Raw genomic sequence first — 72,089 nt, forward strand, 5'->3', positions numbered from 1 at the left:
TTCGACTACTCATTGATCTTCACTTATATCTTTCGGAGTAGTTTGTCTTTTGCTCTAGTGCTTCACTTATATTCTTCTAGAGCACGGCGGTGGTTTTATTTTGAAGAAATAGATGAACTCTCATGCTTCACTTATATTATTTTGAGAGTCTGTAGAACAGCATGGTAATTTTCTTGGATTATGGATTTAGTCCTAATATGATAGACATCCAAGATTAATAAAAACTTTCATATAGAGTGCATTGAATACTATGAGAAGTTTGATACTTGATAATTGTTTTGAGATATAAAGATGGTGATATTAAAGTTGTGCTAGTTGAGTAATTGTCAATTTGAGAAATACTTGTGTTGAAGTTTGCAAGTCCCGTAGCATGCACGTATGGTAAACGTTGTGTGACAAATTTGAAGCATGAGGTGTTCTTTGATTGCTTTCCTTATGAGTGGCGGTCGGGGACGAGCGATGGTCTTTCCTACCAGTCTATCCCCCTAGGAGCATGCGCGTAGTGCTTGGGTTTTGATGACTTGTAGATTTTTGCAATAAGTATGTGAGTTCTTTATGACTAATGTTGAGTCCATGGATTATACGCACTCTCACCCTTCCATCATTGCTAGCCTCTTCGGTACCGTGCATTGCACCGTGCATTGCCCTTTCTCACCTTGAGAGTTGGTGCAAACTTCGCCGGTGCATCCAAACCCCGTGATATGATACGCTCCATCACACATAAGCCTCCTTATATCTTCCTCAAAACAGCCACCATACCTACCTATTATGGCATTTCCATAGCCATTCCGAGATATATTGCCATTCAACTTTCCACCGTTCCGTTTATTATGACCCGCATCATCATTTTCATATTGCCTAGCATGATCATGTAGTTGACATCGTATTTGTGGCAAAGCCACCATGTTAATTTTTCATACATGTCACTCTTGATTCATTGCATATCCTGGTACACCGCCGGAGGCATTCACATAGAGTCATATTTTGTTCTAAGTATCGAGTTGTAATTCTTGAGTTGTAAGTAAATAAAAGTGTGATGATCATCATTATTAGAGCATTGTCCCATGTGAGGAAAGGATGATGGAGACTATGATTCCCCCACAAGTCAGGATGAGACTCCAGAGGAAAGAAAAAAAAGGAAAAAGAGGCCAAAAGAAAAAAAAAGAGAAAAAAAAGAGAAGGCCCAAACAAAAAAATGTGAGAAAAAGAGAGAAGGGACAATGTTACTATCCTTTTTCCACACTTGTGCTTCAAAGTAGCACCATGATCTTCGTGATAGAGAGTCTCTTATGTTGTCACTTTCATATACTAGTGGGGATTTTTCATTATAGAACTTGGCTTGTATATTCCAATGATGGGCTTCCTCAAATGCCCTAGGTATTCATGAGCAAGCAAGTTGGATGCACACCCACTTAGTTTCTTTTGTTGAGCTTTCATATATTTATAGATCTAGTGCATCCGTTGCATGGCAACCCTACTCCTTGCACTGACATCAATTGATGGGCATCTCTATAGCCCGTTGATTAGCCGCGTCAATGTGAGACTTTCTCCTTTTTGTCCTCTCACACAACCTCAATCATCGTATTCTATTCCACCCATAGTGCTATGTCCATGGCTCGCGCTCATATATTGCGTAAAAGTTGAAAGAGTTTGAAAAGACCAAGTATGAAACAATTGCTTGGCTTGTCATCGGGGTTGTGCATCATGAGAGCATTTTGTGTGACGAAAATGAAGCATGGCCAAACTATATGATTTTGTACGGATAAACTTTCTTTGGCTATGTTATTTTGATTAGACATAATTGCTTTGTTAGCATACTTGGAGTATTATTATTTTTATGTCAACATTAAACTTTTATCTTGAATCTTTCGGATCTGAACATTCATGCCACAATAAAGAAAATTACATTGAAGAATATGCTAGGAAGCATTCCACATCAAAAATTCTGTTTTTATCATTTACCTACTCGAGGACGAGCAGGAATTAAGCTTGGGGATGCTTGATACGTCTCCAACGTATCTATAACTTTTGATTGTTCCATGCTATTATATATTCTGTTTTGGATGTTTAATGGGCTTTATTATAAACTTTTATATTATTTTCGGGACTAACCTATTAACCCTAGAGCCCAGTGCCAGTTTCTGTTTTTTTCCTTGTTTTTGAGTATCGCAGAAAAGGAAAACCAAACGGAGTCCAATTGACCTGAAACTTCACGGAACTTATTTTTGGACCAGAAGAGGGCCATGGAGTAAAAGAGTTGGGCCAGAAGAGTCCCGGGCTGCCCACGAGGGTGGGGGGCGCGCCCACCCCCTGGGCGCACCTCCCTACCTCGTGGACAGCCCGGAGACCCCCCTGACTTGTTCTCGACGCCAAAACCTCTTATATATACGGAAACCCCCAGAACATAACCTAGATCGGGAGTTCCGCCGCCGCAAGCCTCTGTAGCCAACGAAAACCAATCTAGACCCGTTCCGGCACCTTGCCGGAGGGGGAACCCTCACCGGTGGCCATCTTCATCATCCCGGCGCTCTCCATGATGAGGAGGGAGTAGTTCACCGTCGGGGCTGAGGGTATGTACCAGTAGCTATGTGTTAGATCTCTCTCTCTCATGTTCTTGATTTGGCACGATCTTGATGTATCGCGAGCTTTCCTATTATAGTTGGATCTTATGATGTTTCTCCCCCTCTACTCTCTTGTAATGGATTGAGTTTTCCCTTTGAAGTTATCTTATCGGATTGAGTCTTTATGGATTTGAGAACACTTGATGTATGTCTTGCATGTGCTTATCTATGGTGACAATGGGATATCACGTGATCTACTTGATGTATGTTTTGGTGATCAACTTGCGGGTTCAGTGACCTCGTGAACTTATGCATATGGGTTGGCACACGTTTTCGTCTTGACTCTCCGGTAGAAACTTTGGGGCACTCTTTGAAGCACTTTGTGTTGGTTTGAATAGATGAATCTGAGATTGTGTGATGCATATCGTATAATCATACCCATGGATACATGAGGTGACATTGGAGTATCTAGGTGACATTAGGGTTTTGATTGATTTGTGTCTTAAGGTGTTATTCTAGTACGAACTCTATGATAGATCGAACGGAAAGAATAGCTTCGTGTTATTTTACTACGGACTCTTGAATAGATCGATCAGAAAGGATAACTTTGAGGTGGTTTTGTACCCTACAATAATCTCTTTGTTTGTTCTCCGCTATTAGTGACTTTGGAGTGACTCTTTGTTGCATGTTGAGGGATAGTTATATGATCCAGTTATGTTATTATTGTTGAGAGAACTTGCACTAGTGAAAGTATGAACCCTAGGCCTTGTTTCCTAGCATTGCAATACCGTTTATGCTCACTTTTATCACTAGTTACCTTGCTGTTTTTATATTTTCAGATTACAAAAACCTATATCTACCATCCATATTGCACTTGTATCACCATCTCTTCGCCGAACTAGTGCACCTATACAATTTACCATTGTATTGGGTGTGTTGGTGACACAAGAGACTCTTTGTTATTTGGTTGCAGGGTTGCTTGATAGAGACCATCTTCATCCTACGCCTCCCACGGATTGATAAACCTTAGGTCATCCACTTGAGGGAAATTTGCTACTGTCCTACAAACCTCTGCACTTGGAGGCCCAACAACGTCTACAAGAAGAAGGTTGTGTAGTGGACATCAGCTTTACACCAATATGACCTAAACGGCAGTGCCACAAATAAGTTGCACTATCATTATTAACTTTGCATCTTTTGGCTTCAATATAATGAATATGTGTATCACTGCAATCGAGATTCAATAAAATAGACCACTCATCAAGGGTGCATGACCATAAAAGATATTACTCATATACATAGAACAACCATCATTCTATGATTTAAATGAATAACCGTCTCGCATCAAACAAGATCCAGATATAATGTTCATGCTCAACGCTGGCACCAAATAAGAATTGTTTAGGTCAAAAACTAATCCCGAAGGTAGATGTAGAGGTAGCGTGCCGACGGCGATCGCATCGTCTTTGGAACCATTTCCCACGCGCATCATCACCTCGTCCTTAGCCAATCTTCGTTTAATCCGTAGCCCCTGTTTCGAGTTGCAAATATGAGCAACAGAACCAGTATCAAATACCCAGGCGCTACTACTAGCATTAGTAAGGTACACATCAATAACATGTATATCAAATATACCTTTCACTTTGCCATCCTTCTTATCCGCCAAATACTTGGGGCAGTTCCGCTTCCAGTGACCAGTCTCTTTGCAGTAGAAGCACTCAGTTTCAGGCTTAAGTCCAGACTTGGGCTTCTTCTCGGGAGCAGCAACTTGCTTGCCGTTCTTCTTGAAGCTCCCCTTCTTAAATTTGCCCTTTTTCTTGAAACTAGTGGTCTTGTTAACCATCAACACTTGATGCTCCCTCTTGATTTCTACCTCCGCAGCCTTTAGCGTTGTGAAGAGCTCGGGAATTGTCCTTTCCATCCCTTGCATATTATAGTTCATCACGAAGCCTTTATAGCTTGGTGGTAGTGATTGAAGAACGCTGTCAATGACACTATCATCAGGAAGATTAACTCCCAGCTGAGTCAAGTGGTTATGGTACCCAGATATTCTGAGTATGTGTTCACTGACAGAACTGTTCTCCTCCATCTTGCAGCTATAGAACTTCTTGGAGACTTCATATCTCTCAATTCAGGCATTTGCTTGAAATATTAACTTCAACTCCTGGAACATCTCATATGCTCCATGACGTTCAAAACGTCTTTGAAGTCCCGATTCTATGCCGTAAAGCATGACACACTGGACTATCGAGTAGTCATCAGCTTTGCTCTGCCAGACGTTCATAACGTCCGGAGTTGCTCGTGCAGCGGGTCTTGCACCTAGCGGTGCTTCCAGGACGTAATTCTTTTGTGCAGCAATGAGGATAATCCTCAAGTTACAGATCCAGTCCGTGTAGTTGCTACCATCATCTTTCAACTTAGCTTTCTCTAGGAACGCATTAAAATTTAAGGGAACGGTAACACGGGCCATTGATCTACAACAACATAGATATGCAAAAACTATCAGGTACTAAGTTCATGATAAATTGAAGTTCAATTAATCATATTACTTAAGAACTCCCACTTAGATAGACATCCCTCTAGTCATCTAAATGATCACGTGATCCATATCAACTAAACCATGTCCAATCATCACGTGAGATGGAGTAGTTTTCAGTGGTGAACATCTCTATGTTGATCATATCTACTATATGATTCACGTTCGACCTTTTGGTCTCAGTGTTCCGAGGCCATATCTGCATATGCTAGGCTCGTCAAGTTTAACCTGAGTATTCTGCATGTGCAAAACTGGCTTGCACCCGTTGTATGTGAACGTAGAGCTTATCATACCCGATCATCACGTGGTGTCTCGGCACGACAAACTGTAGCAGTGGTGCATACTCAGGGAGAACACTTATACCTTGAAATTTAGTGAGGGGTCATCTTCTAATGCTACCGCCGTACTAAGCAAAATAAGATGCATAAAATATAAACATCACATGCAATCAAAATATGTGACATGATATGGCCATCATCATCTTGTGCCTTTGATCTCCATCTCCAAAGCACCGTCATGATCTCCATCGACACCGGCTTGACACCTTGATCTCCATCGTAGCGTCGTTGTCATTCGCCAACTATTGCTTCCGTGACTATCGCTACCGCTTAGCGATAAAGTAAATCAATTACATGGCGATTGCATTTCATACAATAAAGCGACAACCATAAGGCTCCTGCTAGTTGCCAATAACTTTTACAAAACAAGTTAGACGTCCTCTACTTTGTTGTTGCAAGTTTTACGTGGCTGCTACGAGCTTCTAGCAAGAACCGTTCTTACCTACGCACCAAAACCACAACGATTTTTCGTCAAGTGTGTTGTTTTAACCTTCAACAAGGACCGGCCATAGTCAAACTTGATTCAACTAAAGTTGGAGGAATAGACACCCGCCAGCCACCTGTGTGCAAATCACGTCGGTAGAACCAGTCTCATGAACGCGGTCATGTAATGTGGGTCTGGGCTGCTTCATCCAACAATACCGCCGAATCAAAGTAAGACGTTGGTGGTAAGAAGTATGACTATTATCGCCCAGAACTCTTTGTGTTCTACTCGTGCATATCATCTACGCATAGACCCGGCTCGGATGCCACTGTTGGGGAACGTAGCATGCAATTTCCAAAAATTTCCTACGCTCACGCAAGATCTATCTAGGAGATGCATAGCAACGAGAGGGGGAGAGTGTGTCCACGTACCCTTGTAGACCGAAAGCGGAAGCGTTAGGTTAACGCGGTTGATATAGTCGAACGTCTTCACGATCCAACCGATCCAAGTACCGAACGTACGGCACCTCCGTGTTCAGCACACGTTCAGCTCGATGACGTCCCTCGAACTCTTGATCTAGTAGAGGGTCGAGGGAGAGTCCGTCAGCACGACGGCGTGTTGACGGTGTTGGTGATGTGCTCCGCGCAGGGCTTCGCCTAATCACTACGACGCTATGACCGGGGGAGTAAACTGTGGAGGGGGGCACCGCACACGGCTAAGAGAATAATTGATGTGCCTTTGGGGTGCCCCCCGCTCCCGTATATAAAGGAGGGGAGCAGGTGGCCCGCGGCCAGGAGGGACGCGCCATGGGGGAGTCCTACTTGGACTCCTAGTCCAAGTAGGATTCGTCCCCCCCTTTTCCTTTCTCCACCCGAGGGAAAAGGATGGAGAGAGAGAGGGAGAGGGAGAGGGAGAGGGAGAGGGAAAGGGGGGCGCCGCCCCTCCTTTTCCTTTCTCCACCGGAGGGAAAAGGAAGGAGAGGGAGAGGGAGAGGGAAAGGGGGGCGCCCCTCCCCCTAGTCCAATTCGGACTGCCATGGGGGGCGGCCACCCCTTGCGGCCCTCCTCTCTCTCCACTAAGGCCCACTAAGGCCCAATATTTCCCCCGGGGGCTTCCGGTAACCCCTCGGTACTACGGCAAAATACCCGAATCACTCGGAACCATTCTGATGTCCGAATACAACCTTCCAATATATGAATCTTTACCTCTCAACCATTTTGAGACTCCTTGTCATGTCCTTGATCTCATCCGGGACTCCGAACAAACTTAGGTCACCAAAACACACAACTCATAATACAAATCATCATCGAACGTTAAGCATGCGGACCCTACGGGTTCGAGAACTATGTAGACATGACCGATACACATCTCCGGTCAATAACCAATAGCGGAACCTGGATGCTCATATTGGCTCCTACATATTCTACGAAGATCTTTATCGGTTAAACCGCATAACAACATACGTCATTCCCTTTGTCATCGGTATGTTACTTGCCTGAGATTCGATCGTCGGTATCCTCATACCTAGTTCAATCTCGTTACCGGCAAGTCTCCTTACTCATTCCGTAATGCATCATCCCGCAACTAACTCATTAGTCACATTGCTTGCAAGGCTTATAGTGATGTGCATTACCGAGAGGACCCAGAGATACCTCTCCAATACACGGAGTGACAAATCCTAATATTGATCTATGCCAACCCAACAAACACCTTCGGAGACACCTGTAGAGCATCTTTATAATAACCCAGTTATGTTGTGATGTTTAATAGAACACAAGGTGTTCCTCCGGTATTCAGGAGTTGCATAATCTCATAGTCAGAGGAATATGTATAAGTCAATAAAACTAAACGATCATTATGCTAAGCTAACGGATGGGTCTTGTCCATCACATCATTCTATAATGATGTGATCCCGTTTATCAAATGACAACACATGTCTATTGTCAGGAAACATAACCATCTTTGATCAACGAGCTAGTCAAGTACAGGCATACTAGGGACACTCTGTTTTGTCTATGTATTCACACATGTACTAAGTTTCCGGTTAATTCTAGCATGAATAATAAAAATTTATCATGATATAAGGAAATATAAATAACAACTTTATTATTGCCTCTAGGGCATATTTCCTTCAACTGGACCTAGCAGTTCGCTGCCCATCGCTCCTTCATGTACGTGTGGATATCTTGGAGGCATCTCATCTGTAGTGCTAGGACAAATTAATAGAAGGATATGCAAGGAGTTATTTGAGGGATCCACGAGGAATTGTTCTCGGGGGATCGACTATGCGTAGGGGAGGCGACTCGATGGATCAATCACACACATCACAAACTCTATTTTTGGTACGATGACTGTGCGTTTAGTGGTAAAACCCGATCCCGTAATCTACCTCCAACAACATTATGATCTTGGTTGTGCTGTAGAAATTTCTATTTCCACTAGCATAACATTCCACATGCTCCACACTACAATAGAAAAGGCTAGCAGTGGCGGTCACAAAAGGCAATATGTGGTAAGCTTTGCTATGGTAGGCACCCGCCACCGACCTCCTGCCACTGCTAATAGGTTAGCAGTGAACTAGTTCGCCAGTCGCGGGTGGCAATTAGTACCCTCCATTGACATAGTCGTCTAGGTAAAAAAAATTGCGGCCACGGCTCTGCCGTGGCAGTGTTTGTACACATGAATTCTAAAGAGTAAATTAACATAGTTATATAGTTCTTAACACATCTGAACTAGGATTTATCCATTTTCGAAGAAAATGACAAAGCGCCATAATTGTTTCACTTAACAAACAAAACATCAATATATCACATTCATCTTAACAAATTAACTAAAACTCCATCGGCTTATATATTCATGTCTCGGAGCTTATTTCTAAATGAGGTCAAAGACAACCATCATTTGCAAGTCATTGCGGCCACTATTCCTTATTGTTTTTAATGGATATGCGTCCATCTCCATCAATCGTGCACCCAACATTGGTGACGGGCCTTGCTCCAAGGCATACTCCGGCAAAGCCGACCGCCGGGATGTTCAGAGCGGAAATCACCTTCATAGGTAATTTCTAAGATTCCCGTGATTAAAATAAAATAGAGCACACAATGTTAGACATTGCCATATAGTGTTATGAAGAAAACATGAGGAAAGAATACTGAAGAAAAAACTATTTCATGTGTGACGATGTTGGTCTTAGTCAAATGGTGCACAAAGAGCACCCCCATGTAGTCCTCAGTGGGTGGTAGGTCCTCAACTTCACCACTGATATACATAGTCCTTTACACGGGGACTGATCCAAGAAAGGGGTTCATCGACCGAATACGATGTTTCTTATAATTAAAATACAATACACCTAAATCTTGCATTGGATGATTTGCTCCTCTTTTGAAGTGCTTTAATTTGGAATTTTCATATGAACATCAAAACTAAAGCATGGTAGGGAGTCACAGTAGTCAATGGAAAGGTTGGATATGGGAGAGAAACTTTAGCGCCTGTTGTAACGTGATCGTGGCATTTCTCGCCTTCTACTCGTAGTAACGCACAAACATTTCATTGCCATTGTAGACCCATGGCAAATGTGTGGTGGGAGTCATCCAGTTTTAAAGGAGAGGACTCCAACGAGAAATGTCCTGCTATGGCGGGAAAGCAAGCGGGATGGGAAGAGTCTGACAGCAAAAAGGAAGGGTGCGCCATGACATTTATATGCATATGGCCCGTAGCAACGCACATGCGTTCTACTAGTATACTATTAAAGGGGAGTTCATACGTTCTCCTCACCTCCTCCCTCGGTCCCCTACCCTAGTTTTCCCTCTTCATGGGACCCTTGATTTGGAATAATCTAAATCAAACTGCTACTTTCCTTTTCTTGTCCTCCTGGAAGCCATGTTCTGCATTAACTAAATAGAATCTTCCCCAAACCATGTTCTGGATTAACTCAATCAAATCAAATCTATTTTTTATGACAGAAAGACTGTAAGGGAGGTCCCCACAATATAATTGGTGCAACAAATCTGACAAAAAAATCAACTAAATGAAAACTTTCCTTGTCGTCCCCTACCAATACCCAAATCAAATCAAATCTTACCAAAACCTCAATTAAATCAAAACATTCCTTCCATTTTCTACCCATACTCAAATCAAATCTTACGAAAATGTAGAATATGGTGGATGTAAGTTGTATGTCAGACATGATTTGTGTCGAGCCATATGTATGTGGCCATTGCAACACACATAAAGTTAGCTACTTTATAAAACGTGTGTGCCGCATGCACGCGATCTGTATTCAGCCAACCATGTGAGGAACTTGGCACATGATGCATTTATTCTCTAATGTATGTGATGGTTTCTATTGCTGCACAAAATTTGTTCATTTCAATTGTGTGCCATGTAACACACACAATTCACATGCAACAATCATGCGTGTCAACAATCACGTGTGTTGACATGGGTTATCACACACGGGTTGGACAACTGAACTGTATGCCTGCTATTGCACATGGGTCTCTTTTCCAATTCTTGCCCAATGGAGTTGCCATCGCACATGTTTCTCTTTCAGGGACATGGTTCCATATTTGTAATGTGTGTGATGCATTCATCACACACAGTTTCACGCTAACATGTGCGATAGGTGGTTTAATAGCACCATTCTGCACTAGTGACAACTCGTTAGGCTTGACAGTAGGAGACGAGAAAATGTATATTGTACCAATCTCAAGGAAATTGAAAAAATAGTCTGGCAACAACAGAAGTTAAGAAAACTAAAATATCACTGGAAAATATAGGTCTCTCTAAGATGACTTTACATTCCTTGTGACCAGTATAAAGGTTTCTTTGAAACATATTAAGCTGGTACAATAAGTTATTCATGTTTACCGAAATTCAAAATTTTATTCCTAGTTAATAAATTGAAGTGTTGCACTTGTATACATCATACTTAACTTTCCTCAAGTAGTAGTGCCAGGTCAAAAATAGCATCCACGTTCACCTCATCAACCACTTCACCAGACACTTTATTGAACATGTCCGACGTTATCTCCTCAGGTGTAACTCCATCAATTATTTTGGCGCTCTGTACGACGAACTCACCCAGGTGTTGCATGTCCTTTGGTGGCATACTTTGTGACTCTAATGTTATCACAATGGCACACCTGGATAGTGGTAGAACAATTCCTTTGTTTGGTTGTATGCAGTATGGCATCGGGCTCACCGATTGTATAGCGAAGGCAATGGCAGCAGTTGTACTGTTGTCTAGATTAAGTAGGCATGATATCTCCTTGTTAAGTTCGAACTGAAAATGTAGCTTGAGCGGCTCAATATCAAGCATATCGTCATCCCAACAAGGCCTTGTCTACAATGTAAGAGCAATGCATGCATTATTATGAATAAACTCACTAACTTATGATATATCAAATTCTATTAAGTTGTATGTTGACCAAGGAAAAGGTTGGATCTGTATATAAATAATTTAAGACGCTTCTAGAAATATTACACCCCGCCTTAAATAAATTTAGTAAGCATAGTTTTGATATTGACGACCAAAGCCACATTGGAAAACCATTCAAGCAACAACACCTAAATTACTTGTCAAAAATTAATATCCTGATGACATAGGCATGATAGAAGCTTACCTGGTCAGCATAAAATCCATCAGCGTTGCTGTTTTGTCCAAAAGTACCTTCATTTCCGTTCATATCATGTATTATGTCCTGTATAAATGGCCGTCTGTATGGGTCACTTTCCTGACAATGTAGCCCTATTCCGATGCATTTAGTTATTTGTAATATCTGGTAAGACCATGGTGTTTCCTTCTGTGATTTATTCCATCTGTGTCTCCATCTTCTCAGTACCTACCATTTCACATAGCTTATTTAGGACAAAGAAAAAAATACATAATCCAAATGTAAGCATGCACACTCACTCATTTTTCTAATTACACAAAGAGTCTAAATAGTTGTGTCTCTGGCCCAACTTCCTACTCAAACACCTACAAAGGATGAAAGCAGTAGGAGGAAATAATAACATTCATGGAGGCATCATATCTTGAAGATGTCCCTCTATCGATGATAAATCGAACCTAGCATGGCCAAATTTGTCTGAAAAGATGCTGCCAAGCATGACCTTGGGTATTTGGGTGGTTGGTTCCTAAAGAAGCTTGATTAAATGGTGGTGGATATTTGAGTTAGCAAGAGGCCAGGGGTGTAGATATAGGGGTGTTTTATCTGACCCTGTGGTAATGGGGAACATAAAATTAAAGGCGTAGACAGAGGCTGGAGGCCAATAATCCCTGAGCGATCATGAGAGCTCTCTTGTTCTAGGGGCTTTGAGTGCAAAGAATCACCTTGTTTAAATTGTTATTCCGATATAAAGATAGATACACGATGAAGTACCCTATTAATATATTATGCCAATTTAGTAGCATTACATGAATAAATACTAACAATATGTATATTACCATGTTTCTAGCCAGCTTCAAGAAAGGGACTGTTAGATAAGAATCTTACATTATTGTTGTCAGGGATATCTTTATATCCCGTCACCAGCTCAATGATCATTACACCCAAGCTATACATGTCAGATTTGACTGACATCTTACCACCAAGTAGATATTCCGGAGAGCAATATCCTCTGCACAAAAATACAGTAAATTGATACATTATCATATAAGGAGAATGCAAGAGAGTAAATGCCTGGAAAACAATGGGTTCTTTTAATGCACAACTTACAATGTTACACAACGTTTTGCATCCATTGTTTGTGATTTTTCATCCAGTCTTGATAATCCAAAGTCCGAGATTTTGGCCACCATGTTGTTATCCAAAAGTATATTGTCAGGTTTCAAATCCATGTGAAGAATAGTCTTTTCCTTGTGTAGGTAATGCAAACCATGACAAATTTGTTTTATTATCTGATAACGTGTATTCCATTCAAGTCCGCTTAACTCGTCTGCGAAGAGAGCAAAACAATATCAGGGGAACATGATGTGTTCCGGCATTTTATTTGTGCATGAAGGATTACATACTGATGCATACAATATTATTATTATCTACTCAATCACCTTAATTTTTGATTGTGACATCTAAGTAGAAGCAAGAGCGATTGACGATAAAAAGGTTAAGAAAGGAAATGAATTACATGCAACATTATCTTACCAGTAATATATCCACGAAGGCTTCCGTTGCTAATATACTCAAAACATAGCAGTGTTTCTCTTATCTCGGCATAAATATATTCACTTACTCCTTCAATTCTCATGGCCTTTTCTTCAGTACAAGCACAGTAGCCAAGAAACCGGACTACATTTTCATGGTTAACATTCAATAGACTGTTAACTTCACGATAAAACACTAGTAGAAAAAGAGGCTTCCATACGCCCCCATTAGTCCCCAAAATAATCGAACCGCGACCAAAGGGGTCTTTAGTCGCGGTTCGGGAGGAGACCCGCGACCAACTATCTGGGCCCAGCGCGCTCGGTCGACAGCTGGCGGACGGAAGGGGCTTTAGTCCCGGTTGGCCTGGCCAACCGGGACTAAAGGTCCTCAGGCTGGCCCGAAGGCCTTTAGTCGCGGTTGGCCAGACCAACCGGGATTAAAGGTTAGACCTTTAGTCCCGGTTGGTCTGGCCAACCGCGACTAATGGCCCGAACCTTTAGTCGCGGTTGGCCAGACCAACCGGGACTAAAGGTCTAACCTTTAGTCCCGGTTGGTCTGGCCAACCGCGACTAAAGGGATTTGAGGCCTCATTTTCAAACTCTACCCCCCCTGGATCGCCTTTTCAGTTTTAGAAAAAACAAAAGAAAATGATGGAAATGTCAAAAAAATAAAATAAAATAAGTTTCCCATGTGATATGTGGTCTAGTTGTTGGGAAAATTAACAAATATGAATTTCGACTTTATTTGCAAAATCTCTCTGGAATTTCTTAAAATGGGCATAACTTTTGCATACGAACTCGGATGAAAAAGTTTTTTATATGAAAAATCATCTACTCGAAAAGTTACATCCGAATTTAATTGGGGGAACCCTGTTAAACATTTTCAAAATCCTCAAAAACCTAACAGAAAAAAAGATACGGGGCTTTTAAGATCTGGAGAGGCAAAAAAATTCAAAAAAATTCAAATTGTGGTCAAACAATGGTCAAACTAATTATTCTAGAATATTAGTGTTACTAAATAATTATTTCAGTTTTTTAAATTTTGGTCAAATCTGGTCAAACTGTGGTCAAACAGTGGTCAAACTAATTATTCCAGAAATATTAGTGTTACTAAATAATTATTGTTTTTTAAAACAATAGTTTTAAACTCAAACAGTGAAATGTGTCACTTCATGCTCAAGCTAAATTCCTGAGTTTAATAGAATTGACATCCTACTATTGTCAGGAAAACAACATGTGCAGACTTGGAAACGAGGGAGAATAGAACTCGGAAGTTAAGCGTGCTCAGGCTGGAGTAGTGAGAGGATGGGTGACCGTCCGGGAAGTTAGATGATTTGGAATGATGAGGGGTGATTAGAGATTAGAGGATAAATTGAGCAGTGATGAGGGATGGTGATTAGAGATTAGAGGTTAAAATAATTCAGAAATTTGAAAATAAAAAAAATAAAAAAAATTTGCAAAAAAAACCAGGTTTAAACCTGCGGAGGAGGCCTTTAGTCCTGGTTAGCCACGAGAACCGGGACTAAAGGACGGGCCTTTAGTCCCGGTTAGCCACGAGAACCGGGACTAAAGCCTTTAGTCGCGGTTCGTAAGAGGCGCGACTAAAAGGGGGGTCTTTAGTCGCACATATTTAGTCCCGGTTGCACAGCCGGGACTAAAGGCCTTTTTTCTACCAGTGAAATAACCTTTCATTGATTGTGTGGTGGCTGAAAATCCTCTTCACAGCAACAATCCCATTTCGGAGTACACCCTGTTGACATCTCTTATCAGTATAAGGAGAATGATCATCTCAGTTGTGAAATTTTTATCTCTTTTAATTTTTCCCAAGACAGTGGTCCCCAAAGAACTCGATATTGGTAATACACCCACCACCAAACAATCTGGCCTAACAACATGCCGCATAAGTTTGCTCTTATCTTGTTGAAGTCAAACTTTGCAGGTGCTATAATATCATATATGTACCTAATATTCTGTACAAAGTTAGTGTTACCTTGTAAACCATTCCGAATCCACCATGACCGATTTCTCTCTCTTCGGAGAAATTTCCAGTGATGTTCTTCAGAAGCTCGAACGGTAGATTCGTCGGCTCCTCTGTGCCATCAAGTATATGCTCGAGCACATCATGTCCCATGGACCTGTCACCCAACAAATTCTTACAAATGGTCGGGTTCCAGTAGGAATTCTCACAACAGTGAGATGAGATAAATCCTCGTAGAGTGATCAAACCTGGAATCGGAAGCCTTGGAGATGTTGTCATCAACTTCATAGCTTGCACGTCGCTGCTGCAACTCGATGACTAATAAGGCTTCGAGATTATTGAGTTTTAGTGTAGAGGATCGGATCTGCAAAGCAAAAGCAACTACATGCTTCCATTGTTAGGAACAGCGTCAGCGCAGAGACGACCAGCTGCGTGACCACCAGGAGTTGGACAGCTCCGGCCAGGGACGCCATTGTTTCTTTGGGTGTAGCTCGAGAGGCTTTGAATTTGAGCTTTGTGTTGTATATCACCTTGGGCCCTTGGCTGCTACTTTCCCTCGGCCATTTTGGAGCTGGAGAGACGAAGCTACTTTAGTTTGCTGTATTTTGTGGTTGAAGGTGTATGGTTAGTCAAGGTTAGTGCCTAGCAGTCTGAGTGGTGGGCACAAGTACGCGTGCAGACTGAGACGGGATTGCTCAGATTTCTCCCGTTAGTCAAGGCTAGTGCCTAGTAGTCGATTAGACTGGTGATAGCTAGCCAGAAAACGATGCCGCGACGATGACCCAAGAGTCGGGTCGTCTCAACACCAAAGAAAATTACGACGATGCCCAACGACGACTGACTCTGGGTCGTCTTAAACGACAAGGAAAATTAATGAATAAAATGCACTTATGTCTTAGTTTGTGTACGTACTCTACATAGTGCTTCAATCCCCTCGACTTGTCATTAATTTCGTCGTCCTGTTCCTTCTGGAGATGGGAATTCTCTCTGGTTTTACATACAGCGCCACTATCAAAATAGAATTTGCATCTCTATAAGGCCACTATCTTATCCGAGAAGAATTACTTAAATTTTGCCACGTATGATGATGCTTATTAATGCAAACGTTCCATGCAAACTTTAGAAGTGCATGCTCTAGTCAGTGCAACTAAAAGATCGATCTGATGAAAGAGACTAAACAATACATTTATAAGTCAAGTAGTCAACACTCCCTGTCATGGCTCCCTCATGCCTAAACCTGGACCGGAAGTGGAATGCAATTTAATTGTGCCAGCCGAGTCTTGAACTCAAGACCTCTTGGCTCCAATACTATGTAGAGATTAGATTTGGTGCAACTCACGACATATTCATCGGGTGCATATATAGGTACAAGAGGTGGCCACGTCCTCAACTATACATGGAAGGATGACTTGTTGTACAATAAATACACATGCAAATATACGCAGAAGGAGGAGGGCGGTGTGGACAGCACGGGAGTGCAAGTTCTTCAATCGCATCTCTGCCAGCTTGTGCATCTCAGAAAATTGCTTCAGTTGAGGTACCTTGGACTAATGCTTCAGTATCCCTACAGCTCATTATTTGCAGTCTTCCAAGATGTCTGAGGCGGGCATCTCTGCCAGCCACTGCATAGCTATCATGCATCGTTTGTGAGACGGTGATATTTTAATCAAGCAATTCCTTAGTTATCGTTATTTGTTAATCCTTGTTGCCAAATTGAAGTGTTACACACAGATACTCAAGTTTCCTCAAGTAATAGTGGCATGTCAAAAACAACATCCACGTTAACCTCATCAACAACTTCACTGGACACTTTACTGAACATGTCTGAAGTTATCTCCTTAGTTGTAATTCCATCAGCTACTTTGGTGCTCCGTACGACGAACTCACCCAGGTGCTGCATGTCCTTTGGCGGCTTACTTTGCAACTGTAATGTTATGTCAACGGCACAACTGGATAGTGGCGGCACAATTCCTTTGTTTGGTTGTATGCAGTATGGCATCGGGCTCACCGGTTGTATACTGAAGGCAATGCTAGCAGTTGTATCGTTGGCTAACTGAAGTAGGCATGATATCTGCTTGTTAGGTTCAAAATGAAAATGTAGCTTGAGTGGCTCAATCCCAAGCATATCATCATCCCAGTGGGGCCTTATCTGCAACAAAAGAGCAATATATAAATTACTACGAACAAATTTACTTAGGAGTACTATTTTAAGTGTATTTTGAATTTTTTACCAAGGAAAAAAGTTGATGTATATATAAATAGTTGTAATTAAAATGAGATGCTTCCAGAAATCTTGTATTTCCCACTGAAATATATTTGGTAAGCCTGGTTCTGACATTGACGAGGAAAGCCCCATTGGAAGATGCTTTAAGGAACTATACCTACAGTACCTGTCAAAAACTACTAGGGTCCTGATGACATGTTACAAGCTTACCTGCTCAGCGTCAGATTCATCGGCATTGCTGGTTTGTTCCAAGGTACCATCAGTTTTGTTGATATCATGTATGACATCCCATATAAATGGCCGTTTGTATGGATCACTTTCCTGACAATGTAGGCCTATTCCGATGCATTTAGTTATTTGTAATTGCTGGTAAGCCCATGGTGTTTCCTTCAGTGATTTCTTCCATCTATGCCTCCATCTCCTCAGCACCTGTCATTTCACATAGCATATTTAAGACGAAGCAAAAATACGTATTTCAAAATGTAAAGTGTGCAAACTCACTCATTTTTCTTATTACACTAAGAATCTAAACAGTTGTGGCCCAACTTCCTACTCAAACACCAACAAAGGATGACAGGAGCAGGAGGAAATAGCAGTGTTCACAGGGGCATTAGATCTTGAAGATGCCTCCATCAACAATAAATCAAACCCTAGAATAGCCAAAGTTGTCGGAAAATATGCCACCACCATAGAACACATGACCTTGGATAGTTGGGTGGCTAGTTCCTAAAGGAACTCCACAAAAATGGTGGTGGAGAACAAATATCTGTATATTTGTTTAGTGAGCGAGCCAGGGGTGTTTGAGAGTTATCCTGTTCTAGGGGCTTTGAGTGTATCACCAAGTTTAACTTATTATCCGGATATACAGATAGACATGCCATGAACACTAGTAGAAAACAGGGATTTGGTCACAGGGCAGTTTTAACATTAGTCCCGGTTCAGTCACGAACCGGGACTAATGTGAGCATTTATCCCGGTTCGTGCGGCTAAGGCATTAGTCCCGGTTGGTGCCACAAACCGGGACTAAAGGGTGCGATGCCCATTAGTCCCGGTTGGTGGCACCAACCGGGACTAAAGGTTAGACCTTTAGTCCCGGTTGGTGCCACCAACCGGTACTAATGGGCTTTGAGGCATTAGTACCGGTTCATGGCACGAACCGGTACTAAAGGTCCTATTTTCAAACTCTACCCCCCCCCCCCCCCCCCGGTGGACCGCCTTTTCAGTTTTAGAAAAAACAAAAGAAAATGATGGAAGTGTCAATAAAATAAAATAAAATAAGTTTCCCATGTGATATGTGGTCTAGTTGTTGGGAAAATTAACAAATATGAATTTTGACTTTATTTGCAAAATCTCTCTGGAATTTCTTAAAATGGGCATAACTTTTGCATACGAACTCGGATGAAAAAGTTTTTTATATGAAAAATCATCTACTCGAAAAGTTACATCCGAATTTAACTGGGGAACCTTGTTAAACATTTTCAAAATCCTCAAAAACCTAACAGAAAAAAGTTACGGGGCTTTTAAGATCTGGAGAGGCAAAAAAATTCAAAAAATTTCAAATTGTGGTCAAACAATGGTCAAACTAATTATTCTAGAATATTAGTGTTACTAAATAATTATTTCAGTTGTTTTGAATTTTTGGTCAAATCTGGTCAAACTGTGGTCAAATCTGGTCAAACTGTGGTCAAACAATGGTCAAACTAATTATTCCAGAAATATTAGTGTTACTAAATAATTATTGTTTTTTAAAACAATAGTTTCAAACTCAAACAGTGAAATGTGTCACTTCATGCTCAAGCTAAATTCCTGAGGGTTAATAGGATTGACATCTTACTATTGTTAGGAAAACAACATGTGCAGACTTGGAAACGAGGGAGAATAGAACCCGGAAGTTAAGCGTGCTCAGGCTGGAGTAGTGAGAGGATGGGTGACCGTCCGGGAAGTTAGATGATTTGGAATGATGAGGGGTGATTAGAGATTAGAGGATAAATTGAGCAGTGATGAGGGGTGGTGAATAGAGATTAGAGGTTCAAATAATTCAGAAATTTGAAAATTAAAAAAAAATTAAAAAAATTCGCAAAAAAAATTTCAAAAAAAAATCATAAAATTTCCTTTAGTGGACGGCCTTTAGTCCCGGTTCGTGTAAGAACCGGGACTAAAGGGGGAGGCATTAGTAACGACCCTTTAGTGCCGGTTCAAAAACCGGGACTAAAGGCCCTTACCAACCGGGACAAAAGCCCCCTTTTCTACTAGTGGAAGTACCATGTTAATATATTATATTATGCAATTCAGTACGAGTACACGGATAAATACTAACAATATGCATATTAGCATATTTCTAGCCAGCATCAAGAAAGGGACCATCCAATAGAACATTCTTACATTACTGTTCGCAGGGATTTCTTTACATCCTGTCACCAGTTCAATGATTATTACGCCCAAACTATAGATGTCTGATCTGACCGACATCTTACCACCAAGTAGGTATTCAGGACAGCAATACCCTCTGCACAAACATACCGCAATTTGATACATTATCACATAAGGAGAATGTAAGAGAGTAAATGCCAAGAAAAACAATTGGTTCTTTAAATGCACAACTTACAATGTTACACAACGATTTGCATCCATTGTTTGTGATTTTTCATCAAGTCTTGACGATCCAAAATCCGCGATTTTCGCCACCATGTGGTTATCTAGAAGTATATTATCAGGTTTCAAATCCATATGAAAAATATGCTTTTCCTTGTGAAGATAAAGCAAACCATCACAAATTTGCTTTATTATCTGATAACGTCTATTCCAGTCAAGTCCCCTTAATTCGTCTGCCGAAAAGAAGAAACAATATTAGGGAAGCATGATATGTTCCAGTATTTCATTTGTTCATGAAAAAGTACACACTGAAGTATAACACACTATTATTTTTCTATTCAATCCCTTTAATCGTCGATTATGACCTTCACAATAGAAGCAAAAGAAGAATGAAAATAAAGAGGTCAAGAGAAGAACTGAAATGCATGCGACATTAACGTACCAGTAATATATTCATGAAGGTTTCCATTGCCGATATGCTCAAAACAGAGCAATCTTTCTCTTATCTCAGCGTAAATATACTCTCTTGATCCTTCAATCTTCATTGCAGAATGCTCAGTAGAAGCACAGTAGCCAAGAAACCGGACTACATTTTCATGATTAACATTCAATAGACTGTTGACTTCACGATAAAAAATCTTTTCATCGATTGTGTGGTGGCTGAAAATCCTCTTCACAGCAACATTCTTATTTGGGAGTACACCCTGTAAACTTCTCTTATAAGTATAAGGACCATATTCATCTCTAATGTTGCAGTCTAATATTCTTTATTTTTATTTTGCACAATATTGGTACCCAAAGAAGTCTAACGACCCGACTTCAATTCTTAGAATTGACAGGTGACGCACAGGGGTTTTCCCCTATTTATTGATGATCAAGTTTGGTGTGTGGTGGAACCACTCCTCAAAAAGTATCTTGATATTCATTTAAAAAATTCTAAGGACCATGTTTATCTTGTACTCATACTAAAATGGTCATATGCATCCCTAGTTGGTGCAGAGGCCGGGAAAGTGAAATTCTCCCCCAATTTTTTAGAAGAATCATTAAGATCTCGCCCCGCGTCGCTCTCCCAGGAGCGGCTCGGGCAGACCTGCACGCCGCCACGGCCGGCTCCCTCCCGCCTCCTCCCCCACCTCGCCGCTGCCATAGGGCGCCGCGGGCAAAGCCCACACGGCGTCGGCGGCGGCGGGGCTGTCTTCTCTCGCGCGCCTCGACGGATCTCGATGGATCTCAAGCGGCGGCGGCTGATGCGTGTACATTGGCAGTGCGGGCCTAGGAGCAGGGCGCGGTCCTGTGCCTTACCTCGCGTGCTGGGGTCGCCTTCAACGCTGCTGGAGGCTGGCAGCTGCGGCTGGGGGCGGCGGCCGGTTCACGCGGCGACCGGATGCCGGGGCGGCGGCCCCGGAGCTTGGCGGTGTTCTTGGTCGGCACTCGGCGAGCGGTGGCGGGGCGTGCGGCGGCGGGCCTCGGCAGGTGGCGGCGGGCACGGGGCTCGCGTCGGCGCTCTGGCGTGTGCAGGTGGCGGCGGCCCCTGTGCGCGGTCGGCGGCTCCCTCTCCGACCCGGACGGCGCGAGGGGTGGCGGTGGCCCGGCATGGCTGGCGATCTGGATGCGGTTGGGCCAGCGGCTCGCTGGTCTGCTGAAGATCCAGGGGCATCATCGTCTCCGACTCGATCTGCTTCCGTTCGTGCTAGATCCGGTACAGGGAAATAGTCGCCATCTCCCGGTGCTGGCTACATGGATCTGGCGGCGACGACTGGACCCTTGGTCTAGTCTTCGAGAGAGAAGGCAGCGGTCCGAGCACAAGAAGCGGATGGAGTTCTTCGAACAGATCTGGGTGAAAACCTGCTCTTGGCTAGATGCCAAAGCCGGCGATGGCGGCTCTCTACGGTGTCGTTCGCTTCTTGAAGGCATTGCCGTGGAGAAGTTCTAGACTATGATCTGCTACCTCTAGGGGAAACCCTAGATCGATAGATCAGAAGACGGCGGCACATTTGTGTCGTTTCCCCCTTGGGGCTGTCTTTCTTGGAGGTGTACGCGGGCTCGAGGGACCAGTGGACGACGTGTTTGGTGGAGCGGTGCTTCATCATGCACATTGATGGTGACAGATCTCAATGGCTTGGCGCTCTAGAGATTAGGCGGCTGATGTGCGATGATGGACTCGCACAGGAGGGTGACGCTGTCTGGCGTCATGGTGGCGTCGACGGCAGCTAGACCGGCCAAGGTAGATGCAGCAGTACAGCACTGAAGATGGATCGGTGACAGGTGGCTGCAGCGGCCTCATACCCGACAGGCGTCCTGGTTGAGGAGTGCGTCGGACTGGTGGGTGCCCCATACCCGGCAGGCGTCCTGGTTGGGACCTCAGGTCTTAGATGTTAGGTTTGGCTGCAAGGTCAATTTGGTATTAGGCACAGACTAACAGCATCCCTTCATCAACTGGATAGGAGTAGCGACAGATGTTGCCTAGACGGTGGATTTAGTCTTACTGTTGTATGACTTTGTAAGGTCTTGTGTGAATAATTAATAAAGTGGATGCATGCATCATCCAGATGCAGAGGCCGGGGTCCTCCTCCATTTCTAAAAAAAGAAGTCGTTCTTCTAATATATGAAGGAAATATGCCCTAGAGGCAATAATAAAGTTATTATTTATTTCCTTATTTCATGATAAATGTTTATTATTCATGCTAGAATTGTATTGACTGGAAACTTGATACATGTGTGAATACATAGACAAACATAGTGTCACTAGTATGCCTCTACTTGACTAGCTCGTTAATCAAAGATGGTTGAGTTTCCTAGCCATAGACATGAGTTGTCATTTGATTAACGGGATCACATCATTAGGAGAATGAATTGATTGACTTGACCCATTCCGTTAGCTTAGCACTTGATCGTTTAGTATGTTGCTATTGATTTCTTCATGACTTATACATGTTCCTATGACTATGAGATTATGCAACTCCCGTTTACCGGAGGAACACTTTGTGTGCTACCAAACGTCACAACGTAACTGGGTGATTATAAAGGTGCTCTACAGGTGTCTCCGAAGGTACTTGTTGGGTTGGCGTATTTCGAGATTAGGATTTGTCACTCCGATTGTCGGAGAGGTATCTCTGGGCCCACTCAGTAATGCACATCACTATAAGCCATGCAAGCATTGTAACTAATGAGTTAGTTGCGGGATGATGTATTACGGAACGAGTAAAGAGACTTGCCGGTAACGAGATTGAACTAGGTATTGAGATGCCGACGATCGAATCTCGGGCAAGTAACATACCGATGACAAAGGGAACAACGTATGTTGTTATGCGGTCTGACCGATAAAGATCTTCGTAGAATATGTGGGAGCCAATATGAGCATCCAGGTTCCGCTATTGTATATTGACCGGAGACGTGTCTCGGTCATGTCTACATAGTTCTCGTACCCGTAGGGTCCGCACGCTTAAAGTTCGATGACGGTTATATTATGAGTTTATGTGTTTTGATGTATCGAAGGTAGTTCGGAGTCCCGGATGAGATCGGGGACATGACGATGAGTCTCGAAATGGCCGAGACGTAAAGATCGATATATTGGACGACTATATTCGGACTTCGGAAAGGTTCCGAGTGATTCGGGTATTTATCGGAGTACCGGAGAGTTACAGGAATTCGCCGGGGAGAAGTATTGGGCCTTATTGGGCCATACGGGAATAGAGGAGAGAGGCCAAAAGGAATGAGGCGCGCACCCCCCCTCTGGTTCGAATTGGACAAGGGGTGCAGCCCCCTTTTCCTTCTCCCTCTCCCCCTCTTTCCTTCTCTCCTACTCCAACAAGGAAAGGAGGAGTCCTACTCCCACCGGGAGTAGGACTGCCCCCTTGGCGCGCCCTCCTCCTTGGCCGGCCGCCTCCCCCTTGCTCCTTTATATACGGGGGCTGGGGGGCACCCCATAGACACAACAATTGATCATTGATATCTTAGCCGTGTGCGGTGCCCCCCTCCACCATATTACACCTCGATAATATCGTAGCGGTGCTTAGGCGAAGCCCTGCGTCGGTAGAACATCATCATCGTCAGCGCGCCGTCGTGCTGACGAAACTCTCCCTCAACACTCAGCTGGATCGGAGTTCGAGGGACGTCATCGAGCTGAACGTGTGCTGAAGTCGGAGGTGCCGTGCGTTCGGCACTTGATCGGTCGGATCGTGAAGACGTACGACTATATCAACCGCGTTGTGTTAACGCTTCCGCTTTCGGTCTACGAGGGTACGTGGACAACACTCTCCCCTCTCGTTGCTATGCATCACCATGATCTTGCATGTGCGTAGGAATTTTTTTGAAATTACTATGTTCCCCAACAGTGGTATCGGAGCCTGGTTTTATTCGTAGATGTCATATGCACGAGTAGAACACAAGTGAGTTGTGGGCGATATAAGTCATACTGCTTACCAACATGTCATACTTTGGTTCGGCGGTATTGTTGGATGAAGCGGCCCGGACTGACATTACGCGTACGCTTACGCGAGACTGGTTCTTCCAACGTGCTTTGCACAGAGGTGGCTGGCGGGTGTCAGTTTCTCCAACTTTAGTTGAACCAAGTGTGGCTACGCCCGGTCCTTGCGAAGGTTAAAACAGCACCAACTTGACAAACTATCGTTGTGTTTTTGATGCGTAGGTAAGAACAGTTCTTGCTAAGCCCAGTAGCAGCCGCGTAAAACTTGCAACAACAAAGTAGAGGACGTCTAACTTGTTTTTGCAGGGCATGTTGTGATGTGATATGGTCAAGACATGATGCTAAATTTTATTGTATGAGATGATCATGTTTTGTAACCGAGTTATCGGCAACTGGCAGGAGCCATATGGTTGTCGCTTTATTGTATGCAATGCAATCGCCATGTAATTGCTTTACTTTATCACTAAGCGGTAGCGATAGTCGTAGAAGCAATAGTTGGCGAGACAACAACGATGCTACGATGGAGATCAAGGTGTCGCGCCGGTGACGATGGGGATCATGACGGTGCTTCGGAGATGGAGATCACAAGCACAAGATGATGATGGCCATATCATATCACTTATATTGATTGCATGTGATGTTTATCTTTTATGCATCTTATCTTGCTTTGATTGACGGTAGCATTATAAGATGATCTCTTATTAAATTTCAAGATAAAAGTGTTCTCCCTGAGTATGCACCGTTGCCAAAGTTCGTCGTGCCCAGACACCACGTGATGATCGGATGTGATAAGCTCTTCGTCCATCTACAACGGGTGCAAGCCAGTTTTGCACACGCAGAATACTCAGGTTAAACTTGACGAGCCTAGCATATGCAGATATGGCCTCGGAACACTGAGACCGAAAGGTCGAGCGTGAATCATATAATAGATATGATCAACATAGTGATGTTCACCATTGAAAACTACTCCATTTCACGTGATGATCGGTTATGGTTTAGTTGATTTGGATCACGTGATCACTTAGATGATTAGAGGGATGTCTATCTAAGTAGGAGTTCTTAAGTAATATGATTAATTGAACTTAAATTTATCATGAACTTAGTACCTGATAGTATCTTGCTTGTCTATGTTGATTGTAGATAGATGGCCCGTGCTGTTGTTCCGTTGAATTTTAATGCGTTCCTTGAGAAAGCAAAGTTGAAAGATGTTAGTAGCAATGATGCAGATTGGATCCGTGATCTGAGGTTTATCCTCATTGCTGCACAGAAGAATTATGTCCTTGATGCACCGCTAGGTGACAAACCTATTCCAGGAGCAGATACAGATGTTATGAACGTTTGGCTAGCTCAATATGATGACTACTTGATAGTTTAGTGCACCATGCTTAAACAGCTTAGAATCGGGACTTCAAAGACGTTTTGAACGTCATGGACCATATGAGATGTTACAGGAGTTGAAGTTAATATTTCAAGCAAATACCCGAGTTGAGAGATATGAAGTCTCCAACAAGTTCTATAGCTAAAAGATGGAGGAGAATAGCTCAAGCAGTGAGCATGTGCTCAGATTGTCTGGGTACTACAATCGCTTGAATCAAGTGGGAGTTAATCTTCCAGATAAAATAGTGATTAACAGAATTCTCTAGTCACCATCACCAAGTTAGTAGAACTTTGTGATGAACTATAGTATGCAAGGGATGACGAAAGTAATTCCCGAGCTCTTCGCGATGCTGAAATCGACGAAGGTAGAAATCAAGAAAGAGCATCAAGTGTTGATGGTTAACAAGACCACTAGTTTCAAGAAAAGGGCAAATGGATAGAAGGGGAACTTCAAGAAGAACGGCAAGCAAGTTGCTGCTCAAGTGAAGAAGCCCAAGTCTGGACCTAAGCCTGAGACTAAGTGCTTCTACTGCAAAGGGACTGGTAACTGGAAGCGGAACTGCCCAAGTATTTGGTGGATAAGAAGGATGGCAAAGTGAACAAAGGTATATTTGATATACAGATTATTGATGTGTATTTTACTAGTGTTCGTAGCAACCCCTCGGTATTTGATACTGGTTCAGTTGCTAAAGTGTAGTAACTCGAAACAGGAGTTGCATAATGAACAGAAACTAGTTAAGGATGAAGTGACGATGTGTATTGGAAGTGGTTCCAAGATTGATATGATCATCATCGCACACTCCCTATACTTTCGGGATTAATGTTGAACCTAAATAAGTGTTATTTGGTGTTTGCGTTGAGCATGAATATGATTTGATCATGTTTATTGCAATACGGTTATTCATTTAAGTTAGAGATTAATTGTTGTTATGTTTACATGAATAAAACCTTATATGGTTACACACCCAATGAAAATGGTTCGTTGGATCTCGATCGTAGTGATACACATATTCATAATATTGAAGCCACAAGATGCAAAGTTAATAATGATAGTGCAACTTATTTGTGGCACTGCCGTTTAGGTCATATTGGTGTAAAGCGCATGAAGAAACTCCATGCTGATGGGCTTTTGGAATCAGTTGATTATGAATCACTTGATGCTTGCGAACCATGCCTTATGGGCAAGATGACTAAAACGCCGTTCTCCGGAACAATGGAGCGAGAAACAAATTTGTTGGAAATCATACATACTGATGTATATGGTCCGATGAATATTGAGGCTCGCGGCAGGTATCGTTATTTTCAGACCTTCACAGATGATTTGAGCAGATATGGGTATATCTACTTGATGAAACATGAAGTCTGAAACATTTGAAAAGTTCATATAATTTCAGAGTGAAGTAGAAAATCATCGTAACAAGAAAATAAAGTTTCTACGATCTGATCGTGGAGGAGAATATTTGAGTTATGAGTTTGGTCTTCAGTTAAAACAATGTGAAATAGTTTCACTTCTCACGTCACCTAGAACACCACAGCGTAATGGTGTGTCCGGATGTCATAACCGTACTTTATTAGATATGGTGCGATCTATGATGTTTCTTACCAATCTACCACTATCGTTTTGGGGTTATGCATTAGAGACTGCTGCATTCACGTTAAAAAGGGCACCGTCTAAGTCCGTTGAGACGACACAATATGAACTGTGGTTTGGCAAGAAACCAAAGTTATCGTTTCTTAAAGTTTGGGGTTGTGATGCTTATGTGAAAAAGCTTCAACCTGATAAGCTCGAACCCAAATCGGAGAAATGTGTCTTCATAGGATACCCAAAGGAGACAATTGGGTACACCTTCTATCATAGATCCGAAGGCAAGATATTCATTGTTGAGAATGGATCCTTTCTAGAGAAGGAGTTTCTCTTGAAAGAAGTGAGTGGGAGGAAAGTAGAACTTGATGAGGTAACAGTAGCTGCTCCCTTATTGGAAAATAGTTCATCACAGAAACAGGTTCCTGTGACGCCTGCTCCAATTAGTGAGGAAGTTAATGATGATGATCATGGAACTTCAGATCAAGTTGTTACTGAACCTCGTAGGTCAACCAGAGTAAGATCCGCACCAGAGTGGTACGGTAATCCTGTTCTGGAGGTTATGTTACTAGACCATGACGAACCTACGAACTATGAGGAAGCGATGATGAGCCCAGATTCCGCAAAATGGCTTGAGGCCATGAAATCTGAGATGGGATCCATGTATGAGAACAAAGTATGGACTTTGATTGACTTGCCCAATGATCGGCGAGCCATTGAGATTAAATGGATCTTCAAGAGGAAGACGGACGCTGATAGTAGTGTTACTATCTACAAAGCTAGAATTGTCACAAAAGGTTTTCGACAAGTTCAAGGTGTTGACTACGATGAGAGTTTCTCACTCGTATCTATGCTTAAGTCTGTCCGAATCATGTTAGCAATTGCCGCATTTTATGAAATCTGGCAAATGGATAAACAAAACTGCATTCTTTAATGGATTTATTAAAGAAGAGTTGTATATGATGCAACCAGAAGGTTTTGTCAATCCTAAAAGAGCTAACAAAATATGCAAGCTCCACCGATCCATCTATGGACTGGTGCAAGCATCTCGGAGTTGGAATATACGCTTTCATAAGTTGATCAAAGCATATAGTTTTATACAGACTTGCGGTGAAGCCTGTATTTACAAGAAAGTGAGTGGGAGCACTACAACATTTCTGATAAGTATATGTGAATGACATATTGTTGACCGAAAATAATGTAGAATTATTCTGCAAAGCATAAAGGAGTGTTTGAAAGGAGTTTTTCAAAGAAAGACCTCGGTGAAGCTGCTTACATATTGAGCATCAAGATTTATAGAGATAAATCAAGACGCTTGATAAGTTTTTTCAATGAGTACATACCTTGACAAGATTTTGAAGTAGTTCAAAATGGAACAGTCACAGAAAGAGTTCTTGCCTGTATTGCAAAGTATAAAGTTGAGTAAAGACTCAAAACCCGACCACAACAGAAAATAGAAAAGAGAATGAAAGTCATTTCCTATGCCTCAGTCATAGGTTCTATAAAGTATGCTATGCTGTGTACCAGACCTATTGTGTACCTCACCATGATTTTGGCAAGAGGGTACAATAGTGATCTAGGAGTAGATCACTGGACAACGGTCAAAATTATCCTTAGTGGAATAAGGAAATATTTCTCGGTTATGGAAGTGACAAAAGGTTCGTCGTAAAGAGTTGCGTCGATGCAAGTTTTGACACAGATCTGGATGACTCTAAGTCTCAGTCTGGATACATATTGAAAGTGGGAGCAATTAGCTAGAGTAGCTCCATGTAGAGCATTGTTGACATAGAAATTTGCAAAATACATACGGATCTGAATGTGGCAGACCCATTGACTAAACTTCTCTCACAAGCAAAACATGATCACACCTTAGTACTCTTTGGGTGTTAATCACATAGCGATGTGAACTAGATTATTGACTCTAGTAAACCCTTTGGGTGTTGGTCACATGACGATGTGAACTATGGGTGTTAATCACATGGTGATGTGAACTAGATTATTGACTCTAGTGCAAGTGGGAGACTGAAGGAAATATGCCCTAGAGGCAATAATAAAGTTATTATTAATTTCCTTATTTCATGATAAATATTTATTATTAATGCTAGAATTGTATTAACCGGAAACTTGATACATGTGTGAATACATAGACAAACATAGTGTCACTAGTATGCCTCTACTTGACTAGCTCGTTAATCAAAGATGGTTGAGTTTCCTAGCCATAGACATGAGTTGTCATTTGATTAACGAGATCACATCATTAGGAGAATGATATGATTGACTTGACCCATTCCGTTAGCTTAGCACTTGATCGTTTAGTATGTTGCTATTGCTTTGTTCATGACTTATGCATGTTCCTATGACTATGAGATTATGCAACTCCCGTTTACCGGAGGAACACTTTGTGTGCTACCAAACGTCACAACGTAACTGGGTGATTATAAAGGTGCTCTACAGGTGTCTCCGAAGGTACTTGTTGGGTTGGCGTATTTCGAGATTAGGATTTGTCACTCCGATTGTCGGAGAGGTATCTCAGGGCCCACTCAGTAATGCACATCACTATAAGCCTTGCAAGCATTGTAACTAATGAGTTAGTTGCGGGATGATGTATTACGGAATGAGTAAAGAGACTTGCCGGTAGCGAGATTGAACTAGGTATTGAGATACCGACAATCGAATCTCGGGCAAGTAACATACCGATGACAAAGGGAATAACGTATGTTGTTATGCGGTCTGACCGATAAAGATCTTCGTAGAATATGTGGGAGCCAATATGAGCATCCAGGTTCCGCTATTGGTTATTGACCGGAGACGTGTCTCGGTCATGTCTACATAGTTCTCGAACCCGTAGGGTCCGCACGCTTAAAGTTCGATGAGGGTTATATTATGAGTTTATGTGTTTTGATGTACCGAAGGTAGTTCGGAGTCCCGGATGAGATCGGGGACATGACGACGAGTCTCGAAATGGCCGAGACGTAAAGATCGATATATTGGACGACTATATTCGGACTTCGGAAAGGTTCCGAGTGATTCGGGTATTTATCGGAGTACCGGAGAGTTACGGGAATTCGCCGGGGAGAAGTATTGGGCTTATTGGGCCATACGGGAATAGAGGAGAGAGGCCAAAAGGAAGGAGGCGCGCACCCCCCCTCTGGTCCGAATTGGACAAGCGGTGCAGCCCCCTTTTCCTTCTCCCTCTTCCCCTCTTTCCTTCTCTCCCACTCCTACAAGGAAAGGAGGAGTCCTACTCCCGGTGGGAGTAGGACTCCCCCCTTGGCGCGCCCTCCTCCTTGGCCGCCCGCTTTCCCCTTGCTCCTTTATATACGGGGGCTGGGGGGCACCCCATAGACACAACAATTGATCATTGATCTCTTAGCCGTGTGCGGTGCCCCCCTCCACCATATTACACCTGATAATGTCGTAGCGGTGCTTAGGCGAAGCCCTGCGTCGGTAGAACATCATCATCGTCACCACGCCGTCGTGCTGACGAAACTCTCCCTCAACACTTGGCTGGATCGGAGTTCAAGGGACGTCATCGAGCTGAATGTGTGCTGAACTCGGAGGTGCCGTGCGTTCGGTACTTGATCGGTCGGATCGTGAAGACGTACGACTACATCAACCGCGTTGTGTTAACGCTTCCGCTTTCGGTCTACGAGGGTACGTGGACAACACTCTCCCCTCTCGTTGCTATGCATCACCATGATCTTGCGTGTGCGTAGGAAATTTTTCGAAATTACTACGTTCCCCAACAGTGGTATCAAAGCCTGGTTTTATGCGTAGATGTCATATGCACGAGTAGAACTCAAGTGAGTTGTGGGCGATATAAGTCATACTGCTTACCAGCATGTCATACTTTGGTTCGGCGGTATTGTTGGATGAAGCGGCCCGGACTGACATTACGCGTACGCTTACGCGAGACTGGTTCTTCCGACGTGCTTTGCACAGAGGTGGCTGGTGGGTGTCAGTTTCTCCAACTTTAGTTGAACCGAGTGTGGCTACGCCCGGTCCTTGCGAAGGTTAAAACAGCACCAACTTGACAAACTATCGTTGTGGTTTTGATGCGTAGGTAAGAACGGTTCTTTCTAAGCCCAGTAGCAGCCACCAAAAACTTGCAACAACAAAGTAGAGGACGTCTAACTTGTTTTTGCAGGGCATTTTGTGATGTGATATGGTCAAGACATGATGCTAAATTTTATTGTATGAGATGGTCATGTTTTGTAACCGAGTTATCGGCAACTGGCAGGAGCCATATGGTTGTCGCTTTATTGTATGCAATGCAATCGCCATGTAATTGCTTTACTTTATCACTAAGCGGTAGCGATAGTCGTAGAAGCAATAGTTGGCGAGACGACAACGATGCTACGATGGAGATCAAGGTGTCGCGCCGGTGACGATGGGGATCATGACGGTGCTTCGGAGATGGAGATCACAAGCACAAGATGATGATGGCCATATCATATCACTTATATTGATTGCATGTGATGTTTATCTTTTATGCATCTTATCTTGCTTTGATTGACGGTAGCATTATAAGATGATCTCTCATTAAATTTCAAGATAAAAGTGTTCTCCCTGAGGATGCACCGTTGCCAAAGTTCATTGTGCCCAGACACCACGTGATGATCGGGTGTGATAAGCTCTACGTCCATCTACAACGGGTGCAAGCCAGTTTTGCACACGCAGAATACTCAAGTTAAACTTGACGAGCCTAGCATATGCAGATATGGCCTCGGAACACTGAGACCGAAAGGTCGAGCGTGAATCATATAATAGATATGATCAACATAGTGATGTTCACCATTGAAAACTACTCCATTTCACGTGATGATCGATTATGGTTTAGTTGATTTGGATCACGTGATCACTTAGATGATTAGAGGGATGTCTATCTAAGTAGGAGTTCTTAAGTAATATGATTAATTGAACTTAAATTTATCATGAACTTAGTACCTGATAGTATCTTTCTTGTCTATGTTGATTGTAGATAGATGGCCCGTGCTGTTGTTCCGTTGAATTTTAATGCGTTCCTTGAGAAAGCAAAGTTGAAAGATGTTAGTAGCAATGATGCAGATTGGATCCATGATCTGAGGTTTATCCTCATTGCTGCACAGAAGAATTATGTCCTTGATGCACCGCTAGGTGACAAACCTATTGCAGGAGCATATACAGATGTTATGAACGTTTGGCTAGCTCAATATGATGACTACTTGATAGTTTAGTGCACCATGCTTAAACAGCTTAGAATCGGGACTTCAAAGACGTTTTGAACGTCATGGACCAGATGAGATGTTCCAGGAGTTGAAGTTAATATTTCAAGCAAATACCCGAGTTGAGAGATATGAAGTCTCCAACAAGTTCTATAGCTAAAAGATGGAGGAGAATAGCTCAAGCAGTGAGCATGTGCTCAGATTGTCTGGGTACTACAATCGCTTGAATCAAGTGGGAGTTAATCTTCCAGATAAAATAGTGATTAACAGAATTCTCTAGTCACCATCACCAAGTTAGTAGAACTTTGTGATGAACTATAGTATGCAAGGGATGACGAAAGTAATTCCCGAGCTCTTCGCGATGCTGAAATCGACGAAGGTAGAAATCAAGAAAGAGCATCAAGTGTTGATGGTTAACAAGACCACTAGTTTCAAGAAAAGGGCAAATGGATAGAAGGGGAACTTCAAGAAGAACGGCAAGCAAGTTGCTGCTCAAGTGAAGAAGCCCAAGTCTGGACCTAAGCCTGAGACTAAGTGCTTCTACTGCAAAGGGACTGGTAACTGGAAGCGGAACTGCCCAAGTATTTGGTGGATAAGAAGGATGGCAAAGTGAACAAAGGTATATTTGATATACAGATTATTGATGTGTATTTTACTAGTGTTCGTAGCAACCCCTCGGTATTTGATACTGGTTCAGTTGCTAAAGTGTAGTAACTCGAAACAGGAGTTGCATAATGAACAGAAACTAGTTAAGGATGAAGTGACGATGTGTATTGGAAGTGGTTCCAAGATTGATATGATCATCATCGCACACTCCCTATACTTTCGGGATTAATGTTGAACCTAAATAAGTGTTATTTGGTGTTTGCGTTGAGCATGAATATGATTTGATCATGTTTATTGCAATACGGTTATTCATTTAAGTTAGAGATTAATTGTTGTTCTGTTTACATGAATAAAACCTTATATGGTTACACACCCAATGAAAATGGTTCGTTGGATCTCGATCGTAGTGATACACATATTCATAATATTGAAGCCAAAAGATGCAAAGTTAATAATGATAGTGCAACTTATTTGTGGCACTGCCGTTTAGGTCATATTGGTGTAAAGCGCATGAAGAAACTCCATGCTGATGGGCTTTTGGAATCACTTGATTATGAATCACTTGATGCTTGCGAACCATGCCTTATGGGCAAGATGACTAAAACGCCGTTCTCCGGAACAATGGAGCGAGAAACAAATTTGTTGGAAATCATACATACTGATGTATATGGTCCGATGAATATTGAGGCTCGCGGAAGGTATCGTTATTTTCAGACCTTCACAGATAATTTGAGCAGATATGGGTATATCTACTTGATGAAACATAAAGTCTGAAACATTTGAAAAGTTCATATAATTTCAGAGTGAAGTAGAAAATCATCGTAACAAGAAAATAAAGTTTCTACGATCTGATCGTGGAGGAGAATATTTGAGTTACGAGTTTGGTCTTCAGTTGAAACAATGTGAAATAGTTTCACTTCTCACGTCACCTAGAACACCACAGCGTAATGGTGTGTCCGGATGTCATAACCATACTTTATTAGATATGGTGCGATCTATGATGTTTCTTACCAATCTACCACTATCGTTTTGGGGTTATGCATTAGAGATAGCTGCATTCACGGTAAAAAGGGCACCGTCTAAGTCCGTTGAGACGACACAATATGAACTGTGGTTTGGCAAGAAACCAAAGTTATCGTTTCTTAAAGTTTGGGGTTGTGATGCTTATGTGAAAAAGCTTCAACCTGATAAGCTCGAACCCAAATCGGAGAAATGTGTCTTTATAGGATACCCAAAGGAGACAATTGGGTACACCTTCTATCACAGATCCGAAGGCAAGATATTCATTGCTGAGAATGGATCCTTTCTAGAGAAGGAGTTTCTCTTGAAAGAAGTGAGTGGGAGGAAAGTAGAACTTGATGAGGTAACAGTACCTGCTCCCTTATTGGAAAATACTTCATCACAGAAACAGGTTCCTGTGACGCCTACACCAATTAGTGAGGAAGTTAATGATGATGATCATGGAACTTCAGATCAAGTTGTTACTGAACCTCGTAGGTCAACCAGAGTAAGATCCGCACCAGAGTGGTACGGTAATCCTGTTCTGGAGGTTATGTTACTAGACCATGACAAACCTACGAACTATGAGGAAGCGATGATGAGCCCAGATTCCGCAAAATGGCTTGAGGCCATGAAATCTGAGATGGGATCCATGTATGAGAACAAAGTATGGACTTTGATTGACTTGCCCAATGATCGGCGAGCCATTGAGATTAAATGGATCTTCAAGAGGAAGACGGACGCTGATAGTAGTGTTACTATCTACAAAGCTAGAACTGTCACAAAAGGTTTTTGACAAGTTCAAGGTGTTGACTACGATGAGAGTTTCTCACTCGTATCTATGCTTAAGTCTGTCTGAATCATGTTAGCAATTGCCGCATTTTATGAAATCTGGCAAATGGATAAACAAAACTGCATTCTTTAATGGATTTATTAAATAAGAGTTGTATATGATGCAACCAGAAGGTTTTGTCAATCCTAAAAGAGCTAACAAAATATGCAAGCTCCACCGATCCATCTATGGACTGGTGCAAGCATCTCGGAGTTGGAATATACGCTTTCATAAGTTGATCAAAGCATATAGTTTTATACAGACTTGCGGTGAAGCCTGTATTTACAAGAAAGTGAGTGGGAGCACCACAGCATTTCTGATAAGTATATGTGAATGACATATTGTTGATCGGAAATAATGTAGAATTATTCTGCAAAGCATAAAGGAGTGTTTGAAAGGAGTTTTTCAAAGAAAGACCTCGGTGAAGCTGCTTACATATTGAGCATCAAGATTTATAGAGATAAACCAAGACGCTTGATAAGTTTTTTCAATGAGTACATACCTTGACAAGATTTTGAAGTAGTTCAAAATGGAACAGTCACAGAAAGAGTTCTTGCCTGTATTGCAAAGTATAAAGTTGAGTAAAGACTCAAAACCCGACCACAGCAGAAAATAGAAAAGAGAATGAAAGTCATTTCCTATGCCTCAGTCATAGGTTCTATAAAGTATGCTATGCTGTGTACCAGACCTATTGTGTACCTCACCATGATTTTGGCAAGAGGGTACAATAGTGATCTAGGAGTAGATCACTGGACAACGGTCAAAATTATCCTTAGTGGAATAAGGAAATATTTCTCGGTTATGGAGGTGACAAAAGGTTCGTCGTAAAAAGTTGCGTCGATGCAAGTTTTGACACAGATCTGGATGACTCTAAGTCTCAATCTGGATACATATTGAAAGTGGGAGCAATTAGCTAGAGTAGCTCCATGCAGAGCATCGTTGACATAGAAATTTTCAAAATACATACGGATCTGAATGTGGCAGACCCGTTGACTAAACTTCTCTCACAAGCAAAACATGATCACACCTTAGTACTCTTTGGGTGTTAATCACATAGCGATGTGAACTAGATTATTGACTCTAGTAAACCCTTTGGGTTTTGGTCACATGACGATGTGAACTATGGGTGTTAATCACATGGTGATGTGAACTAGATTATTGACTCTAGTGCAAGTGGGAGACTGAAGGAAATATGCCCTAGAGGCAATAATAAAGTTATTATTTATTTCCTTATTTCATGATAAATGTTTATTATTCATGCTAGAATTGTATTAACCGGAAACTTGATACATGTGTGAATACATAGACAAACATAGTGTCACCAGTATGCCTCTACTTGACTAGCTCGTTAATCAAAGATTGTTGAGTTTCCTAGCCATAGACATGAGTTGTCATTTGATTAACGGGATCACATCATTAGGAGAATGATATGATTGACTTGACCCATTCCGTTAGCTTAGCACTTGATCGTTTAGTATGTTGCTATTGCTTTCTTCATGACTTATACATGTTCTATGACTATGAGATTATGCAACTCCCGTTTACCAGAGGAACACTTTGTGTGCTACCAAACGTCACAACGTAACTGGGTGATTATAAAGGTGCTCTAGAGGTGTCTCCGAAGGTACTTGTTGGGTTGGCGTATTTCGAGATTAGGATTTGTCACTCCGATTGTCGGAGAGGTATCTCTGGGCCCACTCAGTAATGCACATCACTATAAGCCTTGCAAGCATTGTAACTAATGAGTTAGTTGCGGGATGATATATTACGGAACGAGTAAAGAGACTTGCCGGTAACGAGATTGAACTAGGTATTGAGATACCGACGATCGAATCTCGGGCAAGTAACATACCGATGACAAAGGGAATAACGTATGTTGTTATGCGGTCTGACCGATAAAGATCTTAGTAGAATATGTGGGAGCCAATATGAGCATCCAGGTTCCGCTATTGGTTATTGACCGGAGACGTGTCTCGGTCATGTCTACATAGTTCTCGAACCCGTAGGGTCCGCACGCTTAAAGTTCGATGACGGTTATATTATGAGTTTATGTGTTTTGATGTACCGAAGGTAGTTCGGTGTCCCGGATGAGATCGGGGACATGACGACGAGTCTCGAAATGGCCGAGACGTAAAGATCGATATATTGGACGACTATATTCGGACTTCGGAAAGGTTCCGAGTGATTCGGGTATTTATTGGAGTACCGAGAGTTACGGGAATTCGCCGGGGAGAAGTATTGGGCTTATTGGGCCATACGGGAATAGAGGAGAGAGGCCAAAAGGAAGGAGGCGCGCACCCCCCCTCTGGTCCGAATTGGACAAGGGGTGCAGCCCCCTTTTCCTTCTCCCTCTCCCCCTCTTTCCTTCTCTCCCACTCCAACAAGGAAAGGAGGAGTCCTACTCCCGGTGGGAGTAGGACTCCCCCCTTGGCACGTCCTCCTCCTTGGCCGGCCGCCTCCCCCTTGCTCCTTTATATACGGGGGCAGGGGGGCACCCCATAGACACAACAATTGATCATTGATCTCTTAGCCGTGTGCGGTGCCCCCCTCCACCGTATTACACCTCGATAATGTCGTAGCGGTGCTTAGGCGAAGCCCTGCGTCGGTAGAACATCATCATCGTCACCACGCCGTCGTGCTGACGAAACTCTCCCTCAACACTCGGCTGGATCGGAGTTCAAGGGACGTCATCGAGCTGAACGTGTGCTGAACTCGGAGGTGCCGTGCGTTCGGTACTTGATCGGTCGGATCGTGAAGACGTACGACTACATCAACCGCGTTGTGTTAACGCTTCCGCTTTCGGTCTACGAGGGTACGTGGACAACACTCTCCCCTCTCGTTGCTATGCATCACCATGATCTTGCGTGTGCGTAGGGAATTTTTTAAAATTACTACGTTCCCCAACAATATACCCATCACCAAATAATCTGGCTGGATAAGATCCACATTGATTTGCTATTATATTGCTGAAGTTGGAATGTTTCAGGTGCTATGTACCTAATCTTCTCTACAAAGTCAGTGTTACCTTGTAAACAATTCCAAATCCACCCCGACCGATTTCTCTGTCTTCAGAGAAATTTCTCGTGATGCTCTTCAGAAGCTCAAACGGTAGATTCGTTGGTTCCTTTGTGCCATCAAGTATATGTTCCAGCACATCATGTTCCATTGACCTGTCACACAATCATAACACTTTGAGTAATTATCGCAAGTGGTTTCTAGTAGAGCTCTTTGGCCGGCTTAACATTAGTCGTGAGATCACATAAATCTTGAGAGCAAACCTGGAATTGTTAGCCTTGGATATGTTGTAATCAACTTTGTACCTTGCATGCCGCTGCCACGCCTCAATTACCTGGGCTTGGAGATTATCGACCTTTAGTATCCCATAGTGAGTCTTGATATGTTTCAATAAGTTCCTGGTCCTGCTTATGAAGCCCGTGAAACCTTTTGTCTTGACAGGGTTATCATCTGCAAGAAGCATCAAGTCATTGATGCTGTTGTGGATGTCGTGCGACAGCTTCTGCATCTCCTTCATCCAGTAGTTGTCTTGCTCGTCAGGCCCCTCTAGCCGAGTCATCTTCAAGAGGAAGGTGTTCACTGTCTCGAGCTCAGTTTTGAGGAACACGATCTTTTCGCCTGCACTCTTGAAATGCTTGTACTCGTGGTACAAAAGACTGGCCAGCGGGAACACGTAAATTGGTTCGAACCGTGTGGAGCAGCTCCAAAAAAGATCAAACCAGAAACTGTTGGTACCCTTGGAGATGTTATAATCAACTTTGTATCTTGATCCATACTGCTGCCCCAACTCAATGACTAGGTCTTGGAGATTATTGACCTCAGATTGCATCTTGTGGCAAGTCTCAATATGTTTCAGTAGGTTCCTGGTCCTGATTATGAAGCCCTTGAAACCTTTTGGGTTGGCGGTTTTATCATCTCCTAGAAGTACAAAGTCCTTGATGCCGTTGTGAACGTCGTGCGACAGTTTCTGTATTTCCTTCATCCAGTACTTGTCTCGCTCATCAAGCTCCTCTACATGGGACATCTTCAAGAGGAAAGCGTTAATTGCTTTGAGCTCGGCTTTAAGGAACATGATCTTGGCATGCACCCTCTTTACACGCCCGTATCCCTCTATCAGAAGAGCGCACAGATTGGTCATGATGATGCCTAGAATCTGCGTTAGAATCTGCGTGGCAGTGCTAACTATAATCCCGTCCATGGGCGCTACAATCAACATGATCATTAGTTTGGCACAGGCAAAAGTTTCGGAGGTAATGTTAGTGAAGTTTCAGATGGAAGTGACACAAGTGACTAGAGCAACAGAAACAATTTTGCACAAAATGATAACTAAATCCTTGCAGCCAAACTAATTAATTAGATGCATTTCTGTTCTGAAAATGAGTGTTTACCCCTGACCTTATTTTATTTTGCATCGAACCCCTGGCCTTATTTGAAAAGGCGGAGCAAACATCCACAATTACGAAATATCTCTCCTTCCTATCTAAAAAGCCACGTAGTGTTCCCTGTTTCGCTTTAGCTTCGGCCCTGTTCGGTGTCCATCCGCTCCGCTGCTCTGCTCCGGGAGCGGACGGAGCTGCAGCGAAAAGTCTTGGAGCGGGCGAAACGATGCTCCGCAGATCCGCGGATTTCAAAGAGCCAGCGCATTGCCGAACGGGGCCTTCATCCTCCAGAAAAAAATTATGTGAGACCTGTGTTCCCTGTTTCGCTCCCGTTACTTACGCTCTCCCACCATCGCCCTAAACAACCGCCCATAACTTAGAGGACGTCTGCATCCCTTCAGATCAAACCCCCTCCCACGATCCTTTTCACTCATTCACGGATTTTTCGGCCATAGGATCCAGTCCCACCAACAGGTTCTTCTCTCCTCGCCCTCATCCACGGCGCCCTAGAACACGTCCCTTGCCTTCCGTTCATAGGCAACGGCGGAGACGGAGAGCTCATAATCGAGTGGCAACAGGCACTTACGTATCCCTGGTGCATCCCCTGCGTGTCCTGGACGTATTCTGAATTTTTTTTTCTTTATTTTTATTAGAAAAAACCTGATACGTAGGGATACGCGTATCCCATGCGTGTCCGGGCGTATCCCTCCCTCAACGTAGCTTATATGTGGTGGACTGGTGGGTAGGATGGAGAGCTTGGCGCAGCAACGTGACACGGGTGGAGAGCGCAGCCAATGATGGCGGGATGGCCGATTGATCTGCGGCAGCGTGGAAGGAGAGAGCTCGGCGGTCGGCGGCGGCTCGGCCAGCTGTTCGGCGCAGGTCATCGGCGGGGCGGGCACCAGGTCGCCCCCTGATCGATAGCCGGCGGCGTAGAGTTCGTCGGCCTTGTCTTGGCCTGGTGGCTCGGTGCCGCTCCCTTCATGTGTGGCCGGGATGGGCGGCCCATCGAGCTTGGGGTTGGCAGACCTGCAAGGCTCCTAGCGGCGGTAGTTCGCCGCCTTTGGCAGTGGCCGCGCTGCCGCCACCTAGCGTAGCGCCTGGTTATTTTTTTTTAAGGTAGCGTAGCGCCTGGTCGTGGGGCGGAAGATGCTCACCCCTGGACGGCTAGGGCAGCGATGCTGCGTGGGCCGGTGGAGGCCTGCATGGCGGCCTGTGAGGGGCTGACGCGTGGCGGGCTGGCGGGGGAGGTCCTGGGCTGGGCTTCCCCATTTGTTGGGCCGAGTGGCCGGGTGGAGCCTTTTGGCCATTGGTGATGGCAAATCAGGGCTAATCCAGCGCATTGGTTAGGCTGCCTCGCTGGCGCTGGGGTTGCCGGCTTCTACGGTTGACTTCCAAAAATTCGGCCCAACTGCTCGACGCGTCTCCATCCCGCAGCCGCCACAACCGCTCTCATGTTCTTTCATCGACATTCTCCTGGCACGTGACGCCGGCAACGCCCCCGCGCCCGAAGCGCTCGCACCCGGACGTCGTGCTCGCTCGAGGTTAGATGCTACATGTCTTACTACAGGTCTACATGGGAATTTGAGGATTTGCTGCATGTTTCTTCGCACTTTGAGGATTTGTACTTATTTTTCATTTCATCGATTATTTGCCACACCTTTCCTAGATTCTTGATGACTTGCTGCATATGCACGGTTTAGTATTGCACTTCCCCCGGCGGGTGAGGTGGTTCGCTGGTATTCTGGAAGGTGGATCTCCGACTACCGAACGGGCAGTGCGCTGGATGTTTTTAAGTGAAAATGCATGCATGTAATAGATATCAATGTAATGGAATAGATATCAACTCGGAGATCCATTTCCTAGTCAAAACACATTCTTTTATGTCTTTGGCGTATATTTCTTTCTTGAAAATGTCTTTGGCTTATTTTTGATTGATTCATATCTTGCAAACTATAAGGTCATCTTTGATACTTTTTATATATTTGGAATCCCGGTGACAACCATTAAAACAAGACAAATATTGGATATATTTTAAATGTTTATAATTTTAATGTTTCATACCCCACAATTTTTTTTGAGTGTTTCAAAACTTCATTGAAATAAATATTACAAGGGAAATTTGTGATCTATGAAATATTTCAAAAAAGTGAAGTCGAAATATGTACTCGAATGAGTCGGATATATGTTTCGGGAATTAAAAAAATGAAATTGAGATAAGGATATGATTCCTAATTACTTTGTGATTCGTGTAATGAAAATGAAATTCATCTTCTGAACCTGAGATCATAGATATAGTTTCAAAAATACTTTGTGACATGCATGATGTGAAACTGAAATGCATCTTCTGAAAGTGAAAAAATTGTTAACTGTGAAATAAGTATCAAATGTGTGAAATTTAAATGCATGTTCTGTGATACTAGATTTATAATATGTTTGTGAAATGTATTTTTTTAATTATATAAAAAACATTTTCTGAAATGATGTACTAAACTTGAATTGCATCTTCTTCAATTGAAATACAAATATGTTTGCAAATTACTTTGTGAACTACATGCTCTCAAATTGAAATGCATCTTATGAAAATGAAAAAATGAAGATCTTATCTTATTCTAAAGTTCTTCTAAATATTTGAATTTTATCTTTAGTTCATTTTATTGAATACAACTGGAAGACCTTATCTCATTTTATTCTAAAGATTGTGCTCTGTCCAGGCGGTGTCAGTGGCCAGCGGGATTCCCTTCCTCGTGGGAGAAGTGAGCGGCGGTGGCGGTCATGACATCGTTGCACCGGCGGGCGGATCGGCGCCGATGACCATGGACGTGGCGTCGTATGATCTTGACTCCGCTATGTCAAGGGCCTGCTCGACGGAGGACATCAGCAGCCACTGGATCCACCCCCCCCCCTTCCCCCCTTCGGTCCATGGATACGGGTTGAGGATGTAGGCGTGGGCACTTCCTATCATGGATGCGATGACCTAGACTCAGTGGCTGATGTCGGCCTATGAGTTGATGGAGGTGCCTCTACTCGGTGTTTCGGGTCATGAATGTTGAGGCAGCGACTCCGGATAGCGGTCCGCACGGTTGGCCCTCCGGCGGGCGCCATGGTGGCGATGGTGGCGGCTATGTCTCTTGGTGGTGTGGGCGGCGAGTGGTGTAGCAACGGGTGGCTCGCTGTTGTTGACAGTGGTGACGCCCAGATCTGGATTTGAAGGCTTGTGCGCGTCACGGTTATCCTGGGTGTGTCATGGTGGCACGGGTGAGTTTCCGAGCAAAAACTCCGTGCTTTGTGCCGATGCCGGCGATGCCCGTGGATGCCTCTCTCCCCTTGATGACGTGATTGTGATTCTCCTATCCGTATTAGGGATCCGGTGAAGACCTTAATCTGGTTCGGACTCGGTAGGGCGATGCCCATGGCTGTCGCTCTCCTCTTGAGAACGTCATTGTGATTCTCCTCTCCGTGTCAGGGTTCTTGGTGAAGACCTTAGTTCGGTTCATACTCGGCAGAGGTGACGCTTAGCGTCGTCCCCCCCCCCCCCTCCCCCCCTAGGGCGCTGTCGTGGATCTTAGATGTCATAGGGTGTGTTGTGGCATTGTATTCAAGGATGCTTGTATTATTTCTCGATAATGTAGTCGTGTGTGTTTATATTATCTGCTTATCTTGTTTTGTTGAAGGCCCCTCGTTATCATGTTTGTGAGGGAGGCGAGATCATGTTTCATGGAGGTTTTGTGGGTGGCATTTTGGACATTTCACTCGATTCGTTTTCATCGAGGACAAATCATTAATCAAGGAAAATGTGTGGCAAATAATCGATCGCACAGAAAACAAAGTCAATCATCAAATTCTCAAAATATAAATATAAGATGTGTTATATTTGTGTCGAATATTATGTACGCTAGGGGTTACGTGGACTTGGAGTTGTAATTGGTGTGGTTAGGTACGAGTCATGTAGGAGTCGGACACTTGTATCCTAGGCCTCCTATATACGGAGGGGCACCACACGTTGTAACCCATGACGACTTGATAGCAACAGGTATGTGGGGCGAGCCGACGGCTTGTGCCGACACCCGGGCGGCCTGTGTTGCGGCATCTTGGGGAGGAGCGCCCGTAGTCATGCCCCGGGGATGTAGCCATATCGGTGAACCTCGTTAACAAATATCGTGCCTCGGTGTGTCGTCTATGATCTTGCATTATCGTTTTATTCTAACAAGTGGTATCATGAGCAAGGTTGCGAGAAGGTTATGCGGAAGATCATCCGTACGAGGATCATGCTCGACGGGTGCCAGGGAACGTCCGATTGGCGCAAGGTGGAGCATGGCGGCGATCGCGGAGGCGGTCGGTGGTGTCGGACACTTCGGGCAGGAGGTCTGGACCGTTCGATGGGCTGCGGTCAGTAAGGATCGGCTAGACGTGGCGATCGGACCGGCGTAGTGGCTGTTGAAGACGTTGCAGAGGCGACGGATTCGGCTCGCGATCAGACCGGCGACCAGACGTGGGGGACGGCCTGATAGATTGGAGTGTGAGAGCATCGAGATGATGCGCTCGGTGTTGTACAAGGGCGGCAACGCGGCACTGTGGACGGATCGTGTCGGCGACGCGGGTGGCCAGGGTATGGCACGGCTCGTGTATGGATGATGCGCGAGGTGGCGTCTGTTTCGGCAGGGTTGGTGTACAACGAGTACACGCGACAGGGCAAGTTACAGATCACTGGCGAAGAACCAAGATCAGAGACGGGAGTTGTCGTCGGATACAGCGGCGGATTTTTTCCAGAGGTACACGGAGAGAGGAAAGTCAGGGGTCAGTTGCTGGCGTTCGTACGCGAGACGGCCGCTGGAGCCTCTACCGGTCTCGGTAGGAGCGTGACACAAAGGAAGGTCAAGGCAGTAGGTTTCATCGGATAGGGTGCAGCGTACTACGTACCACAAGGAAAGATAAAATCGTGATGAGGCAGGAGTCCAGGGAGTTAACTTGCATGCGGTCAGCGGATCAAATTTACAAGGTAGTACGTGCGATGGGTGTGCATTTTCGTTATGGGACAAGTCTGCTCCTGGTCATGATTGATTAAAGAAAAGGAAAAGAAGAGACGTGTTTATGCATAGGTCCGTGGGAGACTTGGTTTCGCAAGACCAGGCAAATCATGAGAGACTTGAGTCGGTTTCCATGTGGAGAAAGGAAAACAAGGGCCGGCTGAACCAGCAGTAATAAACTGGCCGCCACGAGGCAAACAGGCACAGAAATCGTCTGCAAGTTCAGGAAAAGGTGGAGCGGTCAGTTTCGGCAAAGATATTCATCTGCGCGTTTCGGCGACAGGTTCCACGGTGATTTTCAGAAGGGCGGACAGGACGTTGTGCTGGTCATATTTCTTGGTAGATCGTGGACTGCGGCGTGGCTTCAAACAAGGAATACGGGATCCGTGATCTTTTTCGCGAGGAAGTCGCAGAGGAAAACAAGGGCGGTCAGACCGGCGGCAATAGGTCGGTTAGATCACGGCTCGGCATGGCGTCGGGGTTCATCAAGTTTGATGTGGAGAAATTCGATGGCACGGGTAACTTCGGTCTATGGCAGACAAGAGTCAAGGATATTCTGGCGCGGCGGGGAATTTTGAAGGGTTTGCAGGAGACGAAGCCGGCCAAGGTTGACAATGATGCGTGGGAGGATATGCAAGTGCAGGCGGCCGCTACCATACGGCTTTGTCTTGCGTATCAGGTCATGTATCATGTCACGGATGAAGATTCTCCTAAGGGAATTTGGGACAAGTTGGCATATCGTTATATGTCCAAGTCAGCGACCAATAAGCTGCATTTGAAGCAAAAGTTTTATGGGCTGAAGATGCATGAGGGGTCGGATCTTATGGAGCATGTGAATGCCTTTAATCAATTGGTCATGGATCTAGCGCGTCTGGATGTGAAGATTGAGGACGATGATAAGGCACTACTTCTTCTTGTTTCGTTGCCACCGCCCTATGAGCATTTGGTCATTACATTGACACATGGAAAGACAACCGTCAATAATGAGGAAGTCACTGCAGCGTTGCTTGGACATGAGTTGAGGAAGCAAAAGAATGCTACGGAGGAGAGTACTCAAGGTTTGGGGTTGGCAGTTAAAGGTTATCAGCTCAGGAAGAGACAAGAGGCGGAGAAGAAAATGAAGAAAAAGGTGCAGTGCTACAGGTGCAAGGACTAGGGACATATAAAGAGGGAATGCCCAGAACTAAAGGGTGGGTCAAGTGCTAATGCAGCTACTCATGGTGATGGCTCGGACAGTGATAGTGATGTTCTCGTTGTATCAAACAGGCGGTCAACAAAAACTGAAGCGTGGATGTTGGATTCAGCTTGCTCTTTTCATGCGACGCTCAACAGGGAGTGGTTCTCTTCGTACAAGTCTGGTGAGTTTGGTTTAGTCTATGTGGGCGATGACACAGGTTATTGTGTTGTTGGAGTAGGTGACATCAAAATCAAGATGTTTGACGGAGTTGAGCGGATGCTTCGGGGAGTCAGGCATGTGCAAGGGCTAAGGAGGAATCTAATTTCGCTTGGTGTTCTTCATGATGGTGGTATGGAATTCCGTTGTGATCGGGATAAGAAGACCATGAAAATCATGGAAGATGGAGCGACCGTGATGATAGGAGAGAGGATGGCTTCGCATTTTTACAAGTTGCAAGGGAGCACTATTGCAGGTGGAGCCATGGAGAGTGGAGCTGCAGGAGTAACAGTGGATTCACATGGTGGCGGCGGGTCTAACCCGCCGGGTAGCTCTCAGTAAGCTACAAAGAAGACAACCCAAGTCCGGAGTACATGGAGGTTCGAGCATGGACGACTTCTAGGTGATGGAGAATATTCGCCAAGGTGGAGTTTGTTATATTTGTGTCAAATATTATGTACGCCAGGGGTTACGTGAACTTGGAGTTGTAATTGGTGTGGTTAGGTACGAGTCGTGTAGGAGTCGGACACTTGTATCCTAGGCCTCTTATATACGGAGGGGCACCACACGTTGTAACCCATGACGACTTGATAGCAACAGGTACGTGGGGGAGCCGACCGCTTGTGCCGGCGCCCGATCGGCCGGTGTTGCAGTATCTGGGGGAGGAGTGCCCGTAGTCATGCCCCGAAGATGTAGCCATATCGGTGAACCTCGTTAACAAATATCGTGCCTCGATGTGTCGTCTATGATCTTGCATTATTGTTTTATTCTAACAAGATGGACACGACATCCCCTCCATGTGTGGATTCTGCTTGAGTTGGAGTGGCCCAAAAACCAAGACCCCTTAGAGCATCTACAACCACAACTCACAAAATCTGTTCCCCAAATGTTCGTGGACACTCCGAGGCGTGACTGCCGACAGTGATCAAACAACACACAAAATTGCTCGTGCACAACCAGATACATCAAACCAAATCCTGAAATCCATATATTAGTCTCATCCAACGTACGTATGTAGTTGAACACATGTCATCAGACTACCAAAAAATGACAGTCTCCACTAATTACGAATGAAATGACAATGAAGAACTTTATCCACGGCCGCCCTTGCCCTTCCCATCTTCCATGCGACAGTAGCGGTTGAAGACACAGAACATATCGGGGCGGACCTACTCAGTGTCACAGTTGTCCAATTCGTTGTTGTCCTCGTCTCGTTCTTCTCTTTGGGGGGCAATCTGGCCATGGAACGGACCGCCTTGGTTTGCTCTTTTTCCATCGCCTTCATTGTCCCCATCCTTCTCCTCCTTGGGTGCCATCCGGCCATGGCACGGACCGCCTTGCTTTGCTCTTTTGACATCCTTCACCACCCTCGTCCTTCTCCTCCATGGGGGGGGGGGGGGGGGGGAGTCCGGCTATGGCACGTACAGCCTTGCTTTGCACTTTTGCCAACTCCTTCACCGTCCTTGGGGGGTGGTCTGGCCATGGCACAGAATGCCTTGCTTTTGCTCTTTTGTCACCACCTTCATTGCCCTCGTCCTTCTCCTCCTTGGGGAGGGGGGGGGGAGGGCAATCCGACCGCACTGACTGCCTTGCTTTGTGTTTTGTCATTGCCTTCACCGCCCTCATCCTTCTCCTCCTTGGGGGCCAGTTGATCTTTTGTCATCGCCTTCACCACCCTCCTTCGGTGATTCCCAGCTATGTGGGCATGGAGGACTTGCTCCAACGCTGCCTCGCGGGCTGCCGAAGCAACCTTCGCGTCGCAGGCTGCCGTTCCAACGTCTGCCGTGAGGGTTGCCGAATCTGCCTTTGCTTGAAGCCGCACCCACAACCTCATAAGGCGGGCATGCCGCGCCTCCTTTTCGGTTTGGGGGCAACCCATGGAGGTGCATATGGCCTCCATTTTGGTGCCCGACGCCGTGGGGACGAGTGCGACCTAAATCCAGGTTGCCCAATGCGGGGTCAGCACTTTCGGCAAGCCAGCGGTCACGCTTTGTGATCTACCGGCCCCGGACCCGCGCACTATTTGGGCAATGGATTCCAGCTGGCTCGCTGAAGACCACGGGAGGACGCACTCCTCCCGGCAGTGTCGAAAGGAAGCGGAGATGACCATCCGCTCCTGAAGACTGGAAGAGATGACCTCCCAGTCCTCGGATTGGGCTTCTTAGAGTCAGATCCAGTTGCCGCCATGCAGGAGTACGCCGGCTGGAACTTGCCGGAGATGAGGTTGGTACTGTGGGAGGGGAGCGTAGTGGAGTGGAATGCGGCTAAGGTTTCATCTGGAGTGCGTATATGGTAGAATATATGTGAAGTCGGGTGGACCACAATGGGCTTGATCCGACTTGGTTGTCGCGTCCAGGCGTCCCATATCCACCCCATATATGGGCTGGATATAAGGGTTGTTGTGCAATCTGGGTGTTTGGACCGGGTGACTCACCTGGTTGGGTGCTATTTTTTGGTCCGGACCAGGCAGCCCACACGGACGTTTTGAGCGGACATGTGGGTCTGGTTGTTGATGCTCTGCTTGATTTGTGACTAAGATTGCTAAAGGTTGTTACATCTAAGGTTAGGCAAGTTTGACCAACGTATGTGAGTGTTTGGTTCAAGCACATCTTAGAGAAGCCCACAAGGGCCTCATATGATATACACACAAAAAATGTGGCTAGATTCCTTTAGGCTTACCAACTTGTGACTTTTATTTTAAAAAACTAAACTTAGACAAGTTTGACAACATTTTTGTATGGCAAAGTGTGACATTGCTAGGTCTAAAACCAAACAGCCCCTTACATCCGCCGGCTACCGCGTTTCAACCACCGGATCTCCACAAGCCGACGTGACTGGCGCGTCCCTCGATTGCGGACTGCAGCGGCGGGGCCGCGCCTCCCTCACATCCCCGGCGGATCCCCTCAGCCTCAGATTCGGTCAAGTCCAGCGGCCCCAGCTCCGTTCACCTGCCAGCAACCCTGACCGTGCTAGTTCGCTTACCCCACCCGGTCATCCGTACTCTACAGTCTACTCCATGGCCGCAGGGTTCAAATCAAAAGCGACAAGAGCGGGGGACAGAGGATGGAAGAGAAATGCGAGAGGAGGAAAGGGGGAGCAGTCCGTACCTGAGCAGAGGAGAGGCCGCTCCATGCAGCCTCGCGTCGCCCTATCAAGACTGGTTCTGCTAGCCATTTCAGAAACCGAAGTAGGATCCAGAGAAGCCCCAGAGCAAAGTGGCTTGTTTGGGAGACGATTTATAGCTAGAGTTCACCATTACACACGAATGATTATGGCCAATCCACTAGATGGATGGTCTCTCCTGCTCTCTTACCTAGGCTTTTATTAGTCTAATATAAAGGAGCAGGTGAAGAGCAAAATAAAGTAAAATAACAGAAGACAACAAAAGGGTCTTTGTCGGGTTCATTGTCGAGGCTCTCAAGCGATGAGCGCTCCGATGTTTGTTGTTTTTTGTGAAAAGAGCTCTCTTATGTTCCTTGAATACTCCGGATGCTTCGGCTCTTGCACAAAGCGACTGAGAGCACAACCGCATACTCCAAAGTTAATATAAGAGTGTTTTTGACATTAGTGTAGTATAAAAACGCTCTTATATTATGGGACGGAGGGAGTATTCATCCACCGCATACTTCAAAATTCATCCGTTCATATGTCTGGGACGTGTTTGGCATGTCCGCGGACCGGACCAAGTCATCCTTTATTTTTTGTTCGCTGCAAGCATAAACCTCAAATATCACATTCTAAATTCATACTACACAATACAACACAAAATAAGCTACGTACTGCTACCACTGCCTGGTTTACACTAGTAGAAAACAGGGCTTAGGTCACAGGACAGTTTTCATATTAGCCCCGGTTCAGTCACGAACCGGGACCCATGGGGGCATTCGTCCCGGTTCGTGAGCCCAGGGGGCCGGCCGGGGCCTCGTGGGCATTGGTCCCGGTTCGTATGGAACCATTTGTCCCGGTTCGAGCCACGAACCGGGACTAATGGTCCTTGCTCCTGGCCCACAACCATTGGTCCCGGTTCTTGGCATGAACCGGGACAGAAGTCCCGGATTTAGTACCGGTTCATGCCACGAACCGGGACCAATGAGGTGCCTATATATACCCCTCGCCCGCGAGCAGAGCACTCCAGTGCTCTGTTTTTCTCTGGCCGGCGAGGGGAGGGCTTTGTGGTGCTCTAGCTCACCTCCTATGCACATGAGGTGTTCGATGAAATGCCCGAGCCACACTAGTTAAGCTTTGTCCTCTCGAAGCTCGACCTCAAAGCCCCATTTTCCTCGAGATTTGTCTAGGTTTAGCGGCCCGTCACGTCCCATTCCCGTCTTCACCGCCGTCGACCGCCCGCGCCGATCTCGTCGCCGGCACCACCGTGGTGAGCCTCTTGTTCTTATCTTCTTTTTGAAAGAAAAAAATTCTTACTTTAGATAGATACTTGTCTAATTTTCTTACTATTTTATTCCTTCTTATTACATAGTGCGATGGTTTTGGTATCCGCCCCCGTCGGCCCTCGTCCTGTCTATGATTCAGATGTGGTATATATTATCTTTTTATAACTATTTGATTCATTTATTGTTTATGACAAATATACCGACCAACGTGACATAGATTTTATTTATCTAGGAGGTGGTTGAACCGGAAATTCTAACCAACCCTATTGTCGAGAGGTTAAATTTAGTTGAAGAAGAAAACAATTACTTGAAGGAAAAAATAAAAAAAATTGAGGAGAAGATGATATTGGAGTTACATGTTGTGGATGTCGTCGATGATCACAAGATCAAGATGGATGCAATGCGCTTGAAGATTAGAAAGATTAGAAAATATGCCATTCATACCGAGGCTTGGTATCATTATGCCGTTGGATCAATTGTTACCTTGGTTGCGATTATGATCGCATTTGTTTTCGCATTGAAATGTTTTACATAGTTTCAATGTATGGTTTAATTAATTAGATGCTCTGGAGAGCTATATATATGTTGTTAGATGAGAACTATGTATGTACTTTGGTTCTAATGTGATGATGAACTTCTATTAATTTGGTCACTTAATTATCTATTCATGATGTTCTGTAATGGTTTTTGACACACTTAATTATATATAATGCACGCAGATGAACCGGCAATGGATGTACGGTGACAGACACACCTCCGAGTACATTAAGGGCGTGCATGATTTTCTCGAAGTGGCTGAGGCAAACAAGCAGAATGGTTTTATGTGTTGTCCATGCCCTATATGTGGGAATACGAAGTCTTACTCTGACCGGAAAATCCTTCACGCCCACCTGCTTTACAAGGGTTTCATGCCACACTATAATGTTTGGACGAGGCACGGAGAAATGGGGGTTATGATGGAAGCCGGCGAAGAAGAAGAGGACGATGACAACTATGTGCCCCCTGAATACGGTGATGCTGCAACGGGAGAAGCTGCTGAAGATCAAGACGAACCAGACGATGTGCCCAATGATGCTGCAAGGGGGGAAGCTGCTGAAGATCAAGAGGAACCAGTGCCCGATGATGATGATCTCCGCCGGGTCATAGTCGATGCAAGGACGCAATGCGAAAGTCAAAAGGAGAAGCTGAAGTTCGATCGCATGTTAGAGGATCACAAAAAAGGGTTGTACCCCAATTGCGAAGATGGCAACACAAAGCTCGGTACCGTACTGGAATTGCTGCAGTGGAAGGCAGAGAATGCTGTGCCTGACAAAGGATTTGAGAAGCTATTGAAAATATTGAAGAAGAAGCTTCCAAAGGATAACGAATTGCCCGACAGTACATACGCAGCAAAGAAGGTCGTATGCCCTCTAGGATTGGAGGTGCAGAAGATACATGCATGCCCTAATGACTGCATCCTCTACCGCGGTGCGTACGAGGATCTGAACGCATGCCCGGTATGCGGTGCATTGCGGTATAAGATCAGACGAGATGACCCTGGTGATGTTGACGACGAGCCCCCCAGGAAGAGGGTTCCTGCGAAGGTGATGTGGTATGCTCCTATAATACCACAGTTGAAACATCTGTTCAGAAACGAAGAGCATGCCAAGTTGATGCGATGGCACAGTGAGGACCGTAAGAAAGACGGGAAGTTGAGAGCACCCGCTGACGGGTCGCAGTGTAGAAAATCGAGAGAAAGTACTGGGCTGAGTTTGCAGCTGACCCAAGGAACGTATGGTTTGGTTTAAGCGCGGATGGCATTAATCCTTTCGGGGAGCAGAGCAGCAATCACAGCACCTGGCCCGTGACTCTACGTATGTATAACCTTCCTCCTTGGATGTGCATGAAGCGGAAGTTCATTATGATGCCAGTTCTCATCCAAGGCCCTAAGCAACCTGGCAACGACATTGATGTGTACCTAAGGCCATTAGTTGAAGAACTTTTACAGCTGTGGAATGGAAACGGTGTACGTACGTGGGATGAGCACAAACAGGAGGAATTTAACCTGCACGCGTTGCTGTTTGTAACCATCAACGATTGGCCCGCTCTCAGTAACCTTTCAGGACAGACAAACAAGGGATACCACGCATGCACACACTGTTTAGATGACACTGAAAGTATATACCTGGACAAAAGCAGGAAGAATGTGTACTTGGGCCATCGTCGATTTCTTCCGACCAACCATCAATGTCGAAAGAAAGGCAAGCATTTCAAAGGCGAGGCAGATCACCGGAAGAAGCCCGCCATGCGTACCGCTGATCACGTACTTGCTATGGTCAATGATTTACACGTAATCTTTGGAAAGGGTCCCGGCGGACTAGCTGTTCCGAATGACGCTGAGGGACACGCACCCATGTGGAAGAAGAAATCTATATTTTGGGACCTACCCTACTGGAAAGAGCTGGAGGTCCGCTCTTCAATCGACGTGATGCACGTGACGAAGAACCTTTGCGTGAACCTGCTAGGCTTTTTGGGCGTGTATGGGAAGACAAAATATACACCTGAGGCACGGGAGGACCTGCAACGTTTGCACGAAAAAGACGGCATGCCTCCGAAGCAGTATGAAGGTCCTGCCAGCTACGCTCTTACGAAAGAAGAGAAAGAAATCTTCTTTGAATGCCTGCTCAGTATGAAGGTTCCGACTGGCTTCTCGTCGAATATAAAGGGAATAATAAATATGCCAGAGAAAAAGTTCCAGAACCTAAAGTCTCATGACTGCCACGTGATTATGACGCAACTGCTTCCGGTTGCATTGAGGGGGCTTCTACCGGAAAACGTCCGATTAGCCATTGTGAAGCTATGTGCATTCCTCAATGCAATCTCTCAGAAGGTGATCGATCCAGAAATCATACCAAGGCTAAGGAGTGATGTGGCGCAATGTCTTGTCAGTTTCGAGCTGGTGTTCCCACCATCCTTCTTCAATATCATGACGCACGTCCTAGTTCATCTAGTCGACGAGATTGTCATTCTGGGGCCCGTATTTCTACACAATATGTTCCCCTTTGAGAGGTTCATGGGAGTCCTAAAGAAATATGTCCGTAACCGCGCTAGGCCAGAAGGAAGCATCTCCATGGGCCATAAAACAAAGGATGTCATTGGGTTTTGTGTTGACTTCATTCCTGGCCTTAAGAAGATAGGTCTCCCTAAATCGCGGTATGAGGGGAGACTGACTGGAAAAGGCACGCTTGGAGGGGGGACTCAATAATATGCAGGGACGGATATTCTTGGTCTGAAGCACACTACACAGTTCTACAGAACTCTACCTTGGTGACCCCGTATGTCGATGAACACAAGAACAGTCTGCGCTCCAAACACCCAGAGCAGTGTGACGACTGGATTACATGTGAACACATCAGGACTTTCAGCAGTTGGTTGGAAACACGTCTCAGAGGTGACACCACTGTTTGTGATGAGTTGTACTCGTTGTCCAGGGGACCATCTTCGACTGTATTGACTTACAAAGGATACGAGATAAATGGGAATACATTTTACACGATCGCCCAAGATCAAAAGAGCACCAACCAAAACAGCGGTGTCCGCTTTGATGCAGCAATCGAGAGGGGAAAGGACACATATTATGGTTACATAATGGACATATGGGAACTTGACTATGGACATGATTTTAAGGTCCCTTTGTTTAAGTGCAAATGGGTCAATCTGTCAGGAGGCGGGGTACAGGTAGACCCACAGTACGGAATGACAACAGTGGATCTGAACAATCTTGGGTACACTGACGAACCGTTCCTCCTAGCCAATGATGTGGCACAGGTTATCTATGTGAAGGACATGTCTACCAGACCGAGGAAAAGAAAAGATAAGGAAGCGGATACATCATTCGATGAGCCAAAGCGGCACATAGTTCTTTCAGGAAAAAGGGACATTGTGGGAGTGGAGGGCAAGACAGACATGTCTGAAGATTATGAAAAGTTTCATGAAATTCCTCCCTTCAAAGTCAAGGTTGACCCAAGCATCCTGATAAACGATGAAGATTATCCATGGTTACGGCGCAATAAGCAAATGACACAAGCGAAGAAAAAGTGAAGACTTTCTCCCGCAACTATTATGATGATACCATGCCAACTTTGTAATAGACGAGTATGATACCATTGTCCGTTTTGTACAAGAAGTGCATCTAGTTTTTGCCGTAACCCTCTCAACTTTCTTGCACATGCTATGTGGATGAAACGATGAAGAAGAGGCGCAATGCTCACGTTGCTTAGCTTCAAGCCTTGAGGAATAAGGTAGACTGCATCAAGCTATGTGCAGTGCAGTCTACACTATTCCGAAAGGCTTGAAGCAAATCAACGCGCATTGCGCCTCTTTTTATTTTTAATCATTAAAAGCAAAAAGAATTTTCATAAAGAACTTTTTTTGACAGAAACTTTAATAACAGAAAGAATTATCATAAAGTAAAATAAATAAGTAATTAGAAAGAAAATAAAATAAAATAAATAAGTTTTTTGTTGTAAGTAGAAACAAAACAAAATAAATATAGCAAAAAAGAAAACAAAAAAACTAAATACAGCAAAAATAATTTTCATAAAGAACTAATGGCACTAATAGAAAGTTTATATGTTTTCTAAAACTAATGGCACTAACAGACAGTTTATAATTTTGCTGACCTAAAAGCAAAAAGAATTAAAAAATAAAGCAAAAAACAAAAGAAAATAAATAATGCAAAAAACAGAACCAAAAAACTGGAAAAAAAATTAAAAAACTGCCACCTATTGGGCCACCACGGCCTGAATACGACTAGAAACCCAACCTGGGCCAGGATTCAGGCCCGCAGAAGGCCCAATAGGCCAACAGACAGCAAAGTGTGACATTAGGCCCGTAAGCCTGCATTTGAGAGGAACTCGAGAGCGCAGCCGCAGTGGGGCTTATAAACCACTCCGAGCCCCTCTCAACTAGCGAGGTGGGACTAAACTTTTGGCCGCGGGCAGCGCAAGGCCTTTGGTCCCGGTTGGTGGCACCAACCGGGACTAAAGGGGGCATTAGTCCCGGTTGGTGCCACCAACCGGGACCAAAGGCCGCCGCTTCCCGCCCTTTGGGCTGCTGAAAAGAGGCCTTTGGTCCCGGTTGGTGGCACCAACCGGGACTAATGCCCACCTTTAGTCCCAGTTGGTGCCACGAACCGGGACTAAAGGCTTTGCTATATAAGTCCACACTTGAGATACCTCGCCAGTTGCCCCCGACGCCGCCAGGCTGCCCGTGCTCACCGTCGCCGCCCGCTCCTCGTCGCCTTCGCCCCGCGCCCTTGCCTCGACGGGTCGCCGCCCGGTGCTCGTCGTCGTCGCCCTGCCCCCACGCGCCGCCCCGCCTCGTGCTCCCCTGCTCGCGCGCGCCGCCTCGGCGCCCCGAGCCTCCCTGCCCGGCCCGCGCGTGCTCGCCGGCGCCCTCGTCGCCCCCGCCCCATCCCGCCCCCGCGCGCCGGCGCCCTCGCCGCCCCCGCCGTCGCCATCGTCCTAGCCGCCCCCGCTGTGAGAGCCGCCGCCCCGGCTCTGTTTTTTTATTAGTTAATTGTTTTTTGATCATATATATATATATATATATATATATATAATGTATATGTGTATGTATGTGGCTATATGTTTTTGTTCATATGTGGCTATATGTTTTTTTTATTAGTTTAATTTTTTTGTTCATATGTGATGTATATGTGTATGTGGCTATAATGTATATGTGAACAAAAAAAAATTGTATGTATGTAGATGTTCAAAATGTATGAATATATATGTCAAGAAGAAATAAAAAGAGGAAAGAAAGAAGAAGAGGAGAGGAAGAAGAGGAGAAATAAATAAGAAGAGGAAAAAATAAGAAAAAGAAGAGGAGAAGAATATAGGAATAGAGGAGAAGAAGAAAAAATAGAAAATATTCTATTTTTTCTTCTTCTCCTCTATTCCTTTCTTCTTCTCCTCTTTTTTTTTCTTCTTTTTTTTCTTCAATCCTCTCCTCTATTCCTTTCTTCTTCTCTCCTCTTTTTATTTCTTCTTCGTTTTCTTATGTTTTATCGGGTCTGTCGTCGTCGATATATACCCCTCCCGATAACTTCAACACGAGGGGGGATAACTTCAACACGAGGGGGGGTCGATATACCCCCTCCCCGATAACATTATTTTCCCGTGTATGTATGTTGTCGTTGTCGATATTACCCCCTCCCGATAACTTCAACACGAGGGGGAATAACTTCAACACGAGGGGGGTCGATATACCCCCTCCTCGATAACATTATTTTCCCGTGTATGTATGTCGTCGTTGTCGATATAAAACCCCCTCCCGATAACTTCAACACGTGGGGGGGTCGATATATACCCCCTCCCGATAACTTCAACACGTGGGGGGGGGGGTCGATATATACCCCCTCCCCGATAACATTATTATCCCGTGTATGTATGTCGTCGTTGTCGATATATATAACTACCTCCCGGATAACTTCGACATGATGGACGGTCGATATGTATACACCCAAACCCTAGAAAAAAACGATGTCGGTGTCCTACCCCCTCCCGCTGCGCCCCTACCCTTGAAGCGTTGCCTAGGCCACCCCAAACCCGGAATAAGCTAGGTCTACGTTTGCACTAATATATCCACCTGTTGTCATGTTTGTGTAATAATTGCCATGTTGTAATATTTGCAGAAACAATGGAGCACGGACGAGATGAGCAAGCAGAAGAGGTGTTGGGGGACATAATCTTAGCCGGAGGTGATATCTTGTCGTATCTTAACGACAATGATGGTCTGGAAGAACAGGGTGAAGAAGCAGGCTACGGTGATCGAAGAGTGGAGGAGGAAAGACATGATTATGATGGCTCCGGTGACCCGATGCTGGTGCAAGAAGGAGCCCGTGGTGACGGCTCCGGTGACCGAACAGAGTCCGGCCAGGCAAATATATTAGTTAAGCCTGTGCTGACTAGCTAATTGATGCATTCATTGTTTCGGTATGTACACATATTAATTAACACTCGTCTTTCTTCTTTTTTCTAGCCCTCCGGATCGAGCACAACTGCGGTAAAGAGATGAGGCCCGAAGAGAAAGTTGCGCTCGGATGAAAGGTTTGAGATCACAGCAATCGCGCGCGACGGCCAACCGATTGAACCCCTCCGGACAAAGGATGCTTTTGCTGCTCAGTGCGGGGTTCTAGTTAGGGACAAGATCCCGATCAGCATCCACCAATGGTATAAGCCTAAGAAGGAAGACCCTGAGGTATCTTATGTCAATGATATGCAGAAAGATGATCTTTGGACTGAGCTGAAGGCAAATTTCACCCTACCGCCAGAGGAGGATCCGGAGAAGCCAGTTATAGAGCAATTAATCAAGTCTCATGCTCTTAAGAAGATGGCAGACCTATTCAGGAGGTGGAAGAATGAGCTGAAAACGTTTGTCGACAAAGAAGAGACACCAGAATTCATCGGCCAGTATGAGAAGATCAGAGATCACTGGCCCGCATTTGTGGCCCACAAGACATCGGAAAAGAGTAAGAAGATGTCAGCGACAAACAAGAAGAATGCTGCGAAGAAGAAGCTTCACCATCGCACGGGGTCAGGTGGCTACCTCAAAGCCCGGCCTAAGTGGGCCAAGTCTGAGAGGGATCTGCTTGATAAAGGGATCGAACCAGAGACAATGAACTGGCCAGACCGTTGCCGGACTTGGTTCTTCGGGGCTGGCGGAACCTTGGACCCTGTATCAGGGAGGTGTCGTTGGACGGACGAGCAAATGAGAATACCAGTCAAGAGGCTTCAGCACTATATCGATGCAGAGCAGCAAGGGGCGTTCGTTCTAGACAGGGAGAACGACGAGCTCACAATGGCCCTCGGGAATCCTGAGCACGCTGGACGGACATGAGGCACGCCAGGCTCCGTTCCGTGTAAGGCTGGTTTTCCGGACGCGGGCGGTTACAAAACCCAGGAGAGGAGGAAAAAAGTGGAGCAGATCCAAATTCAGCGTCTGCACGAAAGGGTTCAAGTGCTAGAGGAACGAGACGGCAATCGAGATGCCGAAACTGCCCCCGAAGCTACACCGCGATCTCAGCGTAGAAGCAGCGTGGCTTCCACCGAGCTGCCTCAGCTGGAGCATGCGGCTACTCCTAGCTACCCCGTGGATGCTATCACGGAGACTCAACATTGCCACCTTATGGCGGAATGGCAGAACTTGAAAGTCAAGGCGCCTGTTGGCTCTGTTTTACCTACTGAACCCGGCGTAACCTACCACTGCCGGCCGATTCCAGAAGGATATGCTAGGGTGATGGTGGATGAAATAACGGAGGGATTTGAGGACCTCCAGCTTGACCACCCTACCAGTGAAGGGGAGACTCGGCTGGTTTAGCTCTGAAGACTCCATGCCTATGGCGGAAGGAGCTCATCAAGCTTCCGAACTGGACGGCTCCGGCGAGTAAGGGCACTCCGCCTCCTCCTCCGCCTCCTCCTCCGGCGAGTGATCAGGGCACTCAGCCTCCTTCTCCGACGCGTGGTGGCACTCTGCCTCCTTCTCCGCCAGCGCCGGCGTGCCAGAGCAGCCAGCCTCCTCCTTCTCCGCCTCGTCAGCAAGGGCGGAAGAGACCCGCCGCCGCTGCGGCTGCTCCGGCGCGTCGTAGTCCTTCTCCTCCGCCTCGTAAGCAAGGAAAGAAGACAGCCGCAGCCGCTCCGTCTGCTCTGCCGGCGTCTAGCAGTACAGCTACCAGAGGCGGGAGGCAATACAGATTCGGTCCTTCTCTGAAGACTCCAGAGAAGTTACCATATGAGAGGACCGAGGAGGAGAACGCGAAGATCGTGCGAGCCGAAGTGAAGAACTTCTTTGAAGGGGTGAAAGCAAAGAAACATCCACCTCCGGAAGAGAAGGTAGATCCGGTGAAAGCAAAGCGCACTCTGGCTGCCCTGACAAAACCACCAAAGTCTCCGCCGAGAGGCAACTATGAGCGCGTTCTTGGAAAGGCATATGCCGAAGCGGAGCGGTCGGGAAGTACTGTCAGTGATAAAAGGATGAAAGAACGACGAGCTGGGAAAAAAATTGCCCAGCTCGGCGAACAAGCGAACCAATCGTGCCCCCCGCTCAAGGTGTCAAAAGACATCGTCGCTAATGATCCGGGTATGGTGCCCGGTTATAGCAATCTTGGAGATTACCTGCCCGACGATGTACATTATGAAATCATGGAGGTGGGCGAACACAAATACCATTACGGGAAGCCTCTCGTCAAAGATGTCAGATCTCTAAGCACGATGATGCGAAGACTACATGATTGGTACATGAAAACCTGCAGAGAGTCTGATGGGATGAGTACTTTGACGCTGAGAGTTAAACCGGAGCATGACCTCGTTGGAATTGAACTGCTGAATGTTCCATTTGAGGATTTCTTCCAGTTTTACAATCAAAAGTCCCTCGATAAAACAACGATCACTTGCTACTGTCTGTAAGTACTACTACTTCTGTCATTAAGTCTCTCTATATAGGTCAGCTCTTTCATTGCATATATTTATACTTATCCTCACTATATTATGCAGATTGAAGATCGCCGAATTGAAGAAAAGACAAATCGGTGATATTGGGTTCATTAACACAAATCTCATAGATGCATATACGGTTGAAAAACATCCCAAAGAAGCCGAGGCCAACTTGCTACAATCGTTGGTATTAAATCAAAACAAAGATATAATACTCTTTCCTTACAAATTCAAGTGAGTGTTACTGTCTTGTGCATTTTCGGTTTCCCTTGTTAGTCCAGGTTATGGTAATGTAATTGATGACTTATGCATGCATGCGCAGCTTCCACTATATTCTCCTAGAGATTAAGCTTGAGCCGGGAGTAGTAACCGTCTTAGACTCGAGACGAAAAGATCCCCAGGACTATGCGAACATGACTCAAATGCTCCAGAAGTAAGTTAAATCGATCATTATCCACCATATCAGCAACTTTGTTCATTTCCTGATATCAAGTAATTGTTTTCTTTGTCTGGCAGGGTTTGAAGAAAATTCACCTCAAAAGCCCCGGGACTGCCGAACCAGCTGCAATTTAGACACCCGAAAGTAAGTACTATAGTAGCATGTTCCGCGCATCTCCTAGTGATTCAAGCGCTAGTTTGATCAATACCATTTAGTATGCTTGCTTATCAGTTTGATTGACCTCTATTTCTTGTAAAGTGGTTGTGGCGGCAACCCGGGAATAATTACTGTGGATACTACATTTGCGAGTCCATCCGCTACCATACCTGTGAGCGGGGCTACACTGAAGAACAATATGAAGTGCGTAAGCAATAATATTCACAATTTTATTTTATTACCATCATTTGTGTTGAGTTTCATTTATTCATATATATATATGTATTGACCCCCTTCTTCAAATTAGATTTTTCGGAAGCGGGATGAACTCCTAGCAGAAGATCGTATGCGAGGAATTCAAGAGGAATTGGCGGCATTCTTCCTTGACCACGTGATCGCTGAAAACGGAGAATACTATGTGGACCCTGTATTCCTACAATATAATTAGGAGATTGTATTGTAAGAGATAATTATTGTATATATGTAGCCGGTAGTGTCGGATAGATATACGAGAACTTGTTGTTCGACCAATATCTCGAAGAAGGAGAGGTGGTCGATATCACTTCTCTCTGTATGCATATGTTCATGACGATCTTCTGTTTCCTTCATTTGATTACTAGCTAGCGTGTCTACTCCTCTCCATACGTATATAGTACGTAGCGTCGACCAAGCATGGAGATAAGAGAGGACACTTCTCTCTATTAATTAGCTAGCTAACACAATATATGAAACACCTAAATTAACCCCCCAAAACCCCTAAACCACCCCCTTTCAAAAAAAACAAAAACCTCAGCTCCTGTCAGGTGCTGACGCGTGGATGCCTATTGGTCCCGGTTGGTGCCACCAACCGGGACCAAAGGCCCTCCTGCCTGGGCTCCCCGCACCGGCCACGTGGACGGCCTTTAGTCCCGGTTCGTGTAAGAACCGGGACTAAAGGGCTAGGGCATTACTAACGACCTTTTAGTCCCGGTTCCAGAACCGGGACTAAAGGCCCTTATGAACCGGGGTAAAAGCCCCTTTTCCTACTAGTGTTACTAGTCCACCTCGTATTTTGCATCATATTTTAACCATGATTTCAACTAATAAATCATAAGTTACACATAACAAAAATAATATCACTGAAACTATATTCAAATACAAACCCGGCAATATATTTTTGGTGACATACATTAGTTAAAATTAAATTAACTCCATTCAATATATGAATCCAAAAATAACGTACTACCTTTGTCCTGCTGCGTAGAGTCTAGAGGCAAGCCGGCTGCAATGTGAGCAGCACACCATGCCTGGTTCTCTGCTAAGAGCTCCGGCCGGCGCTGCGGAGTATGCAAGGCGTAGGTGGTGATTCGGTGGCGGAGCATGGCTTTCCGCGAGCTCAGAGCGGTTGGGAGTGGACCACAAGCTCGGAGTAGATGGGAGTGAAGAAAAGGACCTAAGGATAAGGGTGGAAATGGGAGTAGTTAGGGTTCGGTCTCGCCGTCCGGCTTTAAAAGCCGAATGTGTCCCCTCAGGTGGCGCGCCGAAGCGACATTATCATCGGACCAATGAGTTTCGATGAGTGTCCGTGTGAGTCCCGCTCGTGATTAAAACGAACCCTATACTCCACAGAGGATACGCATTGCATAATTAAGTTCGCCCAATTCTCTTTGAACTCCATTCTCAACAAAATTTCTTCTAAAAAAGACCATTCCACTCGGTCATAAGCTTTATGCATATCCAGTTTAATGGCGTACGAGTGTTTCCAGGTCCTAGAACTTCGTTGTGGCTTGCAGGAAGAGGAGATAAATTGGGAAGGCTATACGCCTGGATACCGGGTTCTCTACTAGACTATACCTGGGTGGATTTGTTCTGCACTTGTTCCCAATGTCACTCACTTGGACCTGAAAGTGAATATTATGGAGTCGAGTGATCTTGAGATCCTTGGGATGCTCCCAGAGCTCTATACTCTGGTACTGATGATGCCGGACAACACCTTGTTTCCTGACTTAGTAGGCTGTGCTGGTGCATTATTGCCCGAGTTAAGGTACTGCTGGACGTCTGCGCCTCTCAAGTTTCCACAGGGAGCTATGCGGAGACTTCAATCCGTTGAATTCTACCTCCATCTCAAGGCGTTGAAGCATGCCAACACTGGCTATGAACTTGACAGCTTGTTGAATGTCCCTTATCTTGGGGACCTCAGCGTTATAATTGACAGCTCCGGTGTCAGTGGTAGTGAAGATGTAATGGAGGCGGAGGCAGCAGCGAAGCATGCAGCTGACAACCATCCCAATGACACATCCTTCACTTCTAAAAAAAACTTAAATGTGAAAAGGACAAACAACACTAAGCGAAAATGTGCATTTCCATTTCAGACAGTGTTAACTGGCTGAACAAGCAGCACAAAGTTGGATGGGAGCTCGATTCTAGTATATCATGGAACAGCAAAGATGGAACCCCTCTAGCATATGTAAACCAGTCATGAGATTAACTTAAATCATTTTGGTTTAATCCCAACAGTAATGCTTGAGAAGAAAAAATTCCACAAAATCAAGAGAAAATTGATCTCCACTGTTTATCTGGTACAGCCATTGCCATTGCAGACAAATGTGACCTATCTGTCAAAGTTGACCTTGAATACAGCTCTTTATTTACGAAAATATAAAGAAATTGTGTTGTACAGATGCTGCTGCATAACTGAAAGTTGTGAATGTATATCCCGTCTCAGTTGAAATGGAGCGTAACTGAACAAAAAGAAGCTCAAGAAACGTACACATAAGTAACATAACTGATAGGTTCCTCACCTTGCAGAAGGAGGCATCGCACCGTTCCCAGCACTGGATAGCTCCGATGCAGTCTGATGGGGTTCTGAAACTATTATTTTCTTCAAAGCTGAATTGGGCTTGTTCACAGAACTTGATTGGACTGAACGGATTATGCATTCATTCTGCAACATATTCTGCGTTAACTGAACTTGACTGAACTCAATGGAGGATCCCTTCGTAGGTATCGGTCCATCTGCCGCCACGTATTTCACAGAAGACTGAGCTTCGCTTGGATCAATCCGTTTGAGAAACAGAACCTTTGGTCTCTTTGGATGCTTCTTTGCTGCAGTTTCCCACATTTCTACTGCTTTCGTACTGACCATTGAATCAAGAGCGACTTCCTCCAGGCAATCATGGTATTCAATCTTGATGCCTGAAAGATCAGCAAGATCTTTACAAAGCAGCTGAAGTGACACAAGATACGGCAGAGCTCCTTTTCCGATTGTCGGGAGGACGGGTGAATGCACGACAAGGCATAAGCGTCGCAGACTTGGGAAATCTCCATTTTTTATGACAAAGCTCCTAAGGTCAGCCTCAACCAGTTTGAGGTAAAGCAGGTAGCGAAGCTTAGACAGGTTTGATAGATCATTCCCCACCAGATTAGTTGATGAAAGGCACAACTCCGTGAGGCCACACAAGGATGTAACAAACTGAGGCAGTACGCTCAGCCTGCCCCGCAGTTTCAGCGAGCTGAGATAACAATATTCTTGTATAGAACCCAGGAAGTCCCCCATGGAATTTCCGAAGTCAAGTGACAGAGATCGAACGCCTGTGGTGTCCATACCATCCTGAGCAAACTTCTGAACTGCCTTTGAGATGTGAGGTAAGCTCTTGCTGTCTGCACCAGTGGGCTCACACCATATCTTAACCTTCTTTAATTCATTCATATGAGCCATTAGTTGTAGAAATCCAGCGTTTTCGTCTGCAACAAATCCTGCAAGAGTCTTCAACTTACATTTTTTGGGCAAGAGTTTCTCCAGTTCACTCATTTTCAGGTCCTTTTTCCCAAGCTTAAACTTTCCAAGCAGGTGAGCTAGGTGAGGCAACCCAATTACTTCATATGGCAATATATCTATCTTGGTCTTCCTAAGGTCCAGTGTCTCTAAGCAGTGTAACTTTTCAATATTCCTTGGAAGGTTGTTGATAGTTCCCCCAAGGCTCACATATTTTAGATGCCACAACTTATGTATGTCCTTGAGATGACCGTCCTCCAAATCGTTGCATTCTTGCAGATCCAGCACTCGCAGAAGCTCGAACCTACAAAACTCAGAGGCCGATTCTTCCACATTTCCAAAGATTGTTAGAGACCGGGCACGAAATTTTTCACTGCCAGATACGTTGTCGCTTGCTGTACTTGTATGTTGGTGGTTCAGGCCCAAGGTGCTGCCACTTGCAGGGTTCTGGATGAACAGGTGACGGAACTTACTTCGATTTTGATCACGGAGAGAAGTGATGAAGTTATCAGACATGGACTTGTGCAGCATGAACTCGTGCATGATACCATGAGTTTTGCATGTCTTCACTTTCGTGTTGTTGCTTCGGTCGGATGATATTCCGGTCAATGAGTTCCCGGAAGTTGTCATCTGCTACCTCCAGGTCACTGCGTTTGTACTGACATTGCACGTACCCTTCTGCCAACCATCGCCTGATCAAAGTATCCCTGCTGATTGGACGACCATTTGGGAACACACTTGTGTAGAGCAAGGAGGTCCTGAGAGGATAGCCAGACAGACTTATGTAGTTATTTACAAGAACCTGTTGTAGCTTTGTGAAGTCTGCATCTTTCTCCATGTGAAGACCGAGGTTGCGGCAAACTTGCGTGCAGTGACTCCCCGTGAGCTCGTTCTCGCCTAGCAAAAATTTGGCCACACTAACAAGAGCGAGTGGAAGGCCATCGCATTTGTCAACGATCGCTGTCGAGCCCCGCTCCAGTTCAGGTGAACATCCTTGGAAGAAGACCTTCTTCATTAGCAAAACCTTGGAGAGTTCCGCGTCAAGAATGCTCATCTTGTAAACATAACCACCACCTGAGCTACAAGCATTAGCTACTGACTGAAGAGATGTTGTCACAATGATTCTGCTTTTTGTTTCCCTGTGGAAGATAGATTTGATGGCGTCCCAGTGTTGCTTGTTAATGTCGTCGATTATGATTAAACACCTGGCAAACAACAAATTGACAAAAAAAATTAAGTTATTAAACACTATCTGTTGATAAATTTGCTATATATGCAGATAAAGCATACAGAAACTAGTGCAGAAATGCAGAAGATGCTCACTCTGTAGTCCGTAGGAAGCCATCGATGGAGTTTTGGGCCGTGTGGAACTCCCGGAGTATGGCCCCGACGAGCCCCTCGGCGTGCCTGTGCTCCGACGCGGCGGCCCAGGCGCGGCAGGGGAACCTCCGGACGACGGCGGGGCAGTCGAACACCGCCCTCGCGAGCGTGGTCTTCCCGGAGCCGCCGAATCCCACGATGGAGATCACGCCCGACCTCCCTGGCTCGCTCTCCAGCAAGAGCTCCACGAGCTCCTGCCTCGGCTTGTCGATGCCCACGAGGTCGCTATCGGCGGCGGCTGCGGCTGCGGGAGGAGAACCTGCTCCGGTGGCAGCGGCAGAGAAGGAGGGCCCGCCGCCGGCCTGGACGTCGTAGTTGGCCCTCCGCTCGTGGGCGTCCCTGAGCCTGCCCCTGAGCTTCCGGATCTCCGCCGCGAACCGGGATCTGCTGCTGGTGACCGCCGTCTTCACGCGGCGGAGGACCGAGGACGCGGCCGCCTCCCCCTCGCACGCGACGCAGGGCAGGAACCGGTCGATGCAATCCTCGATGTCGTGCGCGAGGTCGCGCATCTCCTCCATGGACACGACGGCCTGCGGCCGCCGCGAGGAGGAGCTCGGGTCCCCCGCCATCACGTGGATGTGGTGGCTGTCCCTGGCGCTGGAGATCATGTCGAGCTCGGTGCGGATGAAGCGGAGGTCGTCCTTGAGCCCCTTGGACAGCTTGTGCTTCTCGCTCAGCATCGCGACCAGCTTCAGCACCACCTCCTTGGTCAACGCGCTCGCCGCGGCAGCCTCCATGGCTACCGGCCCAGCACCAACCTATGGGGCTTGGGAGAGCAGGCGAGGCAGATGGAAGAAGGCGGTGGACTATTTGGGCTGCGCCGGTGCGAGGAGGTCGACGGCAGCGACCACCGCGACATGGAGGAGGGGCTGCTTCCGCGCCATGGCTGACGAGAAGAGTGGTAGCAAAAGTCTACTCCACCAACCATCTCCCCCGAGTTATACAGGTGATTGAAAAAAAAACAGTTTCAGTCGATTCTTATGAACCGTTGGATTTCCATCCGATGGTGGAGCCGAAGCCGTTGTTTATCTACCCGACGGTCCTTCCTCACGAGCCCCGGACCTACTCGGCTTTAGAGCAAGGTTAATAAGAAAGCCTGCTGCTGGCTATAGCCCCCGACCGCCGCCCCAAGCCCACCCCGGACGTCGTTTTTTCAAAAGTAAACTCGGCCAAAATTTAGCCAAACACGACACACATTGTGTCAAATTAGGCAATTTCATTCATATTTGTACATAAAAACTTAAAAACTTAAAAAACATAAACTAGAACTACTGCGCCGCCGTCCGCCGCCCCTCCTACGGACCGAAGAACGTGCCGAAGGCACTGTAGTCACCGTCGTCGCCCTCCTCCTTCTTCACGCCGCCGCCGTCCTTGCTGCACCCCTGCCCTGGGTCGCCTTGGCAGACGGGTTTGGTGGGCGGCGGTGGTGCGTCGTCGTCACTGTCCTCGAGGACGATGAGCCGCCCTCGTCGCGGCCGTGGCGCCGAGCGGCGATCTCCTCGAGGGTGCAGCGCTGGCGCTCCGTCTCCAGCCGGGCGTAGTCCTCGTGCGCCCACTTGAGGGCGGCCTCGTCGGCGGCGGCCATGTCGTCGTACTCGCTCTTCACGGCGACGAACCCCGGCTCTGTCTTCGGCTTCACGAGGCGGGGAAAGGGGGAGGAGCCACGGTCACCCTCATTGATGACGAGGGCGCCGCAGCGGGTGCGCCGCCCGAGCCGCGTCTCTACGGGCTCGGCCTTGACGCTGGCGTGTGCCGGTGAACCGGTGGAGCGGGAGGAGGAGGACGACGACGACGACCCACCCGCCATGCGCCTCGGCATCCAAATGCCGCCGCTCCGGCGGCGGACAGACATCGGGGCCGCCGGGTACTGGAGCGGCGACTGGTTTCCGCGCTTGAGGTACTCGAGGACGTAGTGCAGCGTCCGCCCGGGGACGCCCCACCATAGGCGGCGGACGTCGTCGTTGTGGCGCCCCATCATCGGCGCGTTGTTGGTGGAGGCGACCTGCTCCTCGTGGTGGCGTTGGAAGTACGCCGCCCAGCTGGCATGGTTGTTGGCGGCGTACTCCGAACGGCCGCGCACCTCCTCCGGCATGGAGGCCCGAACACGCTCGATCTCGCCGTGGAAGCGGTCGGCGTCAGGCTGCGGGGGGACGGGGATGCCTCTGGCGCTGAGCCTCCACCGCCCTGGCACGCGCATGTCAGGTAGCGCCGGGTAGTTGGCCTTGTGCAGGAGGTACACCTCCCACTCATGCAGGGTGTGGCGGCCGAAGCCGTTGGCCGCCGCATCGTCGTCGGGGAAACGCTCCCCATCGGCGGACAAGGTGGCTGGAGGAGGCGGGGGGATAGAGACGGGATGGGGCGTCGGCGACGAGGGAGGGAGGGACTGTGGGCGAAGGAGAGTACGTCCACTGGCGAGGGAGGGCGGCTTTTTGTAGCCGCCGGGGGGCGGCTGACGTGTGTGTACGCGTGGCGGGAGGGGGACAGCATGTCGCCGTGCCATCACTGTGCCGCCCGTGAGGAATCAATGGAAGGTTGACTGGCGGCAGCCTTGGCATGATTCCCCGCGAGAAAATGAGGCGATGGGGAAGACGAGATGCGGCTGGTCGCTAACTCGGCGGGCCCGCTGGGCTTTCGTGCCAAAAAATGCTTCCCCCGGGTGCCCCCCAGCGCGCCGGGTTCGTCCTGGGTCCGCCGGCGCCAAAATCGGCCTAACCGGCAAAAATTGGGCTTCTGGGGACGCGACTAGGGCATTTTCTTAGCACCGACGCTAAAAATGGCCTTGGGGGCCTGTTGGGGGGTGTGGCTGGAGATGCTCTTAGGCCATTCCTCCAGCAACCTCATGTTCTTCTCCGGCGATGGCAACCCTCCTTGCACTCAAAGCCAGTCAAAACTTTGACTCCCCCCCTCATCTGCGACATCGTTAACGTGTGGTTGCCGGCTACAGGTTGTTCATGTCCGAGGCCTTGCCGATGCCCCTTGGCATGTCTGTCACCAATCGTCTCCGACCCACTAGGGATGGTAGCATCGTCTTCTCCCCGATTTTGTCCAGGAAGATGCCGCCGCCGCACTACCCCGTGCACCCGTGCGCATGGGACACATGCCCACGAGGTCTGTACTGGGCGCACGGCCCCCGTGCCCACTGTGTATACTGATACGTCTCCAACGTATCTATAATTTTTGATTGTTCCATGCTATTATATTATCTGTTTTGGATGTTTAATGGGCTTTATTATACACTTTTATATTACTTTGGGATTAACCTATTAACCGGAGGCCCAGCCCAAATTGTTTTTTTCTTGCCTATTTCAGTGATTCGAAGAAAAGGAATATCAAACGGAGTCCAAACGGAATGAAACCTTCGGGAGAGTTATTTTTGGAACGGAAGCAATCCAGGAGACTTGGAGTATACGTCAGGGAAGCAACGAGGAAGCCACGAGGCAGGGAGGCGCGCCCTACCCCCCTCGTGGCTCCCCTGACCAACTTCTTTCGCCTATATATGTCCATATACCCTAAAAACATCGGAGAACACAATAGATCGGGAGTTCCGCCACCTCAAACCTCCAGAGCCACGAAAAACCAATCGAGACCCTGTTCCGGCACCCTGCCGTAGGGGGTATCCCTCACCCGTGGCCGTCTTCATCACCCCGGCACTCTCCATGATGAGGAGGGAGTAGTTCACCCTCGGGGCTGAGGGTATGTACCAGTAGCTATGTGTTTGATCTCTCTCTCTCTCTCGTGTTCTTGAGGTGGTACGATCTTGATGTATCACGAGCTTTGCTATTATAGTTGGATCTTATGATGTTTCTCCCCCTCTACTCTCTTGTAATGGATTGAGTTTTCCCTTTGAAGTTATCTTATCAGATTGAGTCTTTAAGGATTTGAGAACACTTGATGTATGTCTTGCATGTGCTTATCTGTGGTGACAATGGGATATATCACGTGATCTACTTGATGTATGTTTTGGTGATCAACTTGCGGGTTCAGTGACCTTGTGAACTTATGCATAGGGGTTGGCACACGTTTTCTTCTTGACTCTCCGGTAGAAACTTTGGGGCACTCTTTGAAGTACTTTGTGTTGGTTGAATAGATGAATCTGAGATTGTGTGATGCATATCGTATAATCATACCCACGGATACTTGAGGTGACATTGGAGTATCTAGGTGACATTAGGGTTTTGGTTGATTTGTGTCTTAAGGTGTTATTCTAGTACGAACTCTATGATAGATCGAACAGAAAGAATAGCTTCGTGTTATTTTACTACGAACTCTTGAATAGATCGATCCAAAAGAATAACTTTGAGGTGGTTTTGTACCCTACAATAATCTCTTCGTTTGTTCTCCGCTATTAGTGACTTTGGAGTGACTCTTTGTTGCATGTTGAGGGATAGTTATATGATCCAATTATGTTATTATTGTTGAGAGAACTTGCACTAGTGAAAGTATGAACCCTAGGCCTTGTTTCCTAGCATTGCAATACCATTTACGCTCACTTTTACCACTTGTTACCTTGCTGCTTTTATATTTTCAGATTACAAAAACCTATATCTACCATCCATATTGCACTTGTATCACCATCTCTCACAAGAGACTCTTTGTTATTTGGTTGCAGGGTTGTTTGAGAGAGACCATCTTCAACCTACGCCTCCCACGGATTGATAAACCTTAGGTCATCCACTTGAGGGAAATTTGCTACTGTCCTACAAACCTCTGCACTTGGAGGCCCAACAACGTCTACAAGAAGAAGGTTGTGTAGTAGACATCATATACCCCCGTGCCCATGGGTTCCCAGTGGGGATTTTCCCATTTCTTTTCAACTTTGCAATCCTCCACCTGACCAAACTCTTGCACTCACCTTATCTACTTATCTCTATCCGCTCTCAGATGCGTCCGCAGGCGAGTTGATGTGTTCTCGTAGCAAGAAGTGTTGGGGAACGTAGTAATTTAAAAAAAATCCCACGCACACGCAAGATCATGGTGATGCATAGCAACGAGAGGGGAGAGTGTCGTCCACTTACCCTCGTAGACCGTAAGCGTAAGCGTTATGACAACGCGGTTGATGTAGTCGTACGTCTTCACAATCGACCGATCCTAGTCCCGAACGTACGACACCTCCGCGATCAGCACACGTTCAGCTCGGTGACGTCCCACGAACTCACAATCCAGTAGAGCTTCGAGGGAGAGTTCCGTCAGCACGACAGCGTGATGACAGTGATGATGATGCTACCGATGCAGGGCTTCGCCTAAGCACCGCTACTATATGACCGAGGTGGATTATGATGGAGGGGGGCACCGCACACAGCTAAGAGATCAATGATCAACTTGTGTGTTTATGGGGTGCCCCCCTCCCCCGTATATAAAGGAGTGGAGGAGGGGGAGGAGGCCGGCCTCCTAGGCGCGCCCCAAGGGGAGTCCTACTCCCACCGGGAGTAGGATTCCACCCCTTCCAAGAGTAGGAGTAGGAGGGAAGGAAGGAGGAGAGAGGAGGAAGGAAAAAGGGGGGCGCCGCCCCCCTTCCTTGTCCAATTCGGACTAGAGGGGGAGGGGGCGCGCGGCCTGCCCTGGCCGCCCCTTCCTCTTTCCACCAAGGCCCATGAGGCCCATTACACTCCCCGGGGGGTTCCGGTAACCCACCGGTACTCCGGTATTTGTCCGAACTCACTCGGAGCCTTTCCGAAGTCCAAACATAGTCATCCAATATATCGAGCTTTATGTCTCGACCATTTCGAGACTCCTCGTCATGTCCGTGATCATATCCGGGCTTCTGAACTACCTTCGGTACATCAAAACACATAAACTCATAATACCAATCGTCACCGAACGTTAAGCGTGCGGACCCTATGGGTTCAAGAACTATGTAGACATGACCGAGACACGTCTCCGGTCAGTAACCAATAGCGGAACCTGGATGCTCATATTGGCTCCCACATATTCTACGAAGATCTTTATCGGTCAAAACGCATAATAACATACGTTGTTCCCTTTGTCATCGGTATGTTACTTGCCCGAGATTCGATCGTCGGTATCTCAATACCTAGTTCAATCTCATTACCGTCAAGTCTCTTTACTCGTTACGTAATGCATCATCCCGTGACTAACTCATTAGTCACATTGCTTGCAAGGCTTATAGTGATGTGCATTACCGAGAGGGCCCAGAGATACCTCTCCGACAATCGGAGTGACAAATCCTAATCTCGATTAATGCCAACTCAACAAGTACCATCGGAGACACCTGTAGAGCACCTTTATAATCACCCAGTTACGTTGTGACATTTGGTAGCACACAAAGTGTTCCTCCGGTATTCGGGAGTTGCATAATCTCATAGTCATAGGAACATGTAGTCATGAAGAAAGCAATAGCAACATACTAAACGATCAAGTGCTAAGCTAACGGAATGGGTCAAGTCAATCACATCATTCTCTAATGATGTGATCTCGTTAATCAAATGACAACTCATGTCTATGGTTAGGAAACATAACCATCTTTGATTCAACGAGCTAGTCAAGTAGAGGCATACTAGTGACACTATGTTTGTCTATGTATTCACACATGTACTAAGTTTCCGGTTAATACAATTCTAGCATGAATAATAAACATTTATCATGATATAAGGAAATATAAATAAAAACTTTATTATTGCCTCTAGGGCATATTTCCTTCAGTCTCCCACTTGCACTAGAGTCAATAATCTAGATTACACAGTAATGATTGTAACACCCATGGAGTCTTTGTGTTGATCATGTTTTGCTCGTGAGAGAGGCTTAGTCAACGGGTCTGCAACATTCAGATCCGTATGTATCTTGCAAATCTCTATGTCTCCCTCCTTGATTTGATCGCGGATGGAATTGAAGCGTCTCTTGA

General features: G+C 45.8%; 2 protein-coding genes and 1 pseudogene across 5 annotated transcripts; all 3 read right to left on the reverse strand.

Moving 5' to 3' along the window:
- Nucleotides 1-10,604: 10,604 nt before the first annotated feature.
- LOC109783448 (putative cysteine-rich receptor-like protein kinase 33) lies at nt 10,605-15,583 on the reverse strand. 4 transcript variants are annotated; one of them, XM_073511359.1, is made up of 8 exons: nt 15,230-15,583; nt 14,994-15,138; nt 13,569-14,753; nt 13,005-13,381; nt 12,579-12,798; nt 12,357-12,480; nt 11,484-11,702; nt 10,605-11,203 (listed from the first exon to the last, which is right to left on the reverse strand). In XM_073511359.1, the coding sequence occupies exons 4-8, from the start codon at nt 13,105-13,107 to the stop codon at nt 10,790-10,792; spliced, it is 1,080 nt and encodes a 359-aa protein (XP_073367460.1). In that variant the 5' UTR covers nt 13,108-13,381; nt 13,569-14,753; nt 14,994-15,138; nt 15,230-15,583; the 3' UTR covers nt 10,605-10,789. The 4 variants fall into 4 exon arrangements, with proteins under 4 accessions (XP_073367460.1, XP_073367461.1, XP_073367459.1 ...); XM_073511360.1 differs by having other exon boundaries at nt 13,005-13,350; nt 13,543-14,753; XM_073511358.1 differs by having other exon boundaries at nt 13,005-13,409; nt 14,577-14,753; nt 15,230-15,555.
- A 1,133-nt stretch (nt 15,584-16,716) lies between these two features.
- On the reverse strand, nt 16,717-39,036 carry LOC123497708 (uncharacterized). The gene is made up of 6 exons (XM_073495790.1): nt 38,102-39,036; nt 37,849-37,993; nt 19,811-19,950; nt 19,588-19,711; nt 17,416-17,526; nt 16,717-17,130 (listed from the first exon to the last, which is right to left on the reverse strand). Exons 1-6 carry the CDS (start codon nt 39,034-39,036, stop codon nt 16,717-16,719), a joined length of 1,869 nt encoding a protein of 622 aa, XP_073351891.1.
- Nucleotides 39,037-62,699: 23,663 nt separating this feature from the next.
- Nucleotides 62,700-66,151, reverse strand: LOC109779052 (disease resistance protein RGA4-like; annotated as a pseudogene).
- Between the last annotated feature and the right edge of the window lie 5,938 nt (nt 66,152-72,089).

This window comes from Aegilops tauschii, chromosome 3 (genome assembly GCF_002575655.3).
Source record: "Aegilops tauschii subsp. strangulata cultivar AL8/78 chromosome 3, Aet v6.0, whole genome shotgun sequence".
NCBI lineage: Eukaryota > Viridiplantae > Streptophyta > Magnoliopsida > Poales > Poaceae > Aegilops > Aegilops tauschii.

Coding starts and splice junctions, on each gene's coding strand:
- LOC109783448 (XM_073511359.1), bottom strand. CDS start 13,107: ATGAGAATTGAAGGAGTAAGTGAATATATTTATGCCGAGATAAGAGAA. Junction 12,799..13,004: donor CCTTCGTGGATATATTACTG/GTAAGATAATGT, acceptor CTCTCTTCGCAG/ACGAGTTAAGCGGACTTGAA. Junction 12,481..12,578: donor GCAAAACGTTGTGTAACATT/GTAAGTTGTGCA, acceptor ATTTTTGTGCAG/AGGATATTGCTCTCCGGAAT.
- LOC123497708 (XM_073495790.1), bottom strand. CDS start 39,036: ATGGACGGGATTATAGTTAGCACTGCCACGCAGATTCTAACGCAGATT. Junction 19,951..37,848: donor GATTTGGAATTGTTTACAAG/GTAACACTGACT, acceptor TATCTTCACAAG/GAAAAGCATATTTTTCATAT. Junction 19,712..19,810: donor GCAAATCGTTGTGTAACATT/GTAAGTTGTGCA, acceptor ATGTTTGTGCAG/AGGGTATTGCTGTCCTGAAT.